This window comes from Microtus oregoni, unplaced genomic scaffold (genome assembly GCF_018167655.1).
Source record: "Microtus oregoni isolate MIOR12 unplaced genomic scaffold, Mior012 000028F_ref0000031, whole genome shotgun sequence".
In the NCBI taxonomy this organism is placed as follows: domain Eukaryota; kingdom Metazoa; phylum Chordata; class Mammalia; order Rodentia; family Cricetidae; genus Microtus; species Microtus oregoni.
The window spans coordinates 27392440-27463930 of NW_024543087.1; the positions used below are offsets into that span (position 1 = coordinate 27392440).

At 44.4% G+C, this 71491-nt stretch overlaps 1 protein-coding gene and 1 long non-coding RNA gene across 2 annotated transcripts; one reads left to right on the forward strand and one right to left on the reverse strand.

The window, feature by feature from the left end:
- The first annotated feature begins 27392 nt into the window (after positions 1 to 27392).
- Atp1b3 (ATPase Na+/K+ transporting subunit beta 3) lies at positions 27393 to 58767 on the forward strand. The gene is made up of 7 exons (XM_041677276.1): positions 27393 to 27724; positions 44467 to 44595; positions 47332 to 47439; positions 51219 to 51403; positions 53126 to 53176; positions 56696 to 56782; positions 58128 to 58767. Exons 1-7 carry the CDS (start codon positions 27616 to 27618, stop codon positions 58296 to 58298), a joined length of 840 nt encoding a protein of 279 aa, XP_041533210.1. The 5' UTR covers positions 27393 to 27615; the 3' UTR covers positions 58299 to 58767.
- On the reverse strand, positions 42890 to 51160 carry LOC121464360. The gene is made up of 3 exons (XR_005976511.1): positions 51093 to 51160; positions 46491 to 46562; positions 42890 to 42900 (listed from the first exon to the last, which is right to left on the reverse strand). It is a non-coding gene; the product is annotated as an uncharacterized LOC121464360 (long non-coding RNA).
- Positions 58768 to 71491: the final 12724 nt, after the last annotated feature.

Consider the following 71491-nt stretch of genomic DNA (forward strand, 5'->3'; position numbering starts at 1 on the left):
TGTTTGTGTGGGTTGTGGAATTACCATGAACTTGCAAAAAGTGACAGAGAATGAAACTCTAAGAAATCCAGAGATGTGACCTCAGAGTCAACAAAGAGAAGTATTTCATAAATAGAATCACGAGAGAAAGAGAGAGAGGAGAGAGAGAGAGAGAGAGAGAGAGAGAGAGAGAGAGAGAGAGAGGAGAGAGAGAGAGAAAGTGCTGGGAGGAAACCTATGGCCTTGTGAGTGCTAGGCAACCTCTCTACCATTGAGCTACACCCCAAGCTCCAGATGAGCCTACAGTTTTGAATCAGGAAATAAGGATGCATACCCCCTCTTCAAGTGAGGTAAGTCCAAGCTGTGCGGGGAGGGTGGGGGGGGAAACAGTCTGCAGGAGCTTCCGGGGACGTGCGTTCTCTCCAAAGGAAGGAGCGCACTGGGCAACACCATTCTATGTGAGGCCAAGGATCTCAGGATCTTAGGACAAGGATGACAACAATACTTTCCTCAGATGGCTGCGTGAACTATGGAAATACCTGAAAAGTATTTGGCACACATGTCATAACTTCTTAGTGTTGTGCTAAAGCATGCGGGAGCCGGTGAGATGGCACAGTGGGTGAAGGTGATTGCCACCAAGCCTGACAGCTTGAGTTTGGTCTCTAGGACCCAATGGTCTAAGAAGAGACCAGATGTCAGAATCCTACTGTGGTACATAAACACACACACACAAAGAGAGAGAGAGAGAGAGAGAGAGAGAGAGACAGACAGACAGACAAAGAGACAGAGACAGGGAGGGAGAATATACAGATTTTCCTTTTTTGTTTTTGTCTTTCATTGTTTATGGTTTTTGCTGTTGTTGAAATAGGCTCTTGTGTAGCCCAGGCTGACCTTAAACTTGCTAGCCCAGGATGACCTTGAACTCGTGACCCTCTTGCCTCCTCCTCTCTCAGCGCTGGGATTGCAGGCTGAAGACCATGACTTGCTCTCCTTTCTCTAGTTGCACACTTCGCTGCCTGTGAACCTTCCCCAGGCCTTTCCCTTCCAAAGATCAAAGCCCTGTGAGCTCTGCCCCAGCTAGGACCGGATCCACCAGTGAACACGTCACTTCCACCTGAGCTCAGGCTGCCACTCAGAGTCAAGGCTCAGCTTCGACACCGTGTAGAAGTTCAGTGAGTTTTAGACTAGTTTAGGAAAAGGGATATGTAGCTTCTATAAATAGACGCAGAATCTCATTTCAAAAGGGCGGAGGAAAAGAAGCTTTTTATTAGAACAGGGAAGTCCTGGGAGGGGTGTGGTTTCTTTCCAGATTACAGTTAATGAAACTGCACCCCCATACCACCACCTAACGCAGACTTGTGAATGACCTGAGGAGGATGCCTTCTCTGGTTTCTCCAGTGCTGTGTTGTCTTACATCTCCTGAGTGGTGCCCAGGACAACAAAGGCTTCCAGAACCTGTGGTCTGTGGAGAGAGTCCACACCAGAGCACTGGAGCATAGACGTTCAATGGGCCCTCTGTAGACTGTTGATATCCATGTATCATTCTTCAGCTCTCCCTCCAGAAACCCGGAGACGGTGGGACTGTGGTGGGCAGATAGCTGCTTGTTCGAGTCCAGCCTGGGAGAGGAGAGGTGTTTCTTCCACCCGAGACCAAATAAAAACAAGGGGAAGGGATGTGACATGAGGAAATGCCATGCTTGGTAAGTGTGCAAAAGGTCCTGGATTTCACCCCCAGTACGACTTTAGAAACAAAACAACAGGGCTGGGTGTGGTGGCCCGTGCCTGCAATTCCAGAACACGGGAGGTAGAAGCAGGAGGATGGTGCAAGCTCAGGGCCAGCCTGGACTCCATATTAAAACTCAACCAAAAAGAAACAAAACAACAACAACAAAAAAAAAAAACCAAAAAAACCTTGGTTAGAAACCTTCATCTTTACATCATTAAAAAAATAGTCTCTTGTGAGGGCCAGATGGCTCAGGGGATAAAAGCGCTTGCTACCAAGCCTGACAGCTTGAATCCCAGGACCCACATGATACTGACTCCTGCAAGTTGTCCTCCGACCTCCACATACTCACTGGGGCACGAGAATGCTTCCACATGCGTGCACACATGCAATAAATAGAAGTGAAATAATAAGAACACAAGTGATCTGAAGGGAAGAGGGGTGAGGTTGGAGGAGGGAGGTTTCGCTGGGGAGGGGGATGGGAGGGAAGAGCAGAGAAGGGGGAAGGGGAGGGTGAACTAAGACTAAGGGTATTTGAAAAGGCTGTAGGGTAGCCTACTATTTTATAAGCTGTATAGTTATTCATATAATAGAATTTAATTGGTGTTAAACCACACAGGGTAGGCTATTCTACTCCTAGCAGCCATAAGTCACTAAAAACAAACAAAAAAAAAAGCCCAGTACTAGGTTTGGGATATTTTTCCTTGAGTTGTTGGTCAGAGGTATCTTGGAGACCTCCATAACAAATCAGACTCTTGCCATTCCTCTTGGTTGCCCACAAAAACTTGATAGGAAGACTTTACTGCTGGAGACATAAGACACGTTGCTCACAGGATATGGAGAAATCTAGCTGGTATTGGCCAGGAAGCTCCCTCCCTACAGGCTAGCTTTCATTGTACTGGAAGATGCTGTGTAGGCTATTATGAGGGAATGTCATCAAAGTCTTAACCCAGCAGTGAACTCTATGAACTACAATAACGGCCTGTTATGGTAAGATATGCCCATAAGTACAATAGTGGCACAAATATTATGAGGGTAACCAATCACTTTCTGATTGGCTTTAAGGATCGAACACAGGAGGGAACACATGCTACTTTCTACTATATGAGCTTAGTATCAAATTGCCCTGCAAATTTATCTGTCCCTAATTAGAGATTAGTGCAGCATTCTGACCTCATCAGAGAAGTTTGCACACTACCTGCTGGTTAACACAGAAACTCACAACTGGTCAATGTGCAAAGAATAAGTGTCACTGGAGTGGGACATCTATGTCATACTTATCCCACCAAGGCTCAGGGGCGATGAAGAAGAGGAAGAAGATTGATGTGGGAGTCCCCTCTGTGTGCTGTGATTACCATTAATGAATAAAGAAACTGCTTTGGACCTATAGCAAGGCAGAACGTAGGTAGGCAGGGAAAGGTAGGCTGAATGCTAGGAAAAAGAAGGGCAGAATCAGAGAGAAGCCATAGCGCCTCCACCAGAGACAGATGTGCTAAAACTTTGCTGGTAAGCCACAACCTTGTGGTGATGCACAGATTAATGGAGATGGGTTAAATTAAGATGTAAGAGTTAGCCAATAAGAAACTAGAGCTAATGGGCCAAGTAGTGACTTAATTAATACAGTTTCTGTGTGTTTATTTCAGGGCTAAGCAGCCTTGCTCCTTTCTACAGAAGATTGTCAGCAGTAGAGGTCAGGGAAGACTGGAATGTATCTTCTGAAGATGCCAGGGCTCACGACAGATGTGTTGCCTGCACTCCATCAAGCCAGTTGATGTGTTAGTATGGAAGGAGAAATGGTTCACCAACCATACTACCCCAACTGAGGAGCTAGCCAGGACTTCCTGGGAGAGAAAAGGCCTGACCCTGTCGGGTGAGCATGCTCCAGTGGATAGCCACACACCCAGGAGCATGGGCAGCATTATTTAGAAAAAGAAAGAAAAGAGGACACAAGCTTGGAGGTGGAGGTGAGGTGGATCTGGGAGGAGTTAAGGTGAGGACCGGGGGCGAATGAATAGGATCAAAATACATTGCATGGGCTTCTCAAAGAATTAGCACACTATTAAAATCTCTAACACACAAATTAAAATTTCTTACATGAGTTACTGGGTTGTCAGTAGGGGGTTTGACCCTTCCTGACGGTTTCATGAGTTGCCGCTATCTATCAAGCCTAACATGCCAGGAGACCTGACCAGCGGTGGCAGGGCAAAGCTGCTCAGCCTGCCCCAGTGAAAAAAACGAGAAATGAGAGTAAAGAGTCCAAGGCACCTTCTGAGCATGAAGTGTTGTAACGTTCTGAGCTACGTCATCGCACCTCCGTGTAAATTCCCTTCCAACCCACGTCAGATAGGTGCTCTCCTTGTTTATAGATGAGGGGGATTTTTTTTTTTGAATGGGTGTGTCCTCCTCGGGTCACATAGTGAAGAGAAGCTGGTAACAGCTGGCTCATAGTGCTTTCCTGATGTCATGTCCTGTTGTGCTCTTACACAATGTCTACCCTGTCCTCTTCTTAAAAACTAAACCAAAATGACATTAAACACCGCTTCCTCTTCTATCCTTGAACTTGTGCGACCAGCGGTTTGTCCCGAAGAGTACTCAGTTTCTCAACTGGAAGAGAGCCACAGCGTGAAGTGGCTCCTGATTTTCCCCAAGTATCCTTGGACTTGTGAGTCTAACACAGATGGAAGCAAACTGTTTTTCTATGGCCTTTATATCTTAATATCTTATCAATAATCATTGTCTACTAATCAATCACTTACAAAGTAGGAAGACAGGTTTCTGAGTCTGAACATTAATTTAATTTGAACTTAAGTTTAAGACTTGGCACAACACTGGGCAGTGGTGGTGCACACCTTTAAACCTAGCACTCAGGAGGCAGAGGCAGGCGGATCTCTGAGTTCGAGGCCAGCCTGGTCTATAAAAAGTGAGCTCTAGGACAGCCAGAGCTGCACAGGAAAACTCTGTCTCAAAAAAACAAAAACAAAAAAAAATAAAAATAAAACAAAAACAAAAACACAACAAAAAATGGGGGGAGGGGGAAAGAAAAAAATCCAAAAGAAAAACCAGAGTAAAAAGAACCTAGCATGAATTGCCTCCTCGTCCACCCCTTGCTGAGAACCAAACAGTTTATGAAGTCCGGTTTTACTGTTTAGCCTGGAGTCCAGAATCCACCTTGTCTAGCCTAGTACCACTATCCAAAGTCCCTCTTTCTAACTCAGTCTCTACCCTCTCCTGCAGGTGCAACCAGTGGGTTAGGCTATCCTTTCAACTTCACCTTCAAACAATAAACTTCAGTTGGGTGTGGTGGCGCACTTCTGTGATCCCAGTCATCCCTTAGGAGATTGAGGGAGGAGGCTGGCAAGCCCAGGACCACTGTGGACCGCACAGCAAATTCTGGGCCAATCTGATTATGTTAGTTACGCTTCTATTAGTGGCTGTGATAAAACACCATGACCAGGGCAACTTATAAAAGAAAGATTTATTTGGTCTACGGTTCCATAGGGTTGGGATCTATAACGGCAGGGCCATTGTGGCAGTAGAGAGAAGACATGGCAAATGGAACTGGAAGCTGAGCGCTCACAACCTGAACCACAGGCATAAGGCTGAGAGTGAATTGGGGATGATGTGTGACATTGGCACATGTTCTAACAAGGCCACAATCCCTAAATCTCACCAAATAGCACCACCAACTAGAGGCTGAGCAAACATCTGGACCAACGGAATCCTTCCCATTCAAACCACCGCACTGATCTTTAGGGCGCTACTGTCTCAAAATACCAGAAGCTCCCACCGAGCCTACAGCCTTATTCCAACCACAGCTTTTGTGCTCGAGACTCCTACAGAGAGCGAGGACTCCTCCTCCTTGACCTCAGTGGTACTGATGACTTCGTTTATTGCATTATCATCATTGACAGTGTTCATTAACCAAATGACTATTCCCAAAGGACTGTAAATTACAGGAGATGTGTAGTTAGCTTTTGTTGTTTGTTTGTTTTGAAATGCTGGGGTCTGAACCCAGGGCTCATTGCTAGGCAAGCACACTAACACCAGGATATAACCTTATATCAACCCTTGATTTTTTTTTTTTTTTGACAGTCTCATTGTGTAAGTTAGGCTGGCCTTGAACTCGCCATCATTGGCCTGTCTCTGCTTCCCAAGTGCTGGGATTGTAGGTGTGAGCCCTGACCTGCACCTTGTGAATAACTAGCTCTGTATGTCACCCAGGAAACCTGTCTGTGGAAGGGGACATTCTCTATGATTGTTTGCCTGATCTTCCCCTGTGGTGTGATGCCTGTATTCCAGAGCTCAAGCCAGCAACCCCGACTCGGGGATGAAAACAGTTCGGCCCTTTGGGAGGAGTGATGAACAGTGGTGACTCGGAGAGATGAGGTGGCCTGTGGCTCTCTACTCTTTGGTTCACTGGACAAAGGGACAGATCAAGGCATCAGACCACTCAAAGCTGGGTTGGGGGTCATCATGAGTCGATTGGTGAGAGCGGTAGGAACTGAACCCTGGGCCTCTGGAAGAACAGCAAATGCTCTTACTCTGTAGCCGTCTCTTCAGTCCCAGGCATTTCATTTGTCAAGGCAGTCTCAGGAAGCCCAGGCTGTCTGCAGATTGGCCTTGAACTTCTAACTCTCCTGCCTGCACCACCCTAGTGCATATTATAGGTATGTATTACCCACCCTGGTGTATGAGATACTGAGAACCAAACTTAAGGCTGCATGAATGCTGGGCAAGCAATCTGCCAACTGAGTGACATCTCCAGCACTTTTTGTTTCTTTGTTTGTTTGGGTTTTGGGTTTTGAGACAGAGTCTCATGTAACCAAGGGTGGCTTTGAATTTGCTGTGTAGCAGGAGGCTGTGTAAGATGAGTGGCCAGGACCCGAGGACCTCCAACTGCCAGACTCTCCCCACAGAACACTCTAACAGCCATAACGCTGGGCCCAGCCCCATCCAGACGCCTCCAGATCCCTCCGGAGTTTAAAACTGAAGCTCAAGACCTGAGAACTCATCAATCCGCTGGAAGGCTCCATCTCCCAAGAAATGCTATATAAACCCTGTCTTCTGCTCAGTTCTCGGCTGCTTCTCCCCTAAGCAGGGGCAGGCATCCTTCTGGGGTTTTCCTTCCTAATAAATCTCTTGTGTGAGGCTCGTTATGAGGTATGACTCTGTGGTATTCCTTGGCTCCTGACTGCTGGGATACCTTTCCCTTCAGAGCTGTGACACTTGCTTTGGGGAAGCCTTCTCCCCTCAGAGTGTAACACTTCCACTGGAAAAGATGATCCCCTCAGAGTGTAACACTTACAGACTGGCCTTGAGTGGCTGATCCTTCTGCTACTCCTTCCCACTGCTGAGATTATAGGCCTATGTCATTATGGCTGCCCCTAATACAATTATTGACTTAAGCAAGGATTATCAAGTGATGTTAAAACCCTATATGGGGGCTGGAGAGATGGCTCACTGGTTGAGAGTACTGGCTGCTCTTCTAGAGGACCTGGATTCAACTCCCCAACATCCACATGGCAGCTCACATCTGTCTATAACTCCATTTCCAGGGCATCTGACACTGTCACCCATGCAGGCAAAACACCAATGAACACAAAATAAAAATAAGTTATAAAAACAAATCTACAGAGCAAGTTCTAGGCCAGTGGGGGCTACATAGTAAGACCCTGCCAAAAAAGAAAGGCACTGTTGTAGGTAAAATGAGGCTTTAAAGTCACCATTAAGAGGTGGCCTTGTTCACAGTCTGCAGAAACCAGCTATAAAAGACTTGTGAGGCCAGGAGTGGTGGCACACACCTTTAATCCCAACACTTGGGGGACAGAGGCAGGCAGATTTCTGGGAATTTGAGTCCAGCCTAGTCTACCTATCAAGTTACAAGCCAGCCATAGTACACAGTGAGAGGCTGTCTCAAAAAAAGGCATTTACGAACAAAATTAAGGCATTAAATATGTATTAAAAATTAGATAATTTTTAAAGACATTACTAATAGATGAGAAAATGGCAAAACAAAATCCATTATTTGTATCCAACCTAAAAAATTAATAAAGAATAAGAAAGTGTTATTTGGACTGCATAGGAAAATATTCTTTTTGTTTTTAATTTTTATTTTTTCACATGCATTGGTATTTTGCATGCATGTTTATTGGTGTGACACATCTATGCTGTGCCTACAGAGTACAGAAGGGGGTGTTAGATCCCCTGGAACTGGAGTTACAGAAAGATGTGAGTCCCTGTGTGGGTGCTGGGAACTGACCTCTGGTCCCCTGAGAGAGCAGCAGTGTTCATAACTGTGGGGCCGACTCTCCAGCCCCATTGTTCTTATTCCTTAGAAATGTATATTGGACAGGAGGCTGAGTCAGGAGGATTGCACATTAGAAACCAGTCTAGGCAACTGGGTGGCAGTGGTACCTGCCTTTAATCCCAGCACTCAGGAGGCAGAGGTGGGTGGATCTCTGTGAGTTAGTTCAAAGCCAACCTGGTCTACAGAGCAAGTTCCAGGGCAGGCTGTAAAGCTAAAGAGAAACCCTGTCTTGAAAATAAAAATAAAAATAAAAAGAAAGAAAGAAAGAAAGAAAGAAAAGAAACCAGTCTAGGTTACACAGGGAAATGATCCTAAACTGAAAAAAAATAATTAAAAATGTCTTAAAATTAAAAATTTCTTAAAATGAAGAAAAAGAGAGCTGTCCACAGCAAGGCTAGAGGTGTGAATTAGTGGACATCTGCTTGCCTGGTACACTCAAGACGTGGTTTCATCAACCCTCCCCACCCAAAAACAGAGAAATAAATACTAGTTTGCTCAAGGCTCCATAAAAAGTGTGCAATAAGAGTTATTTCTCCAGTTTCATTTACTTATTTATTGGTAGCGCATGCCATTTTGTGTGTGGAAGTCAGAGGACAACTTAGGGGGAGTCAGTTCTTTCATTTCATTCCTGTGTGGGTGCCCAGGGATCAAACTCAGGTCATCAGCCACCTTTAGCTGCTGAGCCGTCTTGTGGGCCCAACCGTGAGTTCTCTGTCTATAGATCACAGGCCAGCTGTCACTCTCGATGCTGTCTCTCACGCAGCATGCAGGCTGAAGACAGCCGCATCTGGGATATCCTGGTGTACAGCAGAAGGAAGAGAAGGTTAGACCTGGCTCAATCAATAAAGTTCCCGCCCTGCAAACATGAGGGCCTGAGTTCAGGTCCCTGGGACCCACTTGCAAGTGTGACTGAGTGTGTCAACGTGTCTGTAACCCCAGCACTGATCAGGACAGCCAGAGATGTTGTCTTTAAAAAAAAAAAGTCAGCACCAGGAAAAAACCAGCACCTTTAATCCCAGCACTTTGGAGGCAGAGATGGGCGGAGTTCTGTGAGTTCGAGGCCATCCTGGTCTACAAAACTAGTTCCAGGACAGCCAGGACTACACAAAGAAACCCTGTCTCAAAAAAAAAAAAAAAAAAAATCAACACACCTGGAACTCAGGGTAAAACTCAGCTATACAGCAAATTTGACACCATCCTATGTCTCAATTTCGTTTTAATTTTTCTTTTTATTAGTTAATTTATTTTTGAGAAAGCATTTTTCGATGTAGTCCTGGCTATCCTAAAACTTTCTATATAGACCAGGTTGGCCTCAAATTCAGAGAGATTTACCTGCCTCTGCCTCCCAAGTGCTTGGGATTAAGGATGCCTGCCACTATGACACTATGCCCAGCTTTTTTTATTGTTATTGTTATTTTAATTAATTAATTAATTTTGCTTTTTCAAGCCAGGGTTTCTCTATGCAGCCCTGGTTGTCCTGGAACTCGATCTGTAGACCAGGCTGGCCTCGAACTCACAGAAATCCGCCTGCCTCTGCCTCCCGAGTGCTGGGATTAAAGACATGTGCCACTACTGCCCAGCTATGCTTGCTTATTTTCATTTTTAAGATGGGGTCCTGCCAAGGAAGACACCTAACATCAACTTCTAGCATCCACATGTATGTGGGCAACCCCTTCCTCAAACAGATATAAAAGATAACGGGGCTCCACTGTGGACTTTATTTCTTTCATGTTTTATTGGTTAAAGCAAGTCACATGGTCAAGTCTAGCATCAGTGAAGTAAGGAAATCTAATTCTGCCACAGGGAGAGGCAGTCGAATTATCTAGAAATCAATGACAAGCGGAACGAAGCATCCCAAACTTAGACATAAAAAATTGTTTATTAGGGAGAAAATTGAATGTTAAATCCAGATGTTGGAAAGCAAAGAAGAAGAAAAAGTAAATGAACTTGGCTCTTACCTCCAGAAATGAGAAAAGGAATAACAAATAAGAGAAGGGAGAAGGAAGGGATTAATAAAGTGAAATAGATAATATCAACAGAAAACAAAAAACAGTAGACCTAAGTTCTGTGTTTTGATAAGATCAGAACATGGAAAGCCTTTGGCAAATATAAGCCAGAAAGAAGAGAGGCACACCAGAGAGCCAAATAAAAACAGGATATGCAGAGATGTCAAATTCCTTCAGCGATTGCGTCCCCATTCGTTCCAATGAATTTAAAGATTCAGATCACCAGGGAAAATATAAATTACCAAAAAGGATTCAGAAAACAGAAAGGCTGAATTTACCATCAAGAAACAAAGGATTCCAAGATTTACCTTCAAAAAAGAGAAAAGCCTGTGTGACTGGGGGCGGTAGCACATGCCTGTCATCCAAGCAGGGGGAGGGAAGAGGGTCACAAGCCCAAGCTCATCTTTGCTTACACAGTGGGTTCAAGACCAGCCTGGGCATCGTGATACTCTAACTCACCTCTCCACAACAAATAAAGAGCAGAAGAGAAAACAATGTCCACGTGAATCATAAAGTAAGGTTCCCAGGGTATATAAGGAGGGTATGGACCCCTTGATGCCTAAATGCCTCATGGTAAGAAATCGTCTCATTATATAATGAGAACTAGTGAGGGACGGAGAGCTTCCTAAGGGTAGAGGAAACTGCCGCGGGACCGGGAGCTGGTCAGTGAGCTATGAGTGATCAACGGAAGCACTTTCTAGACGGCTGCTTTTGAGAAGATTTCAGGGGCATTCTCAGAGAGTGCCCTCTCTGTCCTCCTGCACAAATTTGCATCTTCACAAGTCAGTGCCTTTCAGAGGTGGCAGCTGGCCCTCAGGTACCTCTTGTCCCAAAGAAGGGGGCAAGATTTCTCCACAGCAGTTACAGGTGCTTTGCCATCACATTCTGTCTGTCCATCCTCTAAGATTAGCTCACATGACTTTCCTTACGGAATTCAGTTTCCTTTTCTCTTTGCTTCCTCTCCTTGTGGATGTGAAGAAGAGCACCGAGAAGCAGCTGTGCCCCAGACTGAATGGAATGCTATTGCAAACTTTTCTCCACCAAAGAAACTAGACCATCCCTCCTGCATTCAGCCTCACTCAAGTTCTCAGGGCACGGGCAGAATGCAGACAGATCCCACTCCCCATTTTTAGAGGGTCTATGTAGCTCTTGACTGGCCTTGACCTCACAGAGATCTGCCTGCCTCTACCTCCTTAGTGTCGAATGGGAAATCATATACCACCACACTAAGCTTGCAAGTAGAATTTCTTTTCATTTTTGCAATGGGAGTTTTCAAGACAGGGTTTCTCTATGTAGCCCTGGCTGTCCTGGGACTCACTCTGTAGACCAGGCTGGCTTTGAACTCACAGACATCCTCCTGCCTCTGCCTCCTGAGTGTTGGGATTAAAGGCATGTGCCACCACTGCCTGATTTTTTCTTTCTCTTTCTTTCTTTCTTTCTTTCTTTCTTCCTTCCTTCCTTCCTTCCTTTCTCCCTCCCTCCCTCCCTCCCTCCCTCCCTCCCTCCTTTCCTTTCTTTCTTAAACCACAATACAACACAAATGGCCTCTAGCCCAGTTCCCAGCAGACTCACTCTTTCCCATGTGAAACCTTGTGAGCCCGACCTCAACTGTCAGAATTTCTCTCCACGTTCTTGTCTTCCAAGTTCCTATCAGAAAGACCCTTTAAGCTCTGCTTTTAGCTCTTTTGGGCTTTTGTTGAAAAGCTGAAAACCTCCACCCTCCACACCCCAAAAGCCAGTTCCGAAGGCCTAAGAACTGTGTGATCAGGTTTATTACAGCAACAGCCCAACGTCTCAGTGTTAGTTGTTTGTCTTGTTGCCAGGACAGAATTCCTGACAAGAGGAGCCGAAGGGAGGAAAGGTTTCATTTGGCTCGCAGTTTGAGGGTGCAGGCCACGGAGGGAAGTCATGGCTGCAGGAGTTTGAGGCAGCTGCTCACACTGTATCCACAGGCATGGGGCAGCAAGCTCTGGATGGTAGTTGCTAGCTCACTTTCTTCTTCTTATTCTGAACAGGTCCCCAGCCCATGCAGTGGTATTTCCCACAGTTAAAGTGCTTGAATCCATTTCATCTAGGTAACCTCCCACAGGCGTGCCCAAAGTCTTCTCTCTGAGGTGATTTTATCAAGTTGGCAATTGATATTAAACATTGATTTTAAACATCACAAGGATAGACAATAAGTCAATAACGCAGATGTGACATTTTCTGCTAACTAAACATTTCAGAATTTAGGGTAAGTGAATACATGCTACATGCCCCAAATGAAAAGACTAGCATTGGGATGTCTTTGCTGAAGGAGCTGCCAAGTGACTCCAGGCCCAGGAAGTACGGCATGCAGGGTGGTGAATCAGGCAGGAGTTGAGGACAAATCTGGTTAATAAAGCAGAGAAGGAGGCCACTGTCCTGAGGACCTGGGAGGGCAATAAAATTACTAGGGACTTAGAAACAAAGCCAGGATGAGTCAAAGACAGGGAAATGACGGCAGGTGCTTACTTGCTAGGAGTCTTGAAGCCAAAGTGAAGACAATAAAAGGATAAAGCAAAACCAGCCAGTTCTAGAGTTTTCTGGAGTTAGAGGTAGTGGGAATGAGCCTGGAGGTAGGCCACAGGGCTAATTAAGGGCCAGGAAAGGCCCAGAGACAAGTTCATTACCCTAGACACACCAACTGTTTCCTTAGAATTTGAACTTCTGTGCAAAAAGACCCACAAGATCTTGTTAAGAAAAGAAGTCTGCTATGATGTGCACACCCATAATCCCAGACCTGCGAGGTGGAGGCAGGAAGATCTGCAGTTCAAGGTCATCCTTGGCTACCCAGAGAGTTTGAGGTCAGCCTGGGTTCCATAGATGTGGCGGGGAATAGGAAGGGATCCCTGGATTCCCTGATGTAGGAGAAAATGGCCCTTGGAAGAAGACGTGAGGAAGCTAAGTCTCGGGTTTGGTGTATACATCCACTCGCCAACCTCCAGGTTAAGTCCAGAAATCAAAACTCGTTTCCTTTAGAAAACTGGTTCGTCAGAGAAGTCCGGAGTATCTGAGGACATCACCCAGACAGGCCCTTCTCCCAAAGACTAAGCAAGCAGATGAGCTGTTTTGAGTCCCAAAGGCAAGGGACATCAAGCAGAGGAGGTTACTGGGTTATCAGATACAGAAAGACCCTCCAAAAGCCAGACTAAGAGCCTCTGACTGCAGATCAGCCCTGTTTGGAAACTGAGGAACACAGACAGAAGTTAATGCTGGTTGGCACTCCATTCCTGAAGGCCAGAAGTATCAGAAGTGGTCAGCTTCTTGAGAAAGCTCTGCACACAGCCCTAGGCCAAGCTTGGACCTGGTTTCCCTTTAGGCAGACTACATTTGTCTTAGAAATAGGTCAGGGGACTAGAGAGATGGCTCAGAGGTTAAGAGCACTGGCTGTTCTTCCAGAAGACACAGGTTCAAGTCCCAGCACTCACATGGCAGCTCCCAACCATCTGTTACTCCAGTTCCAGGGGATCCCAAACTCTCTCCTGACATTGCAGACACTGCACATGTGTGGACAGGTATGCATGCAGGGAAAACACCCAGACACATAAAACAATAGGAATAGTTCAGGCCTGGGCCTGGGGTGAAAGCTCAAGCCACAGAGTGCTTGGTTTTCAAGCACGAGGACCTGAGTTTGATTCCTAAAGCCCACATTAAATAGCGATATTGGTGAGTCAGGTGCTTGCAATCCCAGGGCCGGGTAGATGGAGATAGGCAGGCCACTGGGGCTCACGGCCCCCAGCCTAGTCCACTTGGCAAGCACCAAGCCAATGAGAGGCCCTGTCTTAAAAGCAAGATAGACAACTCATGATCAACGACACCTTAGGTTGTCTTCTGGTTTTCAAACACACTGCACACACACACACACACACACACACACACATGCACACAAATCTGCACACATGCGGGTATAAAATAGATTAGACCTTTCTAATAGATAGCCATTTTTTTTCTTTCAACATCATCTAAAGAATATCCATGCATTTACCATAGACCAGAGAGTCTAGCCCTGGTAGGAATCACACGGGAGTGTCCTTCCCAGCATTTTGCCAGCCTTCTACCGTTTCTCACTATTTTCCACTTGTCTTCCACTTTTCATTTCCTTCTACTTCCCAACTTTGCTTTAGGTGTGCATTCTCTAAAACCATGATGTTAGGACAGGTACTAAAGCCTGCTCTGTGAGACCTAGGCACCTCACTGGGCACCAAGGAAAGGAAATATAGATGATCCCTCGGCCCTCAGACACAGGCAGCTAAGACAGACAGACAGACACCAGGAACGGTACAGCCACAGGAGCTCCCTCTCTTTATGGATGCGACTCCTTGAGTCTTTCAAAATCCTGTGTACCTGGGCAGGCACAGTCAAGGCATGTTCTCATGCCTTCACGTGTTTTCCCAGAGGGAGCCTGAGGAAAGGCCTTCGTCATCCCTTATCACCTCGCAGCCTCCTACTCAGGCAGTGGAAATGGCCAAACTGTATGAGCAAGCCTCGTGCCTTATTTTATGTAATGCACACAGTAGAGAGATTTAGGTTTGTTCTGTTTTTTTTTTTTTTTTTTTTTTTTTTTTTTTTTTTTTTTTTTTTTTCGAGTCAGGGTCTCACTATGTAGCTCTGGCTGTCCTGGAACTCACTTTGTAGACCAGGCTGGCCTCGAACCCAAAGTTCCTTCTGGCTCCCTCCCAAGCACTGGGATTAAAGATTTATGCAACACTATGCTCGGCTGAGATTTAGTTTTTCTGATCTAATTGCAAGCAGGGCTCAGTGGACCATGGGGGGCTGGGAGATGGAGCCTTCCTAAATTAGGCTGCTAAAAGTAACAATACTGTAACTACTTCATCACTCAATCCAGAAGTGATTCCTCCTAAGAAGTAGAATGTGCCAGCTCTCCTTGGTGGTTCAAAACACAGCTCTGTTTCAAGTATCAATGTCAAATTACAATATCATTATTACCTTGTGTCCAGAGGGGATTCCTATCTACCTTCATTTCAAGGACTAGGGATTGAAGCCAAGCCTGGCATAAACTAGGTAGGCACTCTACCCTCAAGCCACATCTCTAGTCTCAGGAAGAATCTAAAAGATTTTAAGCTGTGGATAGGGGCTAGACTCACAGTGGGTTCTCAACCTGTGGGTCTCAGCCCCCTTGAAGCTCAAACAACCCTTCCATAGGTGTCAGGTAAGACCATTGGAAAACACATTGTAAAAGTTAATCCAATTCATAACAGTAGCAAAAAATTACAGTTATGAAGTAGGCATGAAATAATTTTATGGTTGGGGCTCTCCACAGCATGAGGAACTGTATTAAAGGGTCGCACCATTAGGAAGGCGGAGGACGGCTGGTTTCGAGGAATCTAGTCAACCACCAACTCCAAGAGTGAATGATACGGTAGAAGGTGTGCATGCCTGTATGGTATGTGGGTGGCTGGTTGTTTGTTTTCCTTTCCCAGAAAGCTGAAAATGTGCGGAGCCAGCCTAAAAATAAGGATGTTCTTGGGAAACTAGTTTCCCAAGTGTCTTTCACAATGCTGCCCCTCTTCTAAAGTCCAGTTCTTCCTACTCGCTCCTGCATGGGAATGAATGATTTCAAGGCAGAGACTGGATTACATGTTTCAGGTCAGTGAGTTCAAAGTCAGTGTGAGCTGCATATGAGACCCCGTCTCCAAACCCCAAGAGAAGGGGCTATAGATTCAGTAGCTTAGTGCTCGCTCAACATGTTTGTGGCCGTGGATTTTAGCCTTAGAAATGGGGAAGGGAAGAAAAAAGCTTCAAGGCCTTGGGTATGGTGCGACTTAAAGAAGTTTGCCTAGGGGCTGGAGAGATGGCTCAGCGGTTAAGAGCATCGCCTGTTTTTCCAAAGGTCCTGAGTTCAATTCCCAGCAACCACATGGTGGCTCACAACCATCTGTAATGAGGTCTGCTGTCCTCTTCGCATACATGTAGACAGAATATTGTATACATAATAAATAAATATAAAAAAGAAGTTTGCCTAATGGATCAGCAAATATATGAGTAGCTCTGGATTCAAGTACGTGTGTGTGTGTGTGTGTGTGCACGCGCGCGCGCGCACGTGCGAGCGTGCCTGTGTGCGTGGTGGAAATTAAGCTACAATCTTGTGTATGGTGTGGGTAAGAGCTCTAGAATTGAGCAACATCCAGAGTCCCTAGAGGCATTTAAGTAGATTATAGAATTTCTCTCCCTTTTTTTTCTTTTTCTTCTTTGCTTCTCTCTCATCTCCATGATGGCTTTAAATGACCTCAGCCAGAGCCACCAAGGTCAATGACATGACGTGTGGGAGTTTTGAGAGTTTGTCTTTTCTGTGTGAAATCCTGCAGGCTACAAACTTCTGAAAATAAACCATGAGGTAATGGAACAATCAATGGAAAGCAAGATTCCAGGATTTGTTTAGATCACTTGGGCCTGGAACCAAACCTTTCTTGACGCCAGTAACCTCTGGACTTTTCAGCAGCGTCCACCTGTGAATTCCCTTACTGTTCAATTTCATTTTCTCTCTTGTTTATTTAATTTTTTACTTTTATGATTTCACACCTATTTATCATGTAGTAATGTATTTTGATTATATTCACCGCCAATTATCCTCTCTTGTCCCAATGTGTGTGTGTGTGTGTGTGTGTGTGTGTGTGTGTGTGTGTGAAGACAGCATTCCACAGCACTCCATTCCTTCCCCCTTCGGTGTTCTCAGAACCCTGGAGAAGGTGATGTATATTTCCCATTTATGACTAAACACTCACTGTCCCTGGTTCTCAGCATTTTGACTGTTTTTGAATCTCTGCAGTAACTGTTGCCCACTATAAAAGAAACTTCTGTGACCAAAACTGAGAACAGGACTGATCTATGAGTATGGACATTGTGGCGGTTGAAATAAGACGTCCCCTCATCTTAGGCATTTTAATACTTGGTCCTCAGTTAGTGGTGCTGTTTGGGAAGACCTAGGAAGTGTGGTCTTTTGTTTTTTGGTTTCTCTGTGTCACAGTCCTAACTGTTCTAGAACTAGCACGTATAGACCATGCTGGCCTCGACCTCATGGAGATCAGCTTGCCTCTGCCTCCAAGTGCTGGGATTAAAGGCATGCACCACCACTGCCTGGCTGGAAGTGTGGTCTTACTGGAGGAAGTATGTCACTGGGGATGGGCTCTGAGTGTTCAAAGATTCACACCATTCCCAGCTTGCTCTCTGTCTCATGCTCATGGTTCAAGGTATGAAGTCTCCAATCTCAGTTTCGAGCTCCAGCCTCTGTATGTACCACCTGTTGCCAGGCTGTCTCCACCTTTATGGACCACAACTCTCAGGCACCATAAGCCTGAATAGATCTTTCTTCTCCAAGTTGTCTTGGTCATGGTGTTTTAGCAAAGCAATAGAAAGTAATTAGTACAAATAGAAATATTCAGAAAGCGGTTTGACAGGCACAACACGTCCATTTATCAAACCAACGTTATGATCTCCCAAGCCACTAGCAACTTAAATTTACTTGAACAGTAAGGGTCATTTCCAGCTTGTTTACACTAGCAGGCACGAGTTCCTTCCTGTGAAGTGGGTCACAAGTCCAATCGGAATGCAGTTGTTTACCCCTCTACCAGTGATGCCACTGTTGTCCCAGTCTGTACACCCTGCATGGAAGGTCAACAGTGTATCATGCAGGATCTACAGTTGAATAAGACTGTAGACGACTCCCTCTACACTCCCCTGAGCAGCCTGAATCAAACCTACCAGTACTATGAAAGCTGAACAGAAAGGAAGAAAGCTCCAGCCTGACTTTTCTGTGTTCTGCAACCAACATGTGTGTCTTTCAACCTAATTCTGATTGCAATCAAGATTAATGCTGTCCTTGTCACTGTTCTATGGCTGTGAAGGGACACCTTGACAATGGCAACTTTTTTTCTTGCTTTTCAAGACAGGGCTCCTCTGTAACAGAGCCTTTGTTGTCCTGGAACTCACTCCATAGACCAGGCTGGTCTTTGTTGTAGGAAGCCGCTTGTTTGTTCCCGGCTGCTCAGCCCCCAAATAATCACACAGAAACTATATTATTTAAATCACTGTTTGGCCAATCGCTTAAGCATATTGCTAGCTAGCTCTTTTATCTTTAGTTAACCCATTTCTATTATTTTATATTTTACCACAAGGCTCATGGCCTACTGGCAAAGTTCTGGGGGGCGACTTGCGTCTTTCTCCTCTGGCAGCTCCACGGCAGCTCCCTGACTCTCCCTCCTTTTTCCCAGCATTCAGTTTAGCCCCCCACCCCTCCCACCTCTGTTCTGCCCTGCACAGGCCCAAGTCAGTTTCTTTATTCATGAACCAATAAAAGCAACACATATATACAGAAGGCCTTCCCACACCAGGCTCAAACTCACAGAGATCTGCCTGCCTCTGTCTTCCGGGTATGGGGATTAAAGGACAATGGCAACTCACATAAAAGAAAGCATTTAATTGGGGCTTGCTTGCAGTTTCAGAGGTTTAGTCCATTATCATCTTAGCAGGGAGCATGGCACAGGCAGGCATGGTGCTGGAGAAGTGGCTGAGAGTGTTACATCTGGATATGCAGGCAGCAGGAGGAACCATTGAGACCTCAAAGCCATCCCAGTGACACACTTCCCCCAACAAAGTCACACCTACTCCAGCAAGGCCACACATCTCATAATCCTTCTCAAGTACTGCCACTTCCTGAAGACTAAGCATTCAAATGTATTAGCCCATGGGGTCCAACCACCGCAAATGCCAATGGCCTGTGTTACTTGTGGAGGGAGGGAGGGCCACAGGGAATTCCCTGACAACTCGTGGGCAGGTATCGAAAACAGCACTGGGATATTTAAGAGTCTATGGCTGATGCACTAGTTCTTGGGAAAGATCAATAATGAGCATAACTTAAGAATGTGAAACATGGGTTGGAGAGATGGCTCAGTGGTTAAGAGCACTGACTGCTCTTCCGGAGGTCCCAGGTTCAATTCCCAGCACCCACATGGTGGCTCACAACCACCTGCAATGAGATCTGGTGCCATCTTCGCACCTGCAGGGACACATTCAGGCAGAAGACTGCATACATAATAAATAAATCTTAAAAAAGAATGTGAAACACAGTATGTATTTGTGGGGATTTTCCAGTTTCCAAAGCAACAGAGTGAGTTTCAGGATAGCCAGGCAAGCTTTGTTTATTAAAAACATAAATAAAATATCACTATACCCATATATAGAAGCACATTAAAGAAACAAAAGGTAATTTTGAAGAGTTCCAGAGCGAAAGTCGTGTATTGGCGCCTTGTCATTTCTTTCTCTGAGCACTCTGTTCTTCCTGTGGAAAACTGCTTTTCCCTCTCAGGAAGTTTTCTTGTTATTTTTATCTTGCATTTTCTTTTCTTTCCCATTACAATAGCCATCTTTCTTGTAAAAATCAAACTATTAAATGTATATTTTCAGCCTTTTTAGATTAAAAAAAAAATAAAAGCCTCCCTGCCGCTATTCCCTTGGGTGGCTGTTCTTCAGGCAGTCCCCCTTGCTATCCCAGACCACTTCCATAGCATTGTCTTGATGTCTGGTCCTCTGAGTTGATGAGCATCTTGCTAAATTACCCTTATCTCTGGACTTCTAACAAGATTTCCTTTCTCTTGTCCTTTCACTTTTTAGGGGGAGCCTCATTGAGCTTTTCTTTAGGTCCTCAAGTTTGTTTTTCTTTCTTCTGTTTTTGAGATAAGCCCTATGTAGCCCTATCTGGCCTTGATTTGTGGCCTTCCTTTTGTGCCTCTGTCTCCTGAGCACCACTGGGACTGCAGACTGTGCCCAACCACTGTGGATGTTTTTGTTTGCGGAACTCACCCTGAACACGTTATGTGGTGGAGGGTGACCCTGAACGCCCGGTCCACCTTTATTCACCTCCAAGTGTCGAAGCTGCAGGTGTGTGACACCTGCATGTGGCTGGGGATCAAACCAGTGATCTCGTGCACGCGAGGGTAGCACTCTATAAACTAAACAACATCCCGGCCCTGATTTTCTTTTTAATTTTAGAAAATTTTAACTTCTAGTTGGGCCTTGTGGTGCGGGCCTGCCATTCCATCTGCTGGCAGGTTGAAGCAGGAGGATTTCAAGTTTAAAGCTGAATAAACGAGTGTGAGTCTGTCTCAGAGTAAAAAGAGGGCCAGGGTTTAGCTTAGTGCTTGCCTAGCAGTTGCTGAGGTCCCACCAGTTTTCTTTTTGTTTGTTTTTTAAGACAGGGTTTCTCTGTACATTCCTGGTTGTCCTTGAACTCCCTCTGTAGACCAGGCTGCCCTTGTACTAAGAGATCTGCCTGCCTCTGCTTCCCCAGTGCTGGGATTAAGAGCGTGTGTCTCCACCACCTGGCAACCCAGCTTCCATTTTGAGTACCATACACATGTCACACACTTTTGGCAGCCTTGATAGCTTGTTGACTAATGGTGGGGCCTCATGTACTCCCTTTCAAGCAACAACAACAACAACCAGAAAAAAAAAAAACATTGAATTTTATAGCTACTTTTGGCTGTTTTTCACTAAGTGAATCAGAAAAACACATGTCAGGGAGGTTGCCTATCCCCTGCCCACATTTGGTCTTAGGGTTAAACTCAAGACACCATGCGTGATATTCCAGCACCAGTCAATCAGTCTCTGAGAACTGCTAACACTTTTCAAAGGGCCTATGGGAAATTGCAAATCTATGCAAAGCAGACCAAGTTTGGTGGACCCCTTTTCATCCAGTTACCAGCTTCAGTAATCAGCACCCATGGTTTACCTCCTCCCAGTAAATCAGCACCCATGGTTTACCTCCTCCCAGTGCTGTAAAATTTTACAACTGAATTAACTAAATAACCTCTCCCAGGGAATCAGTCATTTGGATTTATTATGTTATGTCTGATTATATCATAAACCTGTTGCTTTTTTGTTTGCTTGGGCCCTTTTTTTTTTTTGAGAGAGAGTTTCTCTGTGTAGCCCTGGCTATTCTGGAATTTGATCTGTAGACCAGGCTGGCCTCAAACTCAATGATCTGCCTGCCTCTGCCTCCCAAGTGATGGGATCAAAGGTGAGCGCCGCCACCACTCGGCTTGTTCTTGTTTTTTAATTATTTAAGTGCATTGGTGTTTTGTCTCCAGGTATGTCTGTGCAAGGGTATCTGATTCTTTGGAACTGGAGTAAAAGAGAGTTGTGAGCTGCCATGCGGGTGCTGGGAATTGAACCCAGGTCCTCTGGAAGAGCAGCTCATGCTCTGAACCACTGAGCCATCTCTCCAGTTCCATTGTTTGTGTGTTCCTTCTGAGACAGAGTTCATTTTATATCCTTGGTTGCAAAGATTCTTTTGCTTCTGCCTCTCAACTGCTGGGATTTTCAGTGTGTGCTACCATACCTGGCCTATATAATGATCTTTTTCTTGTGAAACACCAAACACAGTTGCTATAGAATCTACTTTATGCTGCTATGAACAAAGCCCTGAAGTTAGTGTGGTGGTTTGAATAGAAATGGCCCCCACGGGCTTGGGTGTTTGACTGCTTCGCCAGCAGGGAGTAGCACTATTAGTAGGTGTAGGCTTGTTGGAGGAAGTGTGTCACTGAGGAGGAGGGCTTTGAGGTCTCATGTGTGCTCAAGCTCTGGTCAGTGTGCCTCCCAGTTGCTTCTGCCGCCTGTGGGAGATGTGAAACCGTCAGCTCCTCTCCAGCACCATGTCTGCCTGTGCACCGCCATGACGATGATGGACTAACCCTCTGACTCTGCAAGCCAGCCCCAAAGAAACATCTTCCCTTGTAAGAGTTGCCGTGGTCCTGGTGCCTCTACACAGCAGTACAAGCCCTAAGACAGATCATTATAAGAAAATTGGGTTGATTTAACTCCCAGGTCTGAGGCCCAAGAGCACAGCGCTGCCATTCTGTTGATTCTTGACAATTTCATACATGCACATAATAAGATCATGTTCCCCATGTCCCCATTCTTTCCTGACTCCTCCCAAATCTATCTCAACCCCCTCCCAGCTTCATGTTTTCTTGCTTCTTGTCTTCTGCTTTTTAACTAACCCCTCAAGGACAATTTGTGCTGTTCAGATGCTCCTGCGGGGACCATTCACTAGAGTGTGATCGGCCTACCGGGGGCCACACCCTTAAAGGAAGCTCCTCTCCCTCCTCCAGAAGCCACCAACTGTCCACAGCCTCTCATGCTCAGCTACAGGTGGGGTCTTGTGAGCCCCTCTATGTTGGAATGTTGACTGGACTCCACCATGGCCGCTGTGAGTTCCTGAGTCCAGTGATCCTGTTGTGTCCAGGATCTCCCTGGCCTCTGGCTCTAACAGTTCTTCCTCATCTTCCTTGAAGATCCCTAAGTTCTGGGGGAAGGGAATATGATATAGAGGTCCTATACGTGGCTGTGTGTTCTGCGCTTTGGCCAGTTGTGAGTTTCATGAGCAAAGAAACTTCTCTGATGAGGTCTCAAAGTTGTGCTAATGCATGGGTAGAGAGATACTGATTTAGAGGGCAACTTAGTATAGCCATCCAGCAAAATAAGTAGTGGGGCTCACTCCAAGCCTAGGTACCATTTCTGAAATGCTCTACGACCTAAACACCTCTATACTGGGAGCAGGGTCCTTTGAGGGACACACGCAGATCACAGCCACACCACGGCAGCCACTGACAGCATTCAGCGTTCACAGTCATAGCAACAAGGCTGGGGATGGGGCTCGGTGCCTATCACATGAGGTCCCGGGTTCCATTCTTCACAGTATGGTGCAGTGAGTAAAGGTATCACGGCATGTGTATGTGCACACACGCAGAAGAGACAAACCAATGTGATAAAACTATAAAAGCCCCAACTCTATAACTACAAATAATAATGGCCAATTTTAGGGCTTTATGGCACTTTACAAGCCAGATCTGTGCCATGTCTTATTTTTTTCTAATTATTACTGCACGGCCGGGGGATCTGGGCCACCATGCACATGCAGAGGTCAGAGGAAAACTTTATGGAGTTGGTTATCTCCTTCCATTTTCAATGGAACCTAGGGATTGAACCTAGGTTGCCAGGTTTGTGCAGCAAGTGCCTTTATCTGCTAAGCCTTTTAGCTGGCCCTTTAAAATTGTTTATTTTTTGAGATAGGGTCTTACTATGTATCCCTGGTTGTCCTGGAACTCAGTATGCATCCCGTGTTGCCCTCAAATCTGGAGCAATCCTCCTGAGTAGGACTTTGTATGAGAATGGCCCCCATGGGCTCATGTGTTTGCATATTAGGTCCCCAGCTGGTAGAACTGTTTGGGAAGGATTAGGAGGTGTGGCCTTATTGGAGGAGGTGTGTCTCTGCTTCTGCCTTGTGTGTGGGTCAGATGGAAACTCTCAGCTACTGCTCCAGCATCAGGCCTGCCTGCCTAATGCCATGTTCCCTTCCATGAACTCTCTCTGAAACTGCAAGCACCAATAAATCCCTTCTATAAATTGTATTGGTCTTGGTGTTTTGTCACAATAGAAAAGTAACTGAGACTCACAATTGTTGGGACCGAGGGTACAAGCCTCCATTCCCTGCTGCTCACGCCATTTTGTTTTTTGAGGTCTTGAAGCAGGGTCTTATAGCATAGCTAGGGCTGGCTTTGGAACTCACCATGGAGCCCAGGCTGGTCTTGAACTTACAATCTTTTTACCTTCACCTCCCAAGTGCTGGGACTACATGTTGTGCTTAAGACTATCAACAACTGTGTCCTGCAATCTGCAAGAGTGTCGAGATGTCATTTGCAAAAGGATTATTTAAAAGCCCCCAGTAATAAAACCAGTCAAGTAGAAAATGGCTTTGCTCTGCGGAAAGGAGTACGTGAACGTAACTGTCAGAAACAGTGAGATGCCAGCACAGTGTTTGCAAGGAAATTTTTTCCTTTTTGTTGTTGTTGGGGGGGGGGGGGTCTCATGTAACTTAGGATGACCTCAAACTTGCTTTGTAGCCAAGGCTAACCTTGAACTCCTCCTGATCCTTCTGCCTTCCTTGTGATGAGACTAGAGGCAATGCCACCAAGCTTGGCTCAGGAAATGTTAATATCCATTCTCCCAAGGATAAAGTAAATCTTCAGCAATGCAATATGGATGTATCAGTTATAACCCCCCTTAGAAAAGACAATGTGGTTGGAAGAACCCAAGCTTTTTTTTATATATACATGCTTCTAAAACTGAGGTGCCAACCTAACTAAGATTTTCAGTAAATTAAGGGCAAAATGGTTCTACCTGCATCCATAGAAAGTAGGAAAGGGATCTTGCCACCCAGAAAGTGGCCTGCAACTGGGTCTTTCTTTTGATCCCCTCAGCTTGGTGACTTTTCACCAGATTTCTACCTTAGGGAGCAGAAGAGAGACACTCACTTGAACCCGACGGCTGCTTGGCGTCATGACCACGGGTGAAGTAGTTTCTCTAACATTGGTTTTCTCACTTAGAAAATCAGGCAATGGCTGGGCGGTGGTGTCGCACGCCTTTAATCCCAGCACTCAAGAGGCAGAGGCAGGTGGATCTCTGTGAGATCAAGGCCAGCCTGGTCTACAAGAGCTAGCTCTAGGACAGGCTCCAAAGCTACAGAGAAACCCGGTCTCGAAAAACAAAACAAACAAACAAACAAACAAACATCAGGCAGACACTATCAGATTTGGGTTTTTGTGAAGATTGTGAAATAAATTGCACTAGCCACCCAGTCCAGGACAAGAATGTTAGTTATCTATACATGATCATTATTACTGTGGGATTTGTATGTGTGTCTTCTACGGGGTAGGTAGGACTGTCAGATTCAGCAAACGAAAATATAGGATACTTAGGTAAAGTTGAATTTCACCTATATTTGTATCAGATAGATAATACCCAGCATTTTTCAGGGTAACTGTTATTATTTTAAGTGTATTACATGTATTTATTTATTGATTGTGCGTGTGCTTGCACATCCCAGAGCACATGTGTGGTGTGAGAGGACAACTCTACGGAGTCAGTTCTTGCCCCCCCACCATGTGGGCCCTGGGGATCAAACCAGGTTCTCAGACTTGGCAGCAAGTGCCTCTCCCTGCCAAGCCATCTTGGCAGTTCTGTTCCAAATATTATACTAAAAATACTTACACTGGGGCTGGAGAGATGGCTCAGAAGTTCAAAAAACTAGTTGTTCTTCCAGAGGACCCAGGTTCAATTCCCAGCACTTACAAGGGAGCTCACAATGGTCTGTAACATCCAGGGACGTGCCCTCTTCTGACCTCCTTGGTCACGGCACACATGTGTGACACAGGCATAGTGCAAACAAAACCCCCCCACATCCAAAAAAAGGGAAACGTTTTTCTAAGGGGGTTTAAAAGTTTACTTATTTCTTATCCTAAGAAAGTTTTGCATCAGCTCTGAAATTCAAATTGAAGTTGGCATCCTGCATTTTACCTTGGCAAAGCAACTTCTCTTATAAAAGAGAAGGTTACCTGCAAGGAATATGACTGAATTTGATATTTCATCTGCTCATATTTGGCAGGCTCAATCCCCAGACAACCAGTGTGTTTTCTCTTCCAGGACATGCTCGATGATTACACAGGAGAGAAACAAACAGTTCCCGTATTGTGGGAGTAGGCTATGACACTTTTGCCAAATTGCAATCTGTTGGAACTGGCTGCCACACTGACTATGCTAGCCATGAGTTTTGAAAGTGTTTACTGAATTATATTTATATTTGAACCCTTATTTAGAAAAACCACAAAACACTAAGTATAAAAGTCATATTATGCCTACTAAAAACACAGAAACAAACTCTCGACAGCCGCCGACATCTTTGAAACACAATTTCCTAAGGTTCCTATTTTCTATTTTCTTTGTGTGTACCAGGTAATTAGTTCTTGAGTGTGTGTGCTATTAGCACATAGAAGCAGATAGGTTTTCTATTCCATTCCAGAAACTCTGTGTTTCTTTCTTCTCACCTAAACTAAAAAGCTTATAGTTGATTCCAACAGTACCCTAGCTCTACCCTTGACTAGAGTTCAGTTTCTGAGGGAAGATTATTCCCATCCCTTAGTCTTCAACCTTGCCTATAATCTAAAGAAACGCACTCTAGGCTCCTTGAGTGATATTTTGACATTTCTAATATCAGCTCCGTGCCAAAGTCTACAAAAATGCTCCTGCAAACCTTCTGGTGTTATTGGCTTAAAAAAAATAACTGCAAGGCTGAGTAAACAGCTCAGCTGGTAGTGTGCTTGCAGTGTATGTGTGAGGCCATGGGTTCCACTCTTGCCCCCAAACCCCAACACACAAAAACAAATCAATTAACAACTGGAAATCAGGCACGGCAGCACATGCCTGTCAACTCAAGAGGTTGTGGTAAGACTGGAGATTGAGATACAGTGTCCAGTGAGGAAGCTACAGAGGAAGACCCTTTCACAAGGCAAACTTGATTTTACATACTCATCATAAATGGGGGGGGGTGGTTAATGAAGAAAATTACTGCAAAGTGTGTTGCGTTTATTCATTCTTATTATTAAACAGAGGCAATATTCCAATTCTTTTCAGAAGAAATACTCACCTACTCAAACTCCCATTTTGTGTCTTTTTTAAAGCTCGTCTATGATGTGAAACACTTTGCTCTTCAGCTCCATCTCCTGTAGAATGCTGCTTGCATCTTCTCCTCCTCCCCAGCGCAGCGGCCACCAGTGGCAAAGAAACACCAGCAAGCATCCATACTCCATCAAGAATTGTAGTTAACAATTGGAGTGACCGGGGCGGGGAAGTGGGGGTGGGAATCAAGGTATCTTTTAGTGGACAGAAATCTCGGGAAAACATTTACATTGATTTCATTGATATGCTTAACTGACTCTGGAGAAAAAGCATGCGGCACCCCATCTTGTTAACAACAGCACATTTAGAATAAAATTGCCATGCCCAACGCCCCGGTCAGGTGGCCCACAGCAGCCAGTCCACTCCGGACGCTACAAACGCGGCCGAGGCCCTGCAGCAGGTGTCTTTTAGCGACGTCACAGAGCCCCGAGAAGAACGCGCCACGGCGGTTTGCAGGAGGCCCCTGGATCGAGGACACTCTCCAGGCTCTGACGGCTACCCCGCAGGCTGATGGCCGAAGGCCTGGGCTTCCAATGGAGAGCGCTGCAGACGCGGGTGCCCACCGTCCTCGGGCCACCACCCAGCTGGTCACTGAGCCCTGGAGACTTCCGCCCGCAGCCCCGCGGTGCTGGGCGGGGGCCACAGGCGCCTAGAGCCGAGGCTGGGCGGGGCCTGTTCGGGGGCGTGGCCCAGCGTCACGGGCGGAGCCTGGCAACCTGGGCGTGGCTGTCGTGGGGCGGGGCCAGCAGGGCGGCGCTTGGGCTTCGGGCCGCGCCCAGCTGGGCGGGAGGCAGAGGCCCGGGGTGCGCGCCAGGGGCGCGGGGATTGGCTGCGGCGGGCGGAGACGTCAGGCTCCCGCGGCCCCAGCGGCTGCCCGGCGCGGCGCGGCTCAGTCGGCTCGAGTGGTTTGGTAACGGAGAGTTGGCTCCGTCCCTGCAGTCCTCTGCCGCAGTCGCTGGGCTGCGCTGCCGCCGTCGCCGGGACGCGCCGCCGAGCCCTTCGTCGTCTCCAGTCCCGCGGCCTCGGTTCGCCTCGCCTGCTGCACGCCCACCATGACGAAGACTGAGAAGAAGTCCTTCCATCAGAGCCTGGCCGAGTGGAAGCTGTTCATCTACAACCCGACCAGCGGAGAGTTCCTGGGGCGCACCGCCAAAAGCTGGGGTGAGCGCGCGGCGGGGCGGGCGGCTCAGCGGACGGCCCCATTCATTGCCCGCGGCCTGGGGGCCCCTGCTCCGTGGCTGGGCGGCCGCTGCCTCTGTCCGAGTGGGGCGCACGTGCTGCCGGTTCCCGCCGCGAGCGGCGCCGGAAACGGGACCCGCCGGCCCGGCCAGGCCTCCTTTGTGGGGAGCGCGCCCTGGAGGCCCGGGCCGCGCCGACTGGGGAAGCCGGACCTGCCCCTCGCCTGCTTGGGGAGAGGAAATTTCCACTACCCGCTATCTTGTGACTCGGCGACGCTGTCACCCGGACACCCGGGAGAGTGCGGGCGATCTCCGGGAGTGTGTGTGTGTGTGTGTGTGTGCGTGGGTGGCTTGCAGGGACGCGTGACGGGGACTTAATCACTGGGGCACATTGTCCGCGAACATGCACTGGAATTCTCGGAGAGGGTTTCTTCGTGCTCGGAGGTCACAGCGCTTTTCTACCTTGCGGATTTTGCTTTGGGGAAAGGCAGTCCTGTCTAAACACCCCCCCCCCCCCGCGCGCGTGCCCGCCCCTCGCCTTCAAAACATTTGGTGATGGTTGAATGTTAGCAGCTTTTCTCTGCGCGAACTCATTGTTTTAAAAAGATATAGTGAATTCATCTTCTGGGTGTTGTGCGGTCGTGAGGTGCCTTTTTTTGTTCAAAAAAATGTTAGAGAAAGTGAACAAGTGTGTTCCATTATTGCCTTTATACTTCAACAATTTTATCTTTTTGAAATCCTTTTAATCCTTTTAAAGAGTATCTTGTTAATGGACCTTGACTTTTTTTTTTCTTCTCATTCCGAGCAAGAATAGATTTCTAGAGCTGAGAACCAAAGACGGTAAATGAACTGTGGCTCAGAAAAATAACTTGAAGTGAGCTCCTGCAGGGTGGAAGGCGACTTTCCTGTCACAAGCTGAAAGGGGCCCTGGAAGGGTGTTTTGGGGTTTTTTGTTTTTTGTTTTTTTAAATTTCCAGCCTCCACTTCAGAAATGAGGAAAATGAGACCCAGAGGTTGTGATTTTGCCTATGTAAAATTACATATTCTACGGGGCCAAGAAAAGAGCCCAGTCTCCTTTAATCCCAGTCCAGTGGTTGTATTATCTTACAGATGCCTTGCCTAACTGCCCAGTAATTATGTACAATTTTTATTTAAATTGCTATCTTTTCTTGGGAGCTCACTACGTGCTAAGGAAATCAGCCTTCCACCCAGAGTTAAAGAGAGAATGATGATTATTGCTTGTTTCTGGCGTGTACTTCCAACTGAAGTGATCTGGGGTGGTGGAGAGCGATTTATCTTGTAGATTACCTTTTGCCTTTCTGTCTGCCTTTCTCATTTCCAGCACTGAGTATCTGCAGGCTCTGCCTTTCTCATTTCCAGCACTGAGTATCTGCAGGCTCTCACTGTAGCCCAGACTGATCTCAGACTTACTTTTGGTAGTTCTCTTGTCTCAAGTCACTTACATGAGTGAACATCAGGGTAGCTCAGACAGTGCTGTTTTAATCTTTATTTTAGCATATAGATCTCCTTGATAATATGCACTTAAATAGATAACATACAAAGTATCTAGAATTGGGCAAGGTATAAGGGTTGTAGTGGAACATTAAAAATAAAGTTGGGATTAGCTTTGGAAGAATTAGGCAAGACCTCTTTACGGAATCAGCATTTATTACCCTTTAGCTCAAATAGTAGATTTCGAGTTTATTGAGGGAATTGTGAGCCAGTGCAGAGCTGCAGGGGTGGTTGAAGATTCCAGCACAAGGGCATTCTTTTAAGGAAATGTGGGTGGGAGGAGGCTGAAATCCACTCTCAGCCTTCAAGGCCATGGACCCTAGACTCTTGGGTGTGCTGTGGAGAAGGACTCCTACACCCAGACTCATGTATGTGCCTTTGGGGCTCTCTGCCAAGAGGGGTGCTTTTTACTTAAAATCATCAAAGCCCTGTATGATCCAGCTGCCTGATCCACCATTAACATTCTGGTACGTCTTTCTACAATTTATGTGATGTTTCATTTTTTAAAAGCCAAAAGAGATAATAACCGTAGACTCAGATTCTAAGTATTTGTAAACACCTTGCCATGTTAAAAGGATCTCTGTCACCAGTTTTATTAATTTATTTACTTGACTCATATCCCACTGTGTAAATAGTCTTTCCCCCATATGTACTGGTTCTTGCTTCATCCTCCTCCCCTTGTGTATGTACAGTTTTCCAAATTTATTTCTTTGGGATCAGTTTGTGGGATTTCTAGGCTGCTCATAAAAACCTTTAGGGTTTGAAAGCATGTTGTCATGGTGCGTTCCTGGCAGTTGTCAGAGTATATTCCCACCAAGGATGTAATGGTGTTTTACCCTCAACACTAAGGCTATTCTTACCTTGTGATTGCTTTTACATTTCTAAAACAAAAAAACAAAAACCTCTCTTATATTTCTAGTTGTGTCTCCACACCTCCATAAATTTAATGCAGGTAGTAGTTAAAAAAAACCATTTTTATCCTTTGTAAAGTTGCTGTCTGTTTTGTATAAAGGCTTCCTGAGACTTTATAAAGATGTCCACAGTTTTCTGGTTTTATTTTTCTTAGGTCTGCAGTATGTTCCATCTTGATCTGAGATGTAGCCTATAAGTACATTAGATAATTTAAAAATATTTAAGAAATTTTTTTTTGCACTGGTTGTGGTAGTGAATGCCTTTAATCCCAGCACTCAGGAGGCAGAGGCAGGAGGATCTCTGTGAGTTCAAGGCCAGTCTGGTCTACAAAGTGACAGGCAGGGTTGTTAACACAGAGAAACCCTGCCTGTAATTTTACTGTAAGCATTTTAGAAAATGAAAATTTTGCTTATTGCATCACATTACTGTATTGAAAACAGCTGTCTGAAGCTTTTGAGTAGCCGTGTGGGGATTGAGGTACACCTAGAGTCACTCTCTCAAGTGTGGGGATTGAGGTACACCTAGAGTCACTCTCTCAAGTGTGGGGATTGAGGTACACCTAGAGTCACTCTCTCAAGTGTGGGGATTGAGGTACACCTAGAGTCACTCTCTCAAGTGTGGGGATTGAGGTACACCTAGAGTCACTCTCTCAAGTGTGGGGATTGAGGTACACCTAGAGTCACTCTCTCAAGTGTGGGGATTGAGGTACACCTAGAGTTACTTTCTCAAGCTGAACAGTGACTGAAACAGAACAAAAATGTTGGTGCCTGGTGGCTGATCTGTGAATTAAGTACAATTAGAGCTAATGTGCTGAGACTTGGCTGTCATCTAGTATTAAGGTAGGCAGTGTGCCAGGAGTTGCAGTTAAATTTATTTGGTTGTTTTGAATCCTGCTGACTTCAATTCAGGCTCCCCCACCTCCACTTCCTGAGTGCTGAGATTATAGGCATTTGTTACCACATCTGATTTAAAATTAACATTCAATTATGGAATGTAATAACAAAAATATATCCAAGGAAGAGTTGTTTCTTATTGTTTCTATATTTTGTATGTATGATACACTATGTAAAAAAATTATTTTACATTAGGCATCAAATACTGTAATGTAAGAAATGTGTTTTCATCAGGAATTGTACTCAAGACGTAGGTGAGAAAAATCACTTGGTGAGTTAGTGAGAGGGCAGAGTCCAGATTAGAGGTTCTATTTTGTAAATTATGCCTGGCATGGTATCATTATAAAGGTAAACTTGGGGCATTGTTATCTAGGTTGTCTATTGATAAATGTTGTAAATTAATATTGACTTACAACTCAAAATTCTGATTACTAAGCATAACCACATAAATTCTGGTTCATAACTAGCCGATGTCATCATGTTCAGATGCCCTTTTCATTCATAATAGATTTGTGAAGTGCCATTTTGGCAACCACTTGCTTCCATTCTGGGTCCCGCCTTAGCACATGCTCTGCTCAAGAGACTAGTTAGTTGTCTAGCTGTAGAGGAGGCAAGTGTGGCTATCATTCAGGTGCTATGTAGCTTTATGAGGTGATGGTCTTCAGTAAGTAGGACCTTTGTGAAACTATACATACAGGCACTTTAAAAAGACTTACCTTACCTTGTGTGCAGGCTAGTGCGGGAGGGGCAGCACCCGATCAGGGCATGTACTGAAGTGTCACCCAACAGGAGTAAGACATCAGTCCTAAACTGTCCAGAAAGTAGACCTGTAACCTGAAGGAAGCAGGTTACAGGAGTCATTGTAATAGTGACCTGATCTGTTTTTGTTTATTTGTTTTATTTTTGTTGTTGATGTTTTCTTTTGTTTTTTTCTGAGACAGGTATTCTTGTTGTAGCTTTGGAGCCTGTCCTGTGACTTGCTCTGTAGACCAGGCTGGCCTCAAACTCACATAGATCCTCCTGCCTCTGTCTCCCGAGTGCTGGGATTAAAGGTGTGCGCCCCCACTACCCAGTTGACCATATGTGTTTTAATGTTATTAAAGAACCTCACTCCCAAATAGTTTGCTTTTTCCCCCTCCCCAAAGTTGATTTCTGAATTTTTTATCAGAATTAAACTGTACTAATAGATGGGTTTTATTTTATTTTTAAAACCGTTTTATAGGCTAACATGGCAGCTCACATCTGTAATTCCATTATTTGGAAATTGGAGATGGAATTACAGAGGCGGGAGGATTGCTATAAGTTGCAGGCCAGCCTAGTGTACATATTGAGTTTAAGGACAGCCAGGGCACCATAGTAAGACTTTGTCTTAGAAAAACAAAACAAAGGCCTTCCTATAGTAATAATTTTGCAATGGTTTATCATTGCATTTGATTAAGTACTAGTTATTTAAACAGTGATTATGCAAAAGAAAAATGTTACTTATTTTAATGTTTACTGTTTTTAAATTTTTTTTAGATTTTATTTTTATGTATGAGTGGTTTTTTTTTTTTGCTTTTTTTATATTTATAAACAAAACCAACCTCCCTCCCCAGCAACTCCCCGAACAAACAGAAACCAGATTAAATAAAATGTGCAGTGGACACCCCCAGCAAACACCTGTGTGTGCAATTGAATACTGTGTCTGTTACGGTGGCACAAACCTCAGACAAACAATGTACAGTGTTCTGGGGGTGGGATTATGTATGAGTGTTTTGCCTGCATGCATATCTGTGCACGCTGTGTGTGCTTGTCACCCCTGCAGGTCGGGGAGGGTGTCGAATTCCTGGAACTGAAATTATAGATGGTTGTGAGCTGCCATGAGATTGCTGGGATTCAAACCCAGGTTCTCTGGAAGAGCAGCCAGTGCTTTTAACTTCTTAGACATCTCTCCAGCTCCCAAAACATTTACTTTTGAAAGATAAATTTATTGTTTTCTGGTATTTGCATTGTGATGATTTTTAAAATAGAAATACTGCTGGTCTCTAACCATTTCATGTAATTGCTGATGGCATTCTAATAGTCTGTTTTCCTATATGTAAATAAAAGTTTAAAGCCTATAATACCTAACATATAAATAGCTGATTTTGTCATTCTGTGTTTAAGGAGAATGGTTTTATCTTCTTAACGCTTAGTTAATATATTAAGTAACTGTGCTTCATTTCAGTGTGTCTGTGCATGTGCATATTTCAACAGTGCGCATGGAGAAGTCTCAAGACAACCTGTTAGAGCTGACTCTCCCACCGTTGTGGGTCCCAGGGATCAAACTCAGGTCATCAGGCTTGGAAGCAGATACTTTTACTCACTAAGTCACCTTGTTCCCTCGCCCTCCTTTTTAAAGACAGTTTTACTGTGAAGACTTGAACTTGAGGCAGTCCTGCCGCCTTAGCTTCCAAAGTGCTAGATTACCGGCATAAATGACTGCCAGCTTTTTTTTTTAAAAAAATCACCTATGTAGCAGACTTTGTGTGCTGCCTTGTGAGGTGTATCCCAGTAGCCATGGTGTCTTTGTATAGGGATCCACGGTGTGCATGTCTGTCTAGTCATGGGCTTTTTATATTGTCATAAGCAAGCTGCCTCGCTGTGGTCTTCATGTGGTCTCACACTTACCTCTTTGTGGTTGTATGCACTGCTCTCAAGGCCTCCTTGGTCCGGAATGGCCAGCTTATTCCTTTCCCCATACTGTTCATTCTCTGCGTATTAGTTCTCCCTATTTGTGTGACTTCTTTTGCATGTCAAAACTGCCTCAAGCCTTCTGATGTACTATAAGTGAAAATAATGATGTACTAAGTGAAAATAATACCTCTTGTTTCTAATACTATGAACCTGATGTGTGGGTGTTCCATAATGCGGAATTTACACTGCATTTATGTCCCTGTAGCATCTAGTGTGTTTTTTGGGATGAGCAAAGTTCAGCTTGTGATTCATTTAGTCCTGGAAGTGATATTGAGAGAGCATTGAGTTAGTCACTTAAATCTATACTGAAAGTTTGATGTAGTTCATTGTACAAGAAGGCATAATTCAGTCAGCCAGATTACTGTGTTCCACTAAATTTCTCACTGATATGGAAGTTTCTAGCATCATAATAAGGGTGAACATACAAGACATAGTGTATGTATTTCTCTCAGGAGTCCACTGAGAAGATCATACTGGAACAGAATCCAGACCTAAGTTCCAGTTCCACATCTGTATCTAAGCTTAGATTTCTCTTTGAAGAGCCTCTGGACCTTGATAAAGGGGAAAGGGCACGGAATTTCAGACGTCACTGTATGAGCCTGTCTGGATGCTTTCAGCCAGGAAGCAGCAAACACTGAAGGACCAAATGAGTGTGTAGGCTTTGCTGGCTACATGGTGCCTATTGTGGCTTTACCGTTACTCCAAGTGGATGACAATTGTGTGTCTGCCTTCTCAGTATTTGATTTACAAAAATGAGTTGCGTCTGTTGACTCTAGACATAAAAGTGGTCATTGTAGACTGACTCAAGAAATATTGAAGTGGGCCAGGCTCAGGAGTGCACACCTGTAACCCTAGAGATTGGGACGCCAGCAGGAGAACCAGACGTTCAAGGCCAGCCTGAGCTGTGTGAGACTGTCTCAGTCCTCTATTCCCAAAAGAAGGCATGGAAGAAAAAAATAATTTGAACTGGTCTGACTCTTGGGTTCCTGCTCTCATGTAACAACACACTTGTTTGCAATTTTACAAGTAGATATCCATACTCAGTACGTCCCTTGTTACCGTCAGTTTCTCTGGGCAATCACTATTATCTGTGTTAGTGCTTTTAAACATGTGATACTTGATGTATCTATTTTGGGTAGAAGAAGTCTGGCAGCTTCTTATAAAAGCAAATATACACTTACATCCCAACCCAGCAGTTCTCCTATGTGTTTACCCAAGAGAAATGAAAACATATCCACAAAAACACTTGTAACAAGAATGTGCATAGTAGTTGTGTTCATAATAGCTCTAAACTGGAAACAGCCCAGGTGTCCGTCAGTAGGAGAATAGGCAAACAAACTGGTATGCCTGCACGGTGGAGTACAACTCAACTAAGAAATGTATTAAGGCCATACAAGATATGAATGATGCTGAGTGTGGTGGCACATGCCTTTGATTCCAGCATTTGGCAGTTTAAGGCTAGCCTGGTACACATAGGGATTTCTAGGACAGCCAGAGCTACTCATAAGACTGTGTATTTTAAAAACAAACAAAAGCCCTCATAATTTCAGTGGGAAAGCTTCACTGAAGAAAGTACATACTAGATGATTTTATTTGCATGCTGTGAAAATGTGCAGAACGGAGGCTGAGTCTAGAGTAGTGGGAATAGAGATCTGCTGGGATGGTTTGAGGTTATCTCTTCAGTAGGAGTTGGGGTCGTAGAGGTGAACGAATTTTGTCAAATGTAATCTGTAAACTTTCCGTCAACTTTAGCTATTAGGATGGTGAGTTGTTTGGGGGCTGAAGGGCATTGATATCTGCTGTTTGAACTGCATTCAGAAACTAGACACAGTAAGGTAAATGTTAACTGGAGACTGGGATTCTGGGTGTTCACTGTTAAATTTCATTCAGCTTGCCTGTACATTTGTAAATAATACTGATTGAAATGTCATCACCAGTCTGTTTCCTAAAGAAATTTCAGTTTTCAGGGCTAGAGAGCTGGCTCAGCAGTTAAGAGTACTGACCTGGGTTTGATTCCTAGCATCCACTTGGCAGCTCATAACTGCCTATGACTCCAAGATCTAACACCCTCACACAGACATGTAGGCAAAACACCAGTGTGCATAAGAAATATAAATTTTTTAAAAAAACTTCAGTTTTTCCGTCAACCTTTCCTTTTCTTTTCTACTTTTATATGAAGAGGTAGAGTTTGGGATTTTTTTCCTATTTACTATGACTTGCCTGTGTTTCAATACCAGAATATGTAGATTTGTTTAATTCTTCTGAATAACTGCATAAAATTCTGTAGTGTGGAGATTTATAGATTGCTTTTTCTAAGTTTTATTTAGTATTTGTGTTCTGCATGTACAGGTTAGAAGACCTTTGTTGAGGTGGTTCTGTCTTCCTACCATAGGTTCTGACGATTGAGCTCAGGTTGTAGGGCTTGACTCATAGCAAGCCTTTGAGCCATCTTGCCAACCCCCACGTAGTTTCTTGTTCATAGGCCTGAGTTCTTACTGTACATCTTTGTAGCTGTTTATGCTTTTCTTTTTAAATATTTGAATTCTATTTTTTAGTTTACTGTGTGTTGTGTTTGTTATTGGAAATTGAACTTAGTTTTGTTCATGCTAGGTAATTGCTGTACTACAGAACTATATTTCACTGGTTTTTTGTTTTTTGTTTTTGTTTTTTTTTTTTTTTTTTTGAGACAGGGTCTCACTATTAAGCCCTGGCTGATCTGGAACTGGGTATGCAGATCAAGTTGGCCCCAGACTTAGTTTGTCTGTTTCTTCCCACCAAGTGATGGCATGAGCCAACCACAGCCACCATGCCCAGTTTATCCCTTCCTGTTTGTTTATTATTATAATGTATGTGTTTTGTCTGCATTTGTGTTCGCGCGTGCCTGGTGCCTAAAGAGGTCAGATGAAGGAATTGGAGCTGCCATGTGGGTGCTGTGCTTTCTCCCCAGTTTCTCTTTCTGGGGGTAGCCCAGGTTTTATATCTGTCTTTCTACCTAATTAAGTCTTAAGGATGATTTGCGGGGGGAGGGGGGAGAGCTGGAGAGACAGCTCAGAGGTTAAGAGCACTGACTGCTCTTCCAGAGGTCCTGAGTTCAATTCCCAGCAACCACATGGTGGCTCACAACCATCAATAATGAAATCTGGTGCCCTCTTCTGGCCTGAAGGCAAACATGTAGGAAGAACCCTGTATACATAATTAATAAGTAAGTCTTAGAAAAAAAAGAATGATGGGGGGGTCAGCCAGGCGGTGATGGTGCACACCTTTAATCCCAGTACTCGGGAGGCAGAGGCGGCAGGAAGATCTCTGTGAGTTAGAATCTAGCCTGGTCTACAAGAGCTAGTTCCAGGACAGGTTCCAAAGCTACAGAGAAACCCTGTCTCAAAAAACTAAAACAACAACAACAAATATTTGTTTGTTTGTTGTACATCACCCCACCCCAAGTATAAGCAAGATTTTATAGCCCAGGCTAAAAATAGTCTGGGATAATTGAACTCCTCATCCTCCTGCCTTCATAGAGTGCTGGATTCCAGCCCCTGGCACCCTGGCTGTGCTAGGAATTGAAGCCTGAACTTCATGGTGCTAGACCAGGGCTTTAAAATCTAAGCTATGTCCCCAGCCCAGTTCACTCTTGAACTAACTAAAAACTTGACAGCTTTTCGTCTTTCTTTTTTTAGTCAATACATTTTTAACTCTTTATTAAATCATTTTTAATATGTATGTGTGTGTGGAGTTGGCACGTGATTTTTTGAGACAGGATTTCTCTGTGTAGCCCTCACTGTCATAGAACTCATTCTGTAGACCAGGCTGGCCTCGAACTCCCAGAGATTCACCTGCCTATGCTTCCTGAGTACTGGGATTTAAAGGCGTACGCCACCATGCCTGGTTTATTTTAATTTTTTAAAACAGGATCATACTTAGCTTTGGCTGGCCTCAAACTATGTAACCACGGATGATCTTGAACCCCTGATCCTCTTGCCTCAGTTTAAGGCCTGAGATTACAGACATGTGCTAGCATGCCTGCTTTGTTTTTTAGTAAAAATTTTAAAAAATAGTTTTCTGTGGGTACAAGAGATGCCAGGAATTGAACTGAGGGCCTCACACCTGTTGAATAGGAGTTTTATCCCTGAGCTACACCTCTAGCTCACTTGGTTTTCATTTAGTTCATGGCTAGTTTATGAACAGATGCTCTTAGATTTGAAGAGTGTGTTTTTTGATGACCCCAAAGCTCTGTATTTTAGGCAACTTGATTGTTTTTGAAAAATACTTTCTGTCCTTGTTATCTCTTTGTTTCTGGACATTTGGCAAAGATACATTAAAGTCTTCATGATTGTGGGGCTCTGTGTGTGTGTGTGTGTGTGTGTGTGTGTGTGTGTGTGTGTACACAACAGGAGTACAAAATTTGAACCCACACAAAGTCATGGAGGTTCCTACCTCTAATGCTACGTCTCTTAATTTGAGTCAGGGTTTCATGTAATCAAGTATGCACAGGCCTGACATCTGTCCCCAGCACAGATCAATAAATCAAAGTGCTAAACAGAACTGAAGGTATATCTTAGCTGTAGAGTACTTATCAGCACCACAGGCTCCTTGGTCTGACCTGCAGCAGTGAGGGCGAGGACCTCACTAAGCATAGAAGTACATGTGACCCAGCATTTAACATAGAGATACATACCCAAGAGAAATGAAACTGATATCCAGCACATCTTGTGGGAATATTCTAGTGTAGTTTGTAATGTAGCTCAAGGGTCAGTGAGATGTATATGATATTAGTACAGTGGACTAATAGCCACAGAGAGGGCTGAAATGCTCAGACATGTTTAGATACGGGTGTCCTTGAAAGAAATCATTCTCTTTATGAGACATTTTTAGAAAATTGTGCTTGCTTGAGCCTGGTGAGGTAGAAGACAAAGAATGAGGATGAGTATGAGGGGGGCGGTAGGAGATCTTGCTGAAATATTTTTAAATGTATTGTAATAGAGTTGTATAAATCTGGACATACTAGAAACAGTTAAGCTGTATAGTACATTTGAATGTCAGTGGCAAACCATATTCTAGTAACATTCTCCTTTTGTTTTTAGGTTTTTCTTTTTTTTTCTTATTTCATTTATTTTTTGTTTAAATTCTAATAGCTTGCACAAGACCTTCCAGACTGGTCAGCATTGCAGCAGACCGCACTACAATACATTAGGGTAGGATACAAAGTGTACATGTATGAAACTGTCAGAACAAAAGATTAAAAATTCAGATGTACTAAACATTTTAAACTTTGTGTGACCTAATATAATTACTCTTTTTTTTGAAAAGCATACCTGCCTCTGCCTTAAAATAATTAAGACTATAAACAGAATGGTTATTTATCAAGGAAAAGTTTCTGATCCCAGATTCTTCTGAGCTGTCTTTCATGTCAGATTCCTGTGGGTAACTAGAAAATTTGCAAAGTAGTGAACCAAATCATAAGGCTCAAAATGCTGAGGGTGTGTACTCGGGGCTGCTTTTGTTTCCGTTTGGTCTTTTTTGAGCCAGTGTCTCACTGTAGCCCAGGCTGGCCTGCATACTCTTGCCCAGCCCTCTGGGCTGGTAGTGTGTGTCCAGTTTTGATGAAGCTTGTGGTCTATGTTGAAGAACTTGTCTTTATCCCATTTCTGACGGGATCTTTAGAACCCTGGGATTTTCTGTCGTCTTTGTTATGCTGATGAAGACATTAAGTTAGATCCCTGGCTTCAGAATGAGGGCTGACCCACATCCCAGTGGTTTAGGGATGTTGAACTCAGTTGACTGTCAGGAAAGGAAGAAGGGGGTTGTAAATTGAGTCCCTAGAGCAGTCTAGGATTCAGTTTAGTGTCACTAAAAGATGAGACTCAGTACAAACTAAGCTGTATCTTAGTGGCTCCGAGGGTATGAGCAGATGTGCTGGAGGCTTGCCCTGACCACAGCACCTGAGAGAAACCGTACAACTCTCCTGAGTTCTGTTGGGTTTTTCTAGTGAGGGATGGAAGCTGAGGATAAGGAGCAAAATATTTCCAAGACCCAGCTGGGACCCAGCTTTCTGGTGGAGCATCTAAGGGCTGTATTCACCTGGTAGCAGGACTACATTTTACAGTTAGAGCTGAATCAAAGAGACAGAATGGGATGGGACCTGTTTGTGAGACGGGGTAAACCTTGGCCGGATTTCTTGCTTCTTAATTGTATAGATAACACATGAACCAGACCTCAAGTAAGGTTTTTTTTTGTTGTTTTTTTTTTGTTTGTTTGTTTTTTTTAGAGTAGGTGCAGTTGATTAGGTTAGACTTGACCCTTATGTTTGCTGTAAACCCCACTGCAATTCCATTCCACACGTTTCTAGTTTGTTGCTGGAGTTTTGTTTCTATCTTATCAACTCTCAGCAGCTAATGTCTCCTGAGTTGGAACCTGTGAGTTATCCTGCCTGCCGTATATGAGCCTTCACACATGCACGCAATAGGAAATGGGAATGTGAAAACAAACCTTGACTTCTGAGTTTTCCTTCTGTAAAATGAATACTTAGGTTGGTACTACTGTTAGCTTCTTTTTGGTGCTGAGAGTGGGAATGAAAGTAGGACACTAGATTAGAGCCAGGTCGAACTAGCAAGACCCATGTTTCCAGCTGTCCTGGCGCACCGGCTCCAGCTGGAGCTCTATCCTAGCTCTGTCTCCTCATCAGAAATGAAGAAAACCATTTTGAAAATTGGTCGTCTTAAGAACAGAAATAGAGTAGCAAGCCGGGCGGTGGTGGCGCACGCCTTTAATCCCAGCACTCGGGAGGCAGAGGCAGGCGGATCTCTGTGAGTTCGAGACCAGCCTGGTCTACAAGAGCTAGTTCCAGGACAGGCTCCAAAACCACGGAGAAACCCTGTCTCGAAAAACCAAAAAAAAAAAAAAAAGAAAGAAAGAAAGAAAGAAAGAAAAAAAAAGAACAGAAATAGAAGTCTGGGCTGGTAGTGAAGTAGTGCCCACTGAAGAAGGGATTTCTGGTTGTACATACATGCTGATGTAGTGATCCCGGAGTAGAATCAGAAGGTAGCACTGGGGCTGCTGGACAGTGAGAGTGGCTTTTGCAGAGAATGCTGTTCAGTAATAAACTTCAGCCCTCCCTTTTCTTTCTTTCTGGCAGGGTCCTGCTATGTAACCTTAGTTGTCCTAGAACTCACTTTGTAGTCCAGGCTGGCTGAAATGGAGATTCTTTGACAACTTCCTGTTCCAGCCTCCATTGTGCTGACATCACAGGTGTGACTTACCATGTCTGTCTGTGATATCGTGATATTTCTTCAGACTTTTTTTTTTTTAATGTGTGTTTTGTCTACATGCATGCAAGTGCACCACAAGCTTGCTCCTGATGCTCTTTAAAGGCAAAAGAGGCATTGTACTTCCTAGAACTGAAGTTAAGGATAGATGTGAACCATCAGTGTAAGTGTGGTGACTTGAACCTAGTTCCTTTACAAAAGCAACATGCTCTTAACTGCTGAGCTATCTCTCTAGCCCCATTTCTTCAGATTTTTTTTTTCTTGAGACAGGGTTTCTCTGTGGCTTTGAAGCCTGTCCTAGAACCAGCTCATGTAGACCAGGCTGGCCTCAAACTCACAGAGATCCACCTGCCTCTGCCTCCCAAGTGCTGGGATTAAAGGGGTGTGCACCACCACCCGGCTTCTTCAGAATTTTTAAGTTCATGTTAGTTTCTTTTGGTTGTTGTTGCTATTTTGTGGGTTTTTGTTTTGTTTGTTGGTTGTTTTTTTTTTTTTTCTTTTTTTGGTTTTATGAGACAGGATTTCTCTGTGTAACAATCCTGGCTGTCCTGGAGCTTGCTTTGTAGACCAGACTGGCTTCAAACTCACAGAGATCCTCCTGCCTCTGCCTCTTGAGTGCTAGAACTAAAGGCGTATGCCACTGCCACCTGGTGATGCTTTGTGTTTTGGAGGGGTATTTTGCTGTGAGTTCTAGGCTACTGTCCACTTGCAGTCCTGCCTCAGTCCCTTGGGTGCTGGGATTACAGGTGTGCACCACCGTATTCAACACCGTTAGTTTCTGCCCATGGATAATGACTAAAGTCTCTTGAAGGATTTGAAGTCAGTAAGTGTTTACCAGTCATGTGATAGAATGGTTGTTTATTGTTTGCTGCTGTGGTACGTAGGCCAAGCAGACAGCACACTGCAAAGGCTCCACACGATGTAGAGCTTTGGATGTTCTAGGTAGAACCACCTCGTTGTTGAGTTCAGCCCATTTGCAGACTTAACTACAAGTCCTGGGGCAAGTTACAACTTCGTTTTTATTTTCTGCCATTTTTTTTCCTCCAGAGATGAAGAGGTGGTTACATTGAGAAAGTATCAGGACTCTTGTTGAGTAGTCTTAGATGATGTTTATAAGAGAGGTTAGCTTTAGTTTTTAAGTGCTAGGTTTGTGTTTTGGCAAATAAGCGCTAGAAGTAACTCATTGCCTGGTATCTGGTACAGGGTACTGTGGGGGATGTGTTCAGTCAGGGTCTCGTGTATCCTGGGTCAGCTCTAACTCTGTTGCCAAGGATGACCTTGAGTTACCAGCAGGAGCCACCACACCCAGTATGTAGTGCTGGGGAAGGAACCCAGTCTGCAGACTGAGCTACATCCCCAGCACAAATTTGTATATATATATTTTATTAATTCAAGTCCTCATGTGAAGCTTTAACACTTATCTTTTATTGTATAATGATTTTTGGATTGTTCATGTTCATGAGTTTCATTTATACTGTTTTCCCTGGAAATTAACACGTTTGCAGATGTGAGACCTTTTGGGATGAATTTAAGCGCTTTTCTCCCGTCTTCGCGAGCGAGCTCTTCTGGCAGCAGTGTGCTGTTTGTCAGGATGCGACACTCCTGGTCATATGTGAGCACCTAGGACTGGCTGGTGCTCGCTCCACTCTGCGACCTCTTCTGGAGGCAGTGACTGTTTCTTTTCTCACTGTAGCACATGACTCACCCCATGAGATTGGTTTTTTGTTTTTTTTTTTTGGTTTTGTTTTTCTTCTTCCTTTTCTTTTTTCTTTTTCTACAGCAGGACCGAAGTGGGTGGTGGGAAGCGATGCTGCCCGAAGGTGATCTCTGTCTCTCTTCTTTCTGTCCACTCACTCTGTGTCTGGTAACTGGGAGGAAGGGTAGGATGCCGTCTAAATTAACAGTCCAGCCAATGTTAGACTGTTAGACAGTCAGCATTGCTTAGACTATTTCCCTTTGAAGTGGATTTCTGGCCTGCAGTAAAGAAAGTTTATCTGGCTTTTGGCATAATCTGTTTTGGGATCTTGTTCTTTGAGAATTGAAGAAAGTTGTGTATCAACTTGTGGGGTGTGGATGAATAAGTATGTTCAGATTTTCATTATTATGAAATTTATAAGCCCTTTGAATTTGTTCCTGTGGGAGTCCTCTTAGGAGGACTTAGATATATTAAGATGGGAGTAAAGCGGGTAAGATGTCAGTTCGGTAGAGTTGAGTATCCTTTAGTTTCTCCTTGCATCATCCATTACTTTTAAAAACACTTAAATATTAATAACTTACTTCAACTATATTCTGATATATAATTTTGAAGATAGTCATTTCTAATATTAGAACTTTGAACGTAGCTGATGAGTGAAAAAAATACTTATTTGTTTTTGGTGTTCCCAAAACAAATCATTGGCTTGGGATAGACCTAAGTGTTTTCCAGTTATAGGGGTGGGACTGAGTTTGGGTATTGAAATGTATCTGTCATATGGTGCTTTGTGCCTAGCTGCAGAGCTATGCCCTGGGTGCAGTGCTTGTTTCTGGTCTGGTCCTCTTCTCTGCATGTTTGCATGAGCCCTTCTACTTAACCACTGTTTTCAAACTTTATTGAATTTCATCTTTATGATTTTTTTTTCCTTCTCTGCACATTTCTTGGTTATTCTTTAAGTTAACTCACCCTTTAAAATGTTAACATAAAGCCAAGTGTGGTGGCACACACCTTTAATCCCAGCACTCAACAGGTGAGTCTCTGAGTTTCAGGCCAGCCTTTTCTCTCCAAAAAGCTACAAAACACCCCCCCCCCCAACAAACTACCACCAACAGAACCATAACAACTGTATTATACATAAAGTATCTGAAGTACAGGTATAGAGGAGGGGTTTTTTTGTTTTTGTTTTTTAACTTGCCACTTAAACATCTGAGTATGTCGGGGGAGGCTGTCCCACCTAAAGGCATCTTAGTTTTGAGGGCATGAAATTCTTTTTGAGAAGCACTCCCCCATGTGCTGGACTTTTAAAGCTCTTGGTTTTTTGTTTTTTTTTTTTTTCTTTTTTCTTTTTTTTTTTTTTGAGGGGGGTGGTGGTGTTTCTCTAGCTGTCCTAGACCAGGCTGACCTTGAACTCGAGAGATCCGCCTGCTTCTGTTTCCCTAATGCTGGGATTAAAGGTGTGTGCTTCCACCACTAGGCTAAAGTTCTAACTTTGAACCAGAGAATGAGTATTGAAAACTTCTTTGCTGGAAGGACATGATGAGAGGAGGGCTCATGGGGTTAGAGGCAGCTGCTTGCCAGAGCTCCCCTTGCTTAGGCAACTTCTGTACCCTCCATATGAGGATACTTGGCTGCGTGCATGGCAAAGCATGGGCTCCCACCCCTGCATTGAACAGTTGGTTTGCTCGAGCCCGTGTGAGTCTCTGTGTACACCCCATCTCACCGGTGTTTGTCTCTCCTACAGGTCTGATCTTGCTCTTCTACCTAGTTTTCTATGGGTTCTTGGCTGCACTCTTCACATTCACAATGTGGGCCATGCTCCAGACACTGAATGATGAGATTCCGAAATACCGAGACCAGATTACTAGTCCAGGTAATGGTGTTGACATTATCATAGATTTTAAACATCACAGCATATGATTAAACCTTGGTTCAGGAATGTGAACTTAGTAAGTATGAACTTCGTACTTACAGTCACTTACTGGTCAGTTTTGAATCCTTTGACGGGAATAAGCAGAAATGAATGTTTTAGTGAAGTGAGTTGGAATCTTATGAAGAGTTGAGAAGGTGTACAGCACCTTCACACTGCCTTCATTATGGAGGAAGCACATGTTTTGGCTCTGGCTTGAGTTATACTATTAGTCTGATAAAATAGATGCCCTGTGGTTTAATTGGTTGGTATGAGAGTGGTAAAAAAGATGACATCATTAGAGAGTAAAGGCAATGTGTTCTTTATATGCCTAGTTCTCTGTCTTTTAAAAATCTGTTATGCTAAAGAATATATTTTTAGCAAAAACCCTCTTACCTGAAACATTAGTTATGTAAACTCCATTTTCTTCACCTGATGTTATTCTTTTGAAACAGCTTTTGAATGCTAGTTCTGCCTCAGGAGTTGGCCTCAAGGAACTGGCAGTGTTTATGTGACAATACTGGAAATTAAACTGTACCCCCACCCCCGCCACAAAGGCTAAGCAAGTTCTCTAGCACCAAGTTAGATCCCTAGCCTAGTCCTGGCTTTTTCGGCCGAGTAAATCAATATTTATTCAGAAAAGTGAAAAAGAACTCCATAAGAGAAGTTCTGAGGGAGTAAAAACCTGGGCTTGATGACATTTTAAGAGGAAAAGTAGTGCATGGAATTCCCCAAGTGTAACAAGTTTTCTAGAACAGGAACACGCCTGTCTCTATAGAGCAGTAGAATCCAGGTAGCAAGGAGAATGAGTGGGCCCAGCATGTGGGGAAAGTGGGAAGTTGCTCCGTAGAACATTTGATTTGTCAGCCACTTTTGATGTGTCTTCCAGGGACCACTTGGCAATGTCTGGAGTCACTGTTAGTTACTGGAACTGGAGTGGTAGTTGCCAGTAGAAGCCAAGGATGCTGCTGAGCAGGACAGCCCCTCCTTCCCAACAGAGTTATCCCACTCAAACTCATGCTGAGGCATTCTAGTCCATATTTTTCCCACTTTGAGGAGTTCTGACCTTTATTACCAGAGAATCCACACCAACTTCCACAGCCATTTTTTTGTTCTAGTTTTTTGTTTACAACTAATATACCTTTTGTCCTCTGCCTACACTAATTTAAATTTCATTTTCTTTCTAAGTTATATATGACTGTGTTATTATCAGCCATAATCTAATCTAACCTCAGAAATGCTAAACTGTTTGTCATTGTACAAACCATCTAAATAGTAAAGTGTGTTCAAAACTGAGTTCTAAGTTGGGTGGTGCCAGCAAATGCCTCTTAACCCAGCACATGGGAGGCAGAGGCAGGTGGATCTCTGTGAGTTCATGGCCAGCCTGGTTTACAGAGCAAGTTCCAGGATAGGCTCCAAAGCTGTACACAGAAAACCTGTCTCTCCCCCGCCCCCCACAAAAACAGAGTTCTGTAATATTATTCATTGTATTGTAGTTTTACAGTATAAATAAGTAAATATATAAACAAGTGTGTATTTAGTACAAAGTTTTTAGATATGAGAAATGTTTGTATTAAAGTTGGAAGCCAGATTATTCTTTGTAGACAAGTATGTTTGCCCTCTCTTTGCTCTATATGCATGGCTATCAACTCCTGATGAAATTACTACTGGTTTCCAAATTTGGTATGTAAGAAACATACTTGAATGCTTATTGAAGGAAAAGAGTATTTACAGGGTTCCAAATGGAAACTCTTTAGCTGAAAAGAGTAGACTGTCTTTAATATGTTTTCATAGTTGTATTTTGAATGATAAAGTGCTTAGACTGAGCAGGTGGGCACCTGCTGGTGGCTTATACTTACGTTCTTAGTTTCTGGTATGCTCAAGAGTTTCGGTTTTGTTGTTTAATCTGTAACAGCAAGCAGCAAAAAAACCTAAAATAGTATTTGATAAAAAACCTGGGTTTAGAAAGTTCAAAGTAAAAGCAAGGGAGAATGCTCAGTGGTAAGAGAACTTGCTATGTAAACATGAGTTCAGATTCCTAACATTCAGTAAAAGCCAAGCATTGCCACTTGTACCAGTAACTCCAGTGAGGAAGGTGAATGCAGGAAGGCCACAGGCTGACTGAGTAGCCAGCTTAGCAGAAAAAAATACGAATTCCAAATTCACTGAGAAACGACCGGCTCAAGAATAAGGTGGAAGCTGATGAGAATAGGGGCACATGATAGTGTGCTCTGGAATGCATGTGTGCGTGCTCTCCATCCATCCATCCCTCACCCATGCGCACACAATTCAGAGTAAAACAGGATTTTGTGTGTGTGTTTCTTTGGTGGTCCCCCCCCCCCCCCCCCGCTGTAACTAGCTCTGTAGACCAGACTGGTCTTTGAACTCACAGAGCCCCACCTGCCACTCTCTCCCAAGTGCTTGGATTAAAGGCAACACAGCACCTGGCAAACACAGTATGTTTTAAAGGAAGGAGTGATGATTATAATTAACTGAAAATAATAAAATTTAGGGACTGTTTCTAATTAATTTGTCTAACTAGTTTTAAAGATTTGAGTTCTTTTAGATGTTTTTCATAATTTGATCCAAATAGAGAGTTGTTGATAATTGTAACTTATCTGTGGACACACAGCCCTTCGGGAATAAAAGTAAGGAAAGGTAGTTTCTTACTGTTAATAACCCTCTCTGTCTCTTTTTTAGGACTCATGGTTTTTCCAAAACCAGTGACTGCCTTGGAATATACATATGACATGTCTGAGCCAAGTACTTATGGAAAGTTCACTGCAGACCTGAAGAGGTTCCTAGAGCGTAAGTGTGACCTAGAAGAGGGGAGAGCTGTAGTTCCTGCAGAGCCCAGTGCCACATGGAATTGCCTGGAGAAGCAGCATTTTTAGTCTGTTTTCCAATTTTGTTCTCCCTGTTTCAAACACAGACAGCTGGGAGGATCTGCAAGTAAACTCACTGTCAGCTGTAAGAATGAAGGCAAATCTGTGTCCTGTAAACAGTGCCTCTGAGAGTCAGAGTCTCCTGTGGTGCTGGCATGCTGGGCAAGCGCCCCCCACTACTGGCACCGCAGCCTGTTGTGGGCTCCTTTGTGTCAGAGTGACTTTGTTAGAGTCACCAGTACATGATTCTCTCTAATAAGCGTTGTAGCCAACGTCTTTATTGTAGCTGGCTTAACCAAATTCCTATGGATATAATAACAGTCAAATGAGGAAATAGTAAGAACTTTGGTTTACTTGACCATCTTATCCCTTCTCAGCCACACAGTACACCACAGTTGTTCCCTAGTTGCCAAAGTCATGGAGAAGCTTTCCCAGCACCACTGTCTGTCTTGCTAGACTGTTAGCTTTCTCCCCTGTGCTGTGCTGGTGGCTCTGCTCTGGCTGGTGGTTTCACTGATCACAGCTTCGTTCCTCTAGCATTCTTCCCCATCTAGTTTTTGTTTGTTTTTTTGAGACAGGGTTTCTCTGTGTAGCCTGTCCTGGAACTAGCTCTGTAGACGAGACTGGCCTCAAACAAAGATCTGCCTGCCTCTGCCTCTGGAATGCTGGGCATCCCCCAACTCCCACCCCCAGCTGGATTGTGGGTTTTGAAGGCTGGGCTGAGATGCCTGGTTGACACTAAACCCTTGAAGGATGAGGGAGCCAGAGAACTGTCTAAAGTCACGTTCATCGGGAGGAAGAGTGGCTGGATACAGCAAGCCAGGAAGTAGTAGGAGATGGACATTGAGTCTTAAAGGAGGCCCGTGTTTTGAAGGTACTTAGAGGCCTGTGGTATTCTCTGACTCCTATAATTGACCAGGATGGGAGATTTAAGAAGTGAGTATACATGGATTGATCTCATGTTTGAAGAATGAAGACTTTTGAAACCAGACTGCAGAATGGATCTTTTTGGTTTTGGTTTTTTGTTTGTTGAAGATTTTAAGATTTATAAAGTATACAGTATTCTTTCTGCATATATGCCTACACACCAGATCTCATTACGGAGTTTTCTCATGTGGTTACTGGGAATTGAACTCAGGACCTCTGGAAGAGCAACCAGTGCTCTTAAACTGAGCCATGTCTCCAGCCCTGTTTTCTGTATCTTTACTAGTACAATTTTTCTTCCTGAGGTAGAATCTAGCCCGCACTGGCCTTGAACACATATGGCCCTCTTGCCTTAATACCAAGTCTGGGCTTATAATTTCCTATCTCAAATTAACATTGAGATAACATTAAATTTTGAGATTAAAATTTGAGATAAAATTAAAATGCTTTTTTGGATTTCATTTTCAAAACCATTTTGCTGGGAGGTGATGAGGCTTTTCAGTTGAGCCTTCAGTGACCTGAACCATTTCATACTCAGCTGAGTGTAGGTTCTCCAGTGTGACAGCTCTGTGTTGTATCTTATGTTTCTCTCATTTTGTTTATACTTCAAAAACTCTCCAGAGCTTACTGTACCTTTTAATCCCCTTGGAGTTTTGTTTTTATTTTGGATTTTTATTACTTTTTTTTTAAAATTAGGAATATATTTGTTTGTTGACCAAAGGACATCTTGTAGGAGCAGCATTCTCTCTTATGTAAATTCCGGGGATTGGATTCAGGGTCATCAGGCTATAGCAGAAGCTGCTTTATGTTCTGAGTCATCTTACCTAGTACACTGGTTTTGTTTTTAAATATTCACCTGTCGTTGGTTTTTTAGGAATTTCCTTCCCAATGTCCAAAAGACAAATATATGGTTTAGAAGTAAAGGGTCTCTTTTTTTCCCTTCTGATAGATTCTAAATTGAAAGTTTTATTTTGTTAAAATAAACTTTTTTTTAACATTCTTATTTCAAGCTTTCCTCAGGTGTACAGGACTCTGGTTACTCTGAAATTGTAATTGTCTATGTTCCCATCATGCCCTCACACTCCCAGCTCCTTGCATTTAATTTTGTGTAGAAGTGGAAGTCTGCTTATAACTATTCTAAACAGCAGCCTTTGCTCCAGAGGACGGACGCCCTTGGGGAAATGTGTGGAGAGTAATGAGTAGAGCTTTCTCAGACAGTCCCTGTCATTCTTTGCTTTGAACTAAATGCATGTGATTGGGTCGCAGCTCAGAGATAGATGACATGTTTAGCACAATGAAGCCTGGAGTTCAGTCTCCACCACCCTTCTCAGAGACAGATGCCCTTGTGTTGTAGCTTGCTTTCTGTTGCTGTGATGACCACCATCAAAACCAAGTCAGGGAGAGCAGGGTGTGTTTCAGCTCACCAACTTCTAGTTCATTGTTGAGGGAAGTTAGTCAGGACAGGAGGTGAAGCAGAGACCATGGAGCTGCCCACTGGCTTTTTTTTTTTTTTTTAAATACAGCCCCCGTCCACTGCTCAGGGATGGCACTGTGGACAGTGGGCTGGGCCCTTCTACATCAATTAACAGTTAAGAATATTCCTCAGCTGGGTGCTAGTGGCACATGCCTTTAAACCCAGCACTCGGGAGGCAGAGAGGCAAGCAGATCTCTGTGAGTTCAAGGCCAGCCTGGTCTGCAGAGTGAGTTCCATCCAGCACATGCTCCAAAGCTACAGAGAAACCCTATCTCGAAAAACCAAAAAAAAAAAAAAAAAAGAAAATTTGTCAGACTCATTAAGCTAGTTTGATGGCGGCTGTTCTTCAGTTGTGTGGAGATGACAGTCTGGATTAGCCATCACTGTTAATAACCTTCTTATCCACAAAGTATCAAAAACAAAACAAAATCCCCATTACATTTCCTTCTGAAAGAGTTCCCTTTGAAATTTCTGTTTGTGTTGTATTGGATGGCCTTTTGTGGTTCCAGTTGTATACACATGCCAGTAGCTGTCACTAGGGTACTTCAACAGTGTATCCTAATTCTGAATGGCTTTCACTGGACCATCTTTCTGGTTCCTAAACATTGTACTTCTTTGGTTTAAATGTACCTAGTTACCCCTGTCGTCCCCATGCGCAGCACCTTTCTCAGCTGGCATCTTACCTGTGCTGCATCGGGTCTGTTTCACGTCCTGCATGGATCTGTTCTGCCCAGCGTAAATACTGACATAAATGCAGTCATACCTGTGCCCACTCTGCCTGGTATAAAATCTTTTAATGGAACATCATGATCCTTTTGGCAACCCTTCTGCCTCAGTACTTCACAGTTTTTACAAAATTTCTATGGTCCAGCTTCTCCCCCCCTGCTTTCAGGTCAGTGGCGTCCCCTTGCCGTAAACTGTTAGAGTGCCGTTTCTTTCCATCGTTCTGCGGTGCTGAATATACTGTTTCCCCCCATGACATTGTAGGCCCCGGGGGGCAGTAGCAACACCTTTGCACATCCTTGCCATTGTAGCTGTTGCTAGTGCCAGGCATAGTGGTGAAACAGCTCTGTTATTTAGCCCGGGCACTCTTGGAAGCCAGAAGCTTTAGGGCATTGGCTAACTGTTACCAGGCAACGGGACAAGCTTAGCCTCTACTGAGCGCTCGCTATTGTTACCTGGTAATTCACATTGCTGCTGTTTGTTGTCTTTGAACAACGTTGGTTTGAGGAATAGTTTGATTTGTTTCTGGCTGTGTTTGGTATCTCTTCTTGGCTGATCTGGCACACACGTTTCCTTTTTAGCATATTCTGTAGAAGAACAGAAGAATCTCACAAACTGTCCCGATGGAGAAGTTTTTGAACAGAATGGTCCAGTTTATCAAGCATGTCAGTTTCCAGTTTCCTTGCTTCAAGATTGCAGTGGTGTGAATGATGCTGATTTTGGCTATTCCAAAGGCCAGCCTTGTATTCTTGTGAAAATGAACAGAGTACGTACTTCTTTTACCTCCACTGCAGCTCGTTTCTAGCAGTCACATGTACACGGGGTGCAGCTGTGAAGCTGATAGCTGCTTTTTAGGCTTCTCTGTCTGAGTTCATGCCTTAGTAAGTGTCATCTTACTGGAATAATTCACTGAAAAGGCTAGCAGTACTAGTTAATGCTTTAGGGGAAATGAATATGGCCAAGGTTCATAGTTTAATTGTGGATTTTATGTATTTTTGTAAATAGTACTAAAGCTTATAGTGGTATGTATAATTAAATAGTGAGAATATAAATAAACCATATACTAATGAGCACAATACAGTGTTGTAGTTATAGCCAGTGCTATTGGGATGTTTTAACAAGACTTAACTAAGGCCATAACAGTAAGCCAGAAGGAATGTGGAACTTGATCTGTGCTGTAGGTAAGGAAATACATTCATTTTATGAGGATGTCTTCAGTAACACTGGCCTGCAGCATCTGTCCTTACTGTATTTGCTATATTGCTGAAAATCTGTTCAGATGACCACCTTCTGAGTTTATATTCTTAGAAATGGCCTTTGCATGATGGGACTCATGCTCGCTTTAAAGGCTGGCTTTGCAGCTCACAGGACAGCTTGGGATCCAGCTGGCAGCATTTCCCAAGTGCTTCCAGAGCTATGAGCAGAGGACAGGCGCTGCTGTCCATGCCTTTCTGCAGGCTTCCACGGCGTGACGTTTGGAGGCCTCTTTACGTCTTGAAAACCTTTGAATTTGAATTCAGAATGCAAAACAACAACAAAACCTTAGAAGATAGAGCTGGTGATAAAGTCACTTGCCACCAACCTGAACTGAGTTAGGCTTTTTATTACCCATGTGGAAGAAGAGAACCAAATCATGGAATTTGTCCTTGGTCTTCTACATATATCCCCTACACACACACACACACACACACACACACACGAATAAATGAAAAAAATTATTTTATTTATTTATTTATTTATTTATTTATTTATTTATTTGGTTTTTTCGAGACAGGGTTTCGCTGTGGCTTTGGAGCCTGTCCTGGAACTAGCTCTGTAGACCAGGCTGGTCTCGAACTCACAGAGATCCGCCTGCCTCTGTCTCCCGAGTGCTGGGATTAAAGGCGTGCGCCACCATCGCCCGGCGAAAAAAATAATTTTTAAGTGGATGGATGACTACAGTTCTAAAAGATCCAAAGGCTGGGATTACAACTCAGGTTTAGTGTTTACCTAGTATGATCAAGGCCCTGGCTTTGGTCTTAATCACCACTAAAGCTTACTGTGGAGGAGAGGGATTCTTCTCAATATGTGCCATTAGGAGAAGGGATAGTTTGAACATATTTCATAGTGAATATTGTATTGTAAGTGAGTGTGGTAGTGCATATCTGTGATCTCAGCATTTGGGAGGTGGAGACAGGAGTATCCTTAATGCTAGCCTAGGCTATAAGCAAAATCCTTTCTCAAAACAAGTAAACAGAATAGTTTGTTATATTCTGCTCCTGTAATTTAAAGGTTTGTTGTTTTAAATGTGGCAAGTACATGACTGCATTGCTTTAGTACAGTCCTTAACTACATTGGAAGGTTGGTTTTTATGTTGTAAAACACAGGTTAGTATAGCTGAGTTGAATATACAGAGTAGTGCTAATCTCCGTTGCTCTGCCCTGACCCCCAGCAACAGAAGAGGAGGTTCCATTGCATTTATGTGTGTTGACTATGTTCTTAACCTTAGATAATTGAATTAATACCACTGGGAGTTCCACGGATTCTCTGCGTGCCAAAGGTTAGTATTTCAGTTACTAATGTTTTCATGTTTCTTTTTCTTTTCCCTTTCCTTTCTTGTTTATTATTTTGTTATTGTTATTATTATTATTATTCCCTTTGAGACAGGGTTTCTCTGTGTTTCCATGACTGACCTTGAACTCAGATCTGCCTGCCTCTGCTTCCTGAGTGCTTAAGGGTGTGTGCTACCACCACTCAGCTTTCATGTTTCTCAAATACTTAAAAATAAGCATGGCCAGACTTTTTAGGGTGACCCTGTGTTTGCTAATACACTATTTTGTTTGTTTTTTGGTTTTGCAAGACAGGGTTTCTCTGTAGCTTTGGAGCCTATCCTGGAACTAGCTCTTGTTGACCAGACTGGCCTCGAACTCACAGAGATCCGCCTGCCTCTGCCTCCTGAGTGCTGGGATTAAAGGCGTGCGCCACCACCGCCCAGCCATCTAATATACTATTTAAAAGGACAATTTCTACTTGTTTGTTCTGTCCGTATTTGTTCACATACACTGCATTTCATCGATCTTAGGATGTGTTTTCTAGTTTAGTAATCAAGTTGGCATTACAACCCCAGGGTTCCTGTTCTGTATCAGGATTTTTTTTTCAAGTCTTAAAAATTATCAGTGTCACCTGGTGATTAATGAAACCTGCTATTTTTCCTTAAGGTAGAGGTGCTCTTTTGCTTCTGTTCTGCATTTTTTTCTCCTTAGGAAAGTGTTGTGCACTTCATCCTGTAACTTGTTTTCTTTCCATGCTACAAATACAACTAAGACAAATGTATAAATGATGAGCAAAAAGTCTAAAGAAGCACATTTAAGCTTGAAATTTGTCACTGTGCTGATGTTAGTGTCCATCTCCAGCTGTATGCAGAATAAACTAAGATGTTGCATTGAACTTGCTCTTAACGTTCAGGAGAAAACATAATTTCTTAAGTCAGAGATGAATTTCTTACTTGGGCAGAAACTTTGCCGTGCAAACATCGTCATGCCCCAGAATCACTTGGGCTTGTTGGTCCCCAGTCCTATATGGGGAGAGTCCAGAATTTGTGCTCCTGAATCCCAGGTGCTGCTGCTGCTGTCCAGGCCTCACTGAGTGGCTGCTTTGGCGCTGCCCTTTGATGGTTAGCCAGTGTTTGGAGGGATTGAACAAAGCCTGTAGCTCCTTCTAGGTGAGTGCGGAGATTACAACCAGAGACAGGTCGCTTTACGTCTGCATGCCACACTCAGTTCTCCCAAGAATCTTAGAGAACTAGAATCTTAACTAGGCACAGTTTTACATGCCTGTAATGTCTGCACTCGAGAGGATGGGACGGAGAATTAAAAGTTTGAAACTAGCCTGAGCTACTTGTCTGTGCCTTAAGCATGGGTGCCTTGCCTTTAATATGAGCTCTTGGGAAACCAAGGCAGGCAAACCTCAGAGTTTGAGGCCTGGTCTGTATAGTGGGTTCTAGGCCTGCTAAGGCTACCTAGTAAAAACCCAGTATCCCCAAATTACACAAAACAATACAAAACCCTACCTTTGGGGGTGGGGAGGGCATAAGCCTGGTGTGGTGATGTACAGCTTTAATCCTGGCACTTGGGAGGTTAAGGCAGGTGGATCTCGGTGAGTTTGGGCCTACATAGTGAGTTGCAGGACAGTCAGGGCTACATAATGAGACCCTTTCTCAAAAAGGGGGTTGATTTCAAATAAAACTACATGCATGTCACATGTTAGCTGAAGGCTTTTTGTTATTTGATGTTTGGTGTGTGTGTGTGTGTGCGCGTGTGTGTGTGTGTGTGTGTGTGTGTGTGTGTGTGTACTTGTGCAATAGCAGGTGTGAGATTAGAGCTTTATCCTCTGAACTATCTCATCTTCCCAGTAACTGAACTTTTCTCGATAAATTCTTCTAAAACTCTACTTACCATACACTTCTGCGCTCTTAGCATGAAAGTCACATTAGTGCCAAGTTTAAAGTAAATTAGTTAACATAGAAACATTCTCATCAGTATGACTTCTTCATGTAAAATGTTAAAAACAATTTCTTGGTTTTTCGAGATATGGTTTCTCTATGTAACAGCCCTGGCTGTCCTGGAACTTGTTTGTAGTCCAGACTGGCCTCGAACTCTCAGAGATCCGCCTCCCTCTGCTTCCTGAGTGCTGGGATTAAAGGCATGCGACCACTGTCTAGCATAAAATGTAAAATTTTAAGCACTAAGGATCAAACCGCTTACACCTGCGTGCTAAGCATACAGTGCTGGTGAGTGACAGCTGCCAGGAACACCCCTATTAGAAACACCCCGATGGGTGATCATTCTCAAATGTGGCCATTGTTTCTTAGTCACTATCTACTGGCTTTCCTATCGTTTTATCTAGGTTATTAGAACTTGGGTTTTCTTTTCTCTTTTTGCTATCTGTCTTGCTACATGATGATAAATGCTATAATCCAAGCTGGACTACATAGCCAGAGCCTGTCTCAAAAAAAAAAAAACAAAACAAAAGCCTACGGAACATCAATGGAAGGGAGGGTGTCATCTGTGTACCCAGTACTGTCCCTGCCTGCTGCTTATGAGTGTGGTGATTATGTTGTGCACGTTCACGCACACACATGGTCATGAAGTAAAGAAGCAGAGAGCAAGGCTGCTGTCTATGCAGTGAGTTTGTCGTTTCTTCTCTGTGCTCTCAGAAGTAGACACCACAGACTGGCCTGCAGATGGAGGGTAACGCTTGTGCTCAGCACACACGGGAGTCTGAGTTAGTTCATCCAGATCAAAAGCCGAGGTGTTGAGTGATGCTTGTGAGCTTGGGGCTGACTTGTTGGAGTTGTGTTTGTCTTAGTGCCAGGAACCCACTTAGGCGCCATGCATGGGAGATGTGTAGACACAGATACTCAGTGACTGACTGGTTGGAACTTAGTGCTTTTCTCTATTTATTCATAGGAACTATGAATTCTTTTTCTGTTTGTTGCATTGTGGTTTATCCTGATTACAGTTATGGTTCTGAACTGTAATGTAGCCTCTACCTACTTCTAGGTCTGAGTGCTCCTCTTTGGTTGTTAGCTTCTGGGCGCTATTGCTTAAAATCTGGAAGCATAATATTTCATTCATTAGGGAAACCTCAGCCCAAACTAACTGGTATGTTTGCTGTCAGTGTCAAAGAGCTGGCTTTGCAGTTCATAGGCGGCGGCAAACACTGTAACTGAGAAAAGACTCCTAGGGGTATATTCGAATATAAAAAGTACCAGGATAGTTTATGTTGAAGCATTTGATTATGTAATATTTATAATCAAGATGAGCAGTCATGTGGTAATGCATGCCTGAAATCTTAGCACTTGGGGAGGCTGATATGGGCAGATTGCCGTAGCTTTAAGACAAGGCTGAGCTACACAGTGAGACCTGTCTCAACAGCAAAGACAAGCAGTTCTCAGAAACACTTGTAATTAATTTGGCTGAAGTAGTTTCATCATAACTAGGAACTGTCAGTAATTGTAAACATATCTGAAAAGTCTTTACTGTGACCTAAAAATGATTTCTTTTGCTTTCAACTCTAGGAAAATAACATAGCAAATATATCAACTTATCCTGACCAGGGAGTTATAGACTTAAAGTATTTTCCATACTATGGGAAAAAACGGCACGTAAGTATTTAGAGTCTTAGGAAACTGTACTGAGATATGAGATGGCCCCTCTGTGATAGACACAGCTATGTTGTCACTTGTTCATCATACATGTTTTCTGTTGGTTCCTACAAATGGGGAGGACTAGTGGAGACCACGCTGACAGCACAGCAGAGCTGTATCCAGACTCAAGGATGGCTCTTTTCAGAATACTGGTTTGGTTTTTGCTCGGAAAGTTGTAGGTACTCTTCACAGGTCAGATGTAAAAACTCATTGTTTAGACACAGGATTTGTGATTTTAAAATTTTGAAATATAAATATTCAGAAAACCATAAAGTTTTGTCATGTCTTTAAACTTACCTTAAAATTCTTCCCAACTCAAAATGCCTAGAATAGTGTGTTCTGAAAGCATGCTAGCAGATCTTAACATGTTATCTTACCTGTCTGTGCATCATCGGGCTAAATGACAAGCATGGCTGCCTTGTGAGGGCTATGCTGTGGCTTCTGTATGCTTCAGAACTAGGTCTGGGATGGGGGGAGGACTCGATTGGAGTTTGTTTGTTTGTATAGGGTTAAGTTTCTTTGTATTTTTTGGAAGATAGTAGATGTATTCTATTTGAAGTCATATAAGAAAGGTCACTATTGACTGAGTCCATTACTATGTGTTGACCACAATCTCTTGGGGTGCTAGGCCAGGCTTCCACACTGTAAAGTTAGACTTTTCTTTTGTTCTTCAGTAAGTATGTATGGAGAACATAAACTTTGTATGTCAGCTATTTGGAAAACTTTAGCATTTGTTATTCTTGCCTGAATCAGTTATCAGTAGGCTTGTACCTACAAACAGCCATAGTGATCGCAAGGAACAGTAGTGGGTGCATATCCCAGTTATGCCAGACAAAGGGTGTGTGTAAGTGAAATGATTACAGTAATGTGTAACTGAGCCCATAGTGGATATACATCATCTTTAAGATTTTTGGAACAGCTAGAATCTCATAGATACATTTGTAAGTGGAATGTGCTAATATGTTGGGATCAGAATGGAATTGCCAGGGATCAGGACATCCAGAGGTTGAATCAAACGATGCAGTTACCAACAAGATGCCCTCAAAGCTGTGCTAAGGGAATAGCCATAGCAAGAAGGAAAGTAAAGAAAATAAGATAATAGGCTAAGTTCATAGACTTAATATTATAAGGCAAATAAGAGATGGTAGGGTATGTCTGTAATCCTGAGACAAGTGGCTTGGAAATATGAAATCAGCCTGGGCTACAAATTGAGACCTTGCTTCAAAGAAGTTGCAACTGGGTTTCTAAGTGTAGGTGAATTTACCAAAGAATTGTGACTAATATTTGTTCCTCCATTTGCTAGGTTGGGTATCGACAGCCCCTAGTTGCCGTCCAGGTCATCTTTGGATCTAGTTCTGTCAAGAAAGAAGTAACAGTTGAGTGCCATATTGATGGACCAAAGAACCTAAAAAACAAGGATGACCGTGACAAGTTTTTGGGACGAGTTGTGTTCAAGGTCACAGTGAGCCCCTAGGAGTAGGGCATCTCCACAGAATAAACGTCTGTCCCCATTTTGTATCAGCTGGACCTGCCATTCTAGGATGATGAGGCCACCTTGGAGGAGGTGGTGTGGTACACACTGGGATGACATCATAATGTGCTTCCAGATCATAGTGTTCAGTGTCCTCTGAAGTAACTGCCTGCTGCCTCTGCTGCCCTTGAACCAGTGTACGGTCGCCAGATAGGGACCAGTGAGCTCCCAATTCCAAACATGCAGAGTGGGGGGTCTCGTCTTCTGTGTGTAATTGCCAAATGTCTAAAGCTTCATGTGCTGTGCTGTGTAAATATTTCATGGATTTAACACTGGTAACTGTCATATTTTGATGCCAACAAAGTTTAGGGATAAAATGGTACCTTGCCAACATCAAGTGACTTTAGCTACAAGAAATGTGAGAGAAGTTCTGTATGTGAGGAGGAAAAAGAAAATAAAAGTGGATCTCAAAGTATTAGCTTCCATTCTGTGTATGTGAGTGTGTGTATCAGTGGGCTTTAAATTATTTTTTACATGCTGAATGAGACTGGATATTTTATTGAGAGGACAAGCTTTCTGTTGTAAAACATTTTAAAATACTAATGGGATGATTTTGAGTGATGGAATCAAGCCTTCCACATTCGTGTACCGTAGACCATGGATGAAACAACATTTTAAGGTAGACAAATGTACACCAAGTTTTGTTTTGTTTCGTTTTTTGAATGAAATTAAATTCCCAAGACATAAATTGTATAGTTTCTTAAATGTCTTGTTACTGCTTTTATTTAGCAGAATATGGACCCTAATAAAAATATAAATTGTGAAATACAAAAACTTCAAATTGGTTTGAAGCTCAGGACACATGATGGAGTCTTCTTTCCCATGTGGCTGCTACCCTGGACTGTCTTCCCCTGCACTATTACCTGAACTTTTGCAAGGACCAGAACTGTCCTGAGAAAAGTATCTTCCATTTGACGTGTGGGTTTCATTTATTTATTTAATAAAAGGTCTAATTGTTTGTGTGTTTGACTGAGAGCATGCGTGTATGTGCACACCTGAGTGCTTGGTGAATGCCGAGGCCCTAAGAGGGAGCTGGAGTTAGCGGATTGTTGTGAACAGCCACATGGGACTGGAAATTAAACCTAGACCTTGTGGAGATCAGCCGGTGCTCTGAACCCCCGAGCCATCTCTCCAGCACCTCATTTATTTAAATTTATTTTTATTCTATATGTATTGATGTTTCACCATGGGTGTTGGGTTCCTTGGAACTGAGATAAAGACAGGTGTGAGCTGCCATGTGGGTGCTGGGCATTGAACCAGGGTCCTCTGGAAGAGCAGTCAGTGCTCCTAATAACTGAGCTGTCCCAACAGTGCCATCCCCGTTTATTTTTTACTTTTAGGGGCTGTTTTATCATGGTTGGTGCAGGACCACTTTTGGAGGTTTTCTGTGGTCTGCAAGCCAGGCCTGTTAGGACAGAACCCAGCTGGCTCAGGTTGGCTATTTGGAAAAGCTGAAGGGATGAGGTGGTCTTCAACTCAGGGAGAGCTTCTATGCCCCTGGGAGGAGCTCTGCTCAGGGCTGCAGCAGAACTCGGGAATTCTTCCCAACTTAAACCTTTTCTGGACTTGGGGTTTGTTGTTGTTTTTTTTCTTAATGTGTGTGTTTGCGCATGTTCTTTATGCCTTTTGATCTTGCTATGTGGCTTCAGGTGGCCTTGAACCAAGTCATTATCTTAGTCACTGATTTATTGCTATGAAGATATATCATGACCTAGGCAACTTATAATAGAAAACATTTAATTATTATAGTGGTGGGGAAGATGGCAGCATGCAGGCAGGCACTGGAGCAGTAGCTGAGAACCACATCCTGATGGCAGGCAGAGAGACTCTGGACTTGGCGTGGGCTTTTGAAACCTCAGCTCTCAGCTCAGCTACACAGTCCAACAAGGCCACACTTCCCACTCTTCACACAGTGCCACTCCCTGGTGACTGAGCTCACGTATATGAGCCTATGGGGCCATTCCTACTCCAACCTCAGTCATCCTGCCTCAACTTCCCAGTTCACATTATCAATGTTAAAGTAAGGCCTTTAATCCCAGCATCCAGGAGGCAGAGGCAGGTGGATCTTTCTAAGTTCAGGCCAGCCTGGTCTACAGAGTGACCAGCGGAATAGATTTGTAACCCACAGTGAGAATGATGTCCCAAGTGAGGTGGATTTTGAAGAGAAGGAACATAAATCTAAGTCCCTAAATCTTATGGTTCCTTTCCTGGTTAAGCTTTGGACTTGGTGTTGCCCTGTTGTGACTTCAACTGACCTCAGTTCTTCTGGTTGTTTCTCTTCATCTGCAAAAGTTAGGAGTGCCTGTTTGATTTGATGCATGCTGACTGAGAGGACACAGCCTACTGGACTCTAACATAGAAGGGGACATGACAGCCTAGGAATTAGTGTGGTCACACTGGGAGCCCTGCCATGCAAGGGGCACAGACCTGGTGCTCAGGAGAGATCATTCCAAATGTGAGGCAAATCAAGTAGGAGCTGGCTCTGTTCTCTGGGTGATGAGTTGGATTTAAGAATGGAAGAAAGGTGGTGGTGGTGCGTGCCTTTAATCCCAGCACTCGTGGGAGGCAGAGGCAGGCGGATCTCTGTGAGTTCGAGGCCAGCCTCGTCTACAACAGCTAGTTCCAGGACTGCCTTCTAAGCAACACAGAGAAACCCTGTCTTGAAAAACAAAACCAAAAAGAATGGAAGATGGGTGGGTCTGTGTGTGGTGGAAAATGAATTTGACTAGGAATGGACTAGGTTTTCTGAGATCTTAGGCTATGCACACAGTTGCTTGCTGTGATTCTGTTTATTTTAACAGCCCCTTCTACAGTCCGTTCACTCAGAACAGTTTGAGTAACTGGACCAGGGGGATGAAGCAGTCAGCTTTGTACATTAGCCACTGAGTCAAGCACTTAACTGTATACTAGATGGCGCTTTGATGATCACTTATCTGGTTGAATCGTGGTGTTTGGAACTAGTGTGCAGTATTTTTTAAAGATTTTATTATGTATAGTGTTCTGTCTGCATATATGCCTGCAGGTCAATAGAGCGCATCAGATCTCATTACAGATTACTGTGAGCCACCATGTGGTTGCTGGGAATTGAACTCAACCTTTGGAAGAACAACTAGTGCTCTCAATAGCTGAGCCATCTCTCTGGTCCTGAGAATACTTTTAAAAAGAGTTCCAAACTGTTTCTATTTGGGACTTGGGAGTTGATGGGTTTATTTTGGTTACAAATTAATGTTGTTCTGTCCCCTTTGAATACATGGGCTTTTAGGTTTGTCTTGTAATAGTTTTCTACAAACTGGCATGTGCGTGCTTCGTCCTATCCAAAGGCTCTACTAGAATTCATCATGGTTTCCTTCAGGTGTTTGGAAATGAGATGAAATTGACTGGTTTGTTTCCTACAAGGTCCAAGTGTAGCAGGCAGGACTGCCTGGCCCTGAAGGTGAAGCCTCCAAGGAGGCCGACTCAGATTCAGGGGGGAATACAAACGGTGTTTGTCATCTTCCATTTTCAAAAGAATAAGGGAATAGGTTTTGAATTCTATTTACATTTGGTTGCTTAGAAATCCTGGGTAAGTTGCTTAACTGACCTACAGTTTTCTGTAAAATGAAAGTAATCCCACCCTTGAGTGTCTAAAGCACACTGTGAGAACAGATGTAACTACTGTGTTACTGAGTGGTGTGCCTGCTTCAGGTTTTTTGAGAGCATCACTGCAAACAGAAGACTACCTGGTGACTTACTGCTGGGTTGGAGCATGCATTTGTGGTCCAGAGAGAGGCATGGGGGCAAAGGCAGAGGCTAGAAGTGTTTTCCTGCTTAGAAGCTCACAGGAATGTTTGGATGTCAGGAGGAGCCATGCATAGTGTCTGGAACAACAATCTGCGCGTGGTCCAGATGTGGGCTGTTGTTAGAAGTGACATTCCACGCGTGGTCTAGTTGTGAGCTGTGGTTAGAAGTGACAATCCACGCGTGGTCTAGTTGTGAGCTGTGGTTAGAAGTGACTGTCCCATACATGGTCTAGATGTGGGATGTTAGAAGTGACAATCCACGCGTGGTCTAGATATGGGCTATTGTTAGAAGTGACATTCCACGCATGGTTTAGATGTGGGCTGTTGTTAGAAGTGACAGTCCACGCGTGGTCTAGTTGTGAGCTGTGGTTAGAAGTGACAATCCACGCGTGGTCTAGTTGTGAGCTGTGGTTAGAAGTGACTGTCCCACACATGGTCTAGATGTGGGATGTTAGAAGTGACAATCCACGCGTGGTCTAGATGTGGGCTATTGTTAGAAGTGACAGTCCACGCATGGTCTAGATGTGGGCTATTGTTAGAAGTGACAGTCCACGTGTGGTCTGTTTGTGAGCTGTGGTTAGAAGTGACAGTCCACGCATGGTCTAGATGTGGGCTGTGGTTAGAAGTGACAGTCCACGCATGGTCTAGATGTGAGCTGTGGTTAGAAGTGACAGTCCACGCATGGTCTAGATATGGGATGTTAGAAGTGACATTCCACGCGTGGTCTAGATGTGGGCTTGTTAGAAGTGATGAGATGGACTTGCATTTTAGAAACAGCTTCCAGACCTTGAAGAAGGCTGAGGATCCTGACCCTGAAGCTTGGAGTTTGAATACTTGGGTTCTCTGCTGCTGCTCCTAGCAGCTGCCTGGAGCCAAGGAGTTCCTGGGCTGCTGAGGGCCAGGCTGCCAGCGGCAGCGCAGCTATAAGATTTATGTCACCTGGAGCCATAAGTCTGTCAGCTAACACCAGAACTTTAAGTATTTTGCTGTCAAGACTTGGAAGTAGAGAGTTCTGAGATGCTGGCACTGAAGCACTGAGCACGAGAACTCACACCCTCACATTCTCTACCTGGCTAGAGAGAAGTCCCAGCCACCTCACAGGTCACATCTGGAGACTTGGACCTCTGCGAGATCTTGGCAGTCTGGCTCTCTCCCACTCGTCTTCTAAGGGAAGGCACTGGAGAAGGCAGCATCAGGAAGAGCGCATAGTGATCTTGTCTTTACCTCTTTAGGGCAGAATCATCTAGATTTCTGTAAGCAGGTTATGTTAAAGGGGTTTTCTTACCAAGTATTGTTCACTGCTGCCCACACTCAGGTACTCAGGTATGCTAGAGGACAGTGGCTTCTGGATGGACTGGAGTGGACGAAGGGTAGGAAAAGTACTTGTTTGGTATTTGAGAGACATAGTGGACAGGTGCTCTTGTTTTTTAGGGTCTTTATGGCTCTAAGTGTAACCATTCTAGCGGGAGGGGGAAGGGCACAGTGCAGAAAAACCCAGGAAGCTAGAAAAGCAGAGTGCTGGGCACGTGCCTCACAGGAAGGAGACTGGCCCCTCCCCTGCCCTTGATCTCACGCCTCTCCTTGGATCAGCGAGCTCGTTTTATTGCTACTCAAAGCCATCCACTTCCCTCGCCACTCAAATCCGCACTCTTACAACTTCATACTCTTCTTCATCATGGACATCTAATGCCCAAGAAATGAAGATTCCCACCTCCTCTCACCCTGTAAGCTAGAAAATGACTGAGCATGGTGAACACTGGAGCACAGGTGAGCCTGTGGTTGGCCAGCAGCCATCATCTTTCCCTCCGTCTTCCAGGTGCTCCAGCCACAGAGAGCCAAGCTCTTCAGAAATCCCCACCCCCCCACAAGGTAACTGGCACAGCACAGGACTCCAGCCAGGGCGCGCAAGAGTGTTGAATTAGGAGCGGCGGGCTGCGTCCCTGGCACCCAGCCGCCCACATGGCTAGCTTATGCCTGAAATAACAACACACAAACTGTATTCATTTAAACACTGCTTGGCCCATTTCTATCTAGCCTCTTCTAGGCTAACTCTCGCACCTGGACTAGCCCATTTCTAATAATCTGCTGTAGCCCACGAAGTGGCTTACCAGGGAGCTTCTAGCCTACGTCCATCCTGGGTCGGAGCTTCATCGCGTGTGTCTGCCCAGGAGTGGAGCATGGCGTCTCTGCTTGAGGCGTCTTACCTCACTTCCTCTTCCTCCCAGCATTCTGTTCTGTTTACTCTACCCACCTATGTTCTAAGCTATGAGCCCAAGCAGTTTGTTTATCACTTAACCAATGAAATCAACAGATTGATATATGACACTCCCACATCACAAGAGCCATGTCCACTCCTCCTCTACTAGGAGTATTCTTCCCTTACAATTTTGAGGCTAGGGAGATGGCTCGTTGGGTAAAGTGTTTGTTGCAAAAATGAGGACCTGAGTTCGGATGCCCAGACCTGCACAGATGCTCAGTGTGGGGCTGGAGAGATGGCTCAGCGGTTAAGACACTTGTTCTTTGATTGCCAACACCTACATGGTGGCTCCCAACCATCAAAAGAAAAGAAAAAAAAAGCCAGACTGGTGTAGCCTGTGTCTGTTAACCCCAGTAGTGGGGCAAGAGGAGATGGAGTCAGGGGGATCCCAAGTGCTTGCTAACCACCTAGTCTCAAAAATGAAGTCTGCACCAGGCGGTGGTGGCACATGCCTTTAATCCCAGCACTCAGGAGGCAGAGGCAGGTGGATCTCTGTGAGTTCGAGGCCAGCCTGGTCTACAAGAGTTAAGTTCCAGGACAGGCTCCAAAACTACAGAGAAATCCTGTCTCGAAAAACCAAAAAAAAGAAGCTTGAGAGCTGGCAAGCTGGCTCCACTGGTAAAGGCACCTTCCACTTGACCCGGAGACCTGAGTTCAAACCTAGCTCCATGTGAAGGCAGAAAGAAAACTGACTCCAGGAAGTAGCCCTCTGGACTCCACACATCTGTTGGTGCTCAAGTGCACACAACGTTACACAAACGCGGGCTAGAGATAAAGCTCAGCTGTTAAAAGCATTTGCTATTCTTAGAGAGGCCCAGAGTTAGGTATAGCACCCACGTCAGAGGCACCACGCACAAGCACCTGCTGACCACAGCCTCAAGCAGTTTACACGCCCTCTTCTGGTCTCCATCTGCACCTACGCATACACATATACCCACACACAAATAAAACAATCTTTTTAAGAAGGTGAAGAGCAATAGGAAATGACACTGACATCCACCTTTGGCCACTTACACGCATAGGCATACCTGCACACATATGTAGACACCACACACACACGTGTGTACACACACAAACACAACCAGGATTGTAGATGAGTGGTAGGTTACTTGCCTAGGACCTGGTTCCATCCACCGCATTCTTAACCTACACTCAGAGAGACAGACACAGATCGCCAGAAATGTTAACCAGCATCTTACTGTTATAAGAAGAGCCGCTTGTTGGCTCCTGGCTGCTCAGCCCTGAAATAATCACACAGACTGTATTAATTAAGACACTGTTTGGCCAATTAGCTCAAGCTTCTTATTGGCTAACTCTTACATATTAATTTAACCCATTTCTAGTAATCTGTGTGTCGCCATGTGACTGTGACTTACCGGGTCAAGTTCCTAGCGTCTTGTCTCTGGAGGGGCTACATGGCTTCTCTCTGACTCTACCTTCTTCCCCCCAGCATTGTTTAGTTTTCCTCGCCTACCTAGGTTCTGCCTTGCTATATGTCCAAAGCAGTTTTTTTTTAAATATTTATTATGTATACAATATTCTGTCTGTCTGCGTGTCTGCCTGCAGGCCAGAAGAGGGCACCAGACCCCATTACAGATGGTTGTGAGCCACCATGTGATTGCTGGGAATTGAACTCAGGACCTTTGGAAGAGCAGGCAATGCTCTTAACCGCTGAGCTATCTCTCCTGCCCCCCAAAGCAGTTTCTTTATTAAGAAGAAATAGTAATCACAGCGTATAGAGGGAAATGCCACATCACCTTACACTGTCATAGAATGTGACAAACTAGAAAACAAATGAACTGGATGGGGTGGAGCAGGGACTCACTTTTTTGCCTAGTGTGGCCTGGAACTGCTATGAGGGTGACCTTAAATTTGAAGTCCTCTTGTTCCATCCTCCCGCAACCTCCACACCCCACTGCGAGAACTGCAGGTGTGCGGACCCCACCATGTCTAGCTGAAAAATAGGGTTATGGATGGGGCCCCGGGACACATAAACAGCAGATTTAGAGATGTCAAATGGTAGCTAACCTCAGGTCTACTAGATTCATGAGCTGTTTTGCTGATGCACCAGCGTTGGCAACAGTGCTCTAACAGCTAAAGCCTGCATGGCCGACAGTCGGTCCTGTCACTGTGCCCTTTCCTGCATTCGTTCTGTCCCTGAGGCTTTTCCCCATCTGCTCCGTGTTTCTTTTGCCTCGATGACCAGGAGTGGCCACAGCCTGGCCCAGGAGCCAGCTGCCCCCTTGGCCAAAGCCCAGGTCTGATTCCTTTCTGCTTTTGCCCTCCAGCCTCTGAGAACCCAATCAGAGGATTGGGGGTAAGAAGGAAATGGGAAAACCTCTGTCTAGGCACACTTATTTTTCCAGCCAGGCTTTTCTGCTGCCTGCATAGTCGATGCATGGCATAGACAAGACCTTTAGCAGCAGCCGAGCAGGGAGGCAATGGCTGCTCTCATGCCAGTGACCCTCCAAGTTAGGATTTAGGTGTATTGAAAGAGCTGCGGGAAGGCCTGTTTTTTGTCCTGCCCGGCTCCCATATGGTTAGCTTTACACCCGAAATAACAACACACAAATTGTATTCATTTAAACACTGCTTGGCCCATTAGCTCTAGCTTCTTACTGGCTAATTCTCACATCTAGGTTAACCCATTTCTCTTAATGTGTGTAGCACCAGTCTTCCCGGGAAAGATTCAGCATGTCTGACCTGCCGGCTGGCTTCATCGCATCTGCCCCAGAGAGGAGAGCTATTGAGTCTGAGCTCACTTCCTCTTACTCCCAGCATTCTGTTCTGTTTACTCCACCCACCTAAAGGCTGGCCTATCAAATGGGCCAAGGTAGTTTCTTTATTAGCCAATGCCCTTCCCCCTCAGAGGTGCATCCCAAGAAACCGCCCAGAGGCTTCTGAGCGCATGCTGTCCCCTGGCATACTCTGAAGACAGACTCTCCCTCTCTAAGCGTCTCCATTTGGAACTCAGGTAGGACGGCACCAGAGCCCTGAACTTTTCAGCTGCTTGCCTTGCTGCTGCCAAAGTCCAGGTGAACAGCCTTGATGAAATGAGCCATGATGAATCCTACTGGTGAGCATGGTGCTCACCTGCCTGTTTGGGCTGGGAAGGATAGGAAGCGACTGAGTACCTGGGGAACATGGTCTCACGATTCATGCATCTTTGTATATGCCTTTACTCTTTCAACAGGCTTTGGCTCGTCCCCAGTTCCTCCCTCCCTCCATCCCTTTTTGAAGACTCTCTCAAAACCCAAGATTATAGGACTGCATCACAATGCCCAACTTGGTTTTTTTGTTTTTAAAAATAATTTCCAGGGCTGAAGAGATGGCTCAGAGGTTAAGAACACCAGCAACCACATGGTGGCTCACAACCATCTATAATGAGATCTGGTGCCCTCTTCTGGCCTGCAGGCATACATACAAGCAGAACATTGTACACATAATAAATAAATAAATCTTTAAAAAGCAATTTCAAAATGCATGTATCAAGTAAAAATCTGTAATTCCTGTTCCCATGGTAGATACCTTTGTGTAGAATAGGCCTTCACTGCTCCACAAGTAAAAGGAAACTATATTTTTGTTTGTTTTTGAATTGTCATCTTGATGCAATGCTTGGGTGAGCTAAAAGGGAACCTTGGTTGAGAAACACATCCACTAGACTGGCCCATAGACAAGCCTGGGCATTTCTGTTTTGTTTTTCAAGACAGGGTTTTTCTGTGTAGCCCTGCCTGTCCTGAAACTCTTTGTATACCAGGCTGGCCTCGAACTCACAGAGATCCGCCTTCCTTTGCCTCCTGAGTGCTGGGATTAAAGATCCCAGCTACATTTTTTTGATTAAGGACTGATGTTAGCTAGAGGGCACAGGCCGCAATGGAGAGTACTGCCCATGGTCAACGGGCCTGGGTTGTATTAAAAAAAATAATAATCAAGCCGAGCAAGCCACTGGGAGTTTTGTGCCCTGGTGGCAAACATGTCCCCAAAGGCTGAGGATGTGGTTCAGGGAAAGTGTCTATCCATCAGATAGAAAGCCCAGGTCTGATCTCAGCACAACACACAACCAGGCATGGTGGCACACACCTGTAATTCCAGCACCTGAGAGGTGGGGGCAACAGCCTCAAAAACTCAAGGTGAGTTTAAAGCCAGTTTGGGCTATATGACAGTCTGCCTTAAAACAAAACAAAATAAAACCATACAACAAAAGCAAAAACAAAACAAAAACACAAAACCAAACAAAAGTAAAACAAAAAACTCCATCAAACAAACAAACAAAAAACCCAAGACCAAGACAGTAACTGATTATGACAAACTGAATGGGCATGGTGCCCCACCCCAACTACAGGACTTCCTTCACAGGGCACTTTATATGCCAATGACTGGTTCTCAACCCGCGGCTTACAACCCTTTACAGGCTTTAAGACCATCTGCAAATCCTATATTTACAGTACAACTCGTAACAGTAGCACAGTTATAGTTATGAAGGGGCAACAAAAATATGTTATGGCTGGGGGGGGTCACCACAACATGAGGAATTAACTATTAAGGGGTCATAGCATTAGGAAGGCTGAGAACCACTACTCCAATGTTTCCTGGAAGCTGGCTTGAGCGAGAGGCTGGGAAGGACGATCAGAGCAGGGGCTAAGCTGGGGACAGTACTTGGAGCTCCCAATCACCAGGCCATCTTCCATAGCTGGGCGAGGGCCAGGGGATTTCCTGCAGGCACCTGAACAGAAAGGAGGAGAGACAAGGCAGCCGCTTTCTAGTAGGTGTGGAGACAAAACGGCCCTGGGAGAAGCAGCAGAAAAAACAGCTCCAGCAGCTAGATAAAAAGCAAGGCACTGCAGTCAGCTCCTTGGGCTTTGCAGACAGACATCTTGCCTGTCAACATCATATCCAATGGCTACTGATGGCCACCAGTTACCCTGCCGGTGTGACTCAGTGGTCACGGCTACAAGCCCGTGGATACGTTAACCAAATGGCACTAAATAGCTGCTGGCAGATGGCTAACCCGCAGGGAGGCCATGGCAAGAGGCTGGCAGGAGTGTCCCTCTCCCTCACTTGGTTTAATCACACATAGAAGCTGGGCACAAATCTGCCCTCACTCCTGGGATTGCACCATACTTTCTGTCCTTTTAAAAAAAATTTTTTTAATTGTGCACGAGTATTTTGCCTGCATGGACATCTGTACCACACAAAATGCCTTCTACTCCCAGAGGCCAGAAGAGTGTCAGATCCCCTGGGGCTGGAGTTAAGACAGTAGTGAGCTGCCATGTGGGGGCTGGGAATCAGACCTGGGTCCTCTGCAAGAGCAGCCAGGGCTTTTTTTGTTTCGTTTCTCTGTGTAGCCTTGGCTGACCTGGAACTCATTCTCTAGATCAGGCTGGTCTTGAACTCAGAGATCGACCTGCCTCTTGCCCCCCAAGCTGAGATTCCAGGCGTGCACCACTGTCACCCGACCCAGCCTGTGTTTAGTTTAAGAACTGCTGGCATGCCGTGATCCTTCAGTCGCACCACCTCCTGTCCCTGGGTGCAGTTTGTGGGGATACAAGTCACCTGGGCACCTCCCCTGAAAGACAGGTACTCAGAAGAGATGCCAAGGGGGAGCCTGAGGCGGAATGACAGTGTGCTTGCGGCTCAGGGCCATGGCTGTTTGCTGCTGTGATATATATATATATATATATATATATATATATATATATATACACACACACACACACACACACACACACATATATATATATATATATAATACTTTCCCAGATGGTATAAATGCTACACCCTGTGGGTACTCTGGGAGGCCCTGGGGGCGTCTTTGAAGCTGGAGAGTGGACGCTGTGTGGCCTACTAATGCTGTTGCCAGACGCCTCAGCCAGTCCCACGGAGAGCTTTGATGCTGGGGTAGCCCTTCAGAGACCCAGAACTGGCAGAGCAGAGTGGGCCTTGTACTTCCTCACTGTGCGATGCTGGGATATTCACCCCCCGTGGGGCCATTAATGAATTAATGATGACGCCAACATTATTTTAAATTATTTATTTTTCTGTAGCTCAAATCACAGAATAGTATGATACAAGTTTTCTCAAGCTCAACACTCATTTCAAATGTTTTCTTCTTTTACAGTACGGACAAAGATGTGTGAATTGATGAAAAACTAACTCAGAGCTTATTAAAACTAACTCAGAGCTTATTAAAACTAATGCTTCCTAGGCACGCCCTGAGCTTCTGTCTGGAGTGGGTGCAGGGAGTGAAAAACTTTAAATTCCCTGTCTGTTCTGGGTAGGTGGTCCCTGAGCCACCCATCGTGGAACACTGCTTAAGACTTGTTGGTTACCTACTGGAAGGCATTTCAAAAAGCACAGAAATAAGTATACAGAAATAGCTCTTCTATAAAAAATCCCATACAAAAATAATAGTATTTATGCAAAGTTTGAGATACTACGAAATAATGTATTAGCCTGTGTACTCAACATAGGAAGGAAAGTCTCTAAGAGGCAGACAAGATGTGTTTTCCTCTTACCTCGTTCCAACTCCTTAGGGCATGACACCAGCCTATGCTTCACGCAGAAAAAGAACAAAGTTACACTTTTCTGGAGACATGAGCAGAGCCAAGTGTCTCTAAGTGGAAAGTGGGCCACCTGGTGATCTCAGCCATCTCCTCCCTTCTGTCCAGGTACAGCGTGGCAGGGCAAATGGGCACCCAGGCGCTTCACAGCGCTGGTGGGGGTCCCCAGAACTCAGAATGTTGTCCTACACTCATGGAAAACACCTGTGCCACATTCACAGGAGTGGCCGGTCACTGGGACATTTATGTACGAAGAAACAAAACCAACCCTGAGGAGTCTGACCATGCAGAACCAGGCCACCTTTGTATTCAGATGATGTCTGAGGGGGAGAACTGAGTTTGGAGTCAAGCCTGGCAAAGTGACGGCCTCTGAAGCCCAAATAATTTGGTTGGAAACAAGCCACTATGGCCCAGATGGCAACCCCACCTCTCTAGTCCCTACCAATGTCCAGAATCTATTGTGACTGTGACCATCTGCACCTGGGGTCCTGAGAGGTCCAGGCTGACACTGCATGGCAGGGCTTGGAGAGATCCCCTGGG

Excerpts from the sequence above, each read along its gene's own strand:
- Atp1b3 (XM_041677276.1), top strand. The coding sequence starts at position 27,616 with ATGACGAAGACTGAGAAGAAGTCCTTCCATCAGAGCCTGGCCGAGTGG. Across the intron at positions 47,440-51,218 it reads CCTGAAGAGGTTCCTAGAGC|CATATTCTGTAGAAGAACAG; the intron begins GTAAGTGTGACC and ends TTTCCTTTTTAG. Across the intron at positions 53,177-56,695 it reads GGATTCTCTGCGTGCCAAAG|GAAAATAACATAGCAAATAT; the intron begins GTTAGTATTTCA and ends TTTCAACTCTAG.